Source organism: Bacillus rossius, chromosome 2 (assembly GCF_032445375.1).
Source record: "Bacillus rossius redtenbacheri isolate Brsri chromosome 2, Brsri_v3, whole genome shotgun sequence".
NCBI classification, from domain to species: Eukaryota; Metazoa; Arthropoda; class Insecta; order Phasmatodea; family Bacillidae; genus Bacillus; species Bacillus rossius.
In genome coordinates this window covers 68,581,842-68,653,930 of record NC_086331.1, presented here as the reverse complement: position 1 = coordinate 68,653,930, position 72,089 = coordinate 68,581,842, and the positions used below count along the sequence as shown (strand labels likewise).

Below are 72,089 nucleotides of genomic sequence, written 5' to 3'. Positions count from 1 at the left end.
AACACTCCAGCCATGGCCCTGGTAGTGCCACCACTCGTCACCAGATGGCAGTTGTAAATATAAAGAGACAATGTATTATAGTTATGTTATGTATGTTATTATTGTAAATATTTATGTAGATTATTAAGTGTATATTGTAAGTATGTTCTGTAGATGTGTAAATAATATTGTTAAATGCAAAAGATCAAAAGAGATAGAAATATGTAAAACTTTAACACAAATGATTGTAGACGAAACGTGTATAAATTGTGCGGGCTAACAAACCTAGACAGCTATCCTCTCCCAGCCAATCTGGGAGAAAACTACCATTGTAAGCTTTCCTCTCTCCCAGCCAATCTGGGAGAATAAATATTACCTCAGGCAAAAGTGGTATCATTGGCTTGAATTCCTCATCTTCCTTTCCTCAGCTAGCGACTCTTTGTGAGACCGCGGGCATTCCTTCTCTCTCATTCTCTCGCACCTATCCGCTAGCGACTCCTTGTGAGACCGCGGGCAATCCTCTGCTAGCGATTCTTCGTGAGACCGCGGGCTTCCTTCTCTCTCTCTCTCATTCTACCTCTCTCTGCCCACCCATCCGCTAGCGACTCTTCGTGAGACTGCGGGCAATCCTCTGCTAGCTACTCTTAGTGAGACCGCGGGCATCCCTCTCTCCAACTTCCATCCTTTCCGCTAGCGACTCTTCGTGAGACCGCGGGCATCCCTCTCTTCTACACCCAATCTTCCTGCTAGCTACTTCTTGTCAGCACGTCCTCGGTCAGCTGCACTGGGCCGAACGGTCCACTCCCGCCTCAGAGTGTGAGGCTGCTCTACCAAAGAGCTGGCGCCGGGCAAACAACACAACAACTGAACGACCGAGCGACGTCCACCCCGTCTCCACAGCTTCACCAGAGACGAGGCCGCGACACCTTTCATACGTCAGGTTACGCACTATCGCACATAAAAAATCCCTGTCGAGGGTTAACACTTGGGTTTGGATGCACAATAGGGATTTGCATAATTTTTTTTAGTTATTATTTATATTACATTGTATTAAAATATCACAATTATTCACATTATTATGTATGGAAAACCACATTATCACCAATGCAATTAAAGCACAACATGGCGACAGTTACTTCTTACATATGTCTTCTATTTTGACCTACAAACAGTAATTTTTCAGAAACCACTAGGAATTTATTATCACTGTTTTTACAGTAAATATAGAAACATCATTAGTGTTCGGAAAAGGTGTTTCTCGAAATTTAATATCTTATTTAAAGAAATGCCGCGATGCGAGAAAATTATCCAGTTACATAATGATTTTATTATTTACCAATAACTCAGAAGATCTATAAAAAAACCTAATATAGGTACAAGTTGTAAAGGCTGAACCAATTATTCTGGATATTATTCTAGAATAAGATGAATTGTAACTAAAATAAGTAATAATTGGTTGGAGCTACTACAATAAGAGTATGTAAATGTTTTGTCGAAGTGGTAATTTATGTACCTTTTTTTATAGTTAGAAAACTCCTTATTTCACAGAACTCGTTCATCAATCGTACCCTGTTGCTAGTGACTTATCAAAGCTCATGCTTCTAGAGAAATGCACAGTTTACCACTTCACCTTTCAGATATGTCTCAAGAGGTAGGTAGAATGCCTTTAAAATGGTGAATTTCCCCACTAGGCCTGTTATACCATTATTGTGTAGTTTTTAAATGTTGTTAACAACTTTGTCATGCCTACAAAAAACCAGTGCTTCATAGAAAATTTTATTACATTAAATTACCAACAAATATTCTTTCCATTCATCGATTCTGACTGGTGGTTAAGAGATGAGATAAAGATTGGTAAAGCAAGGCAAATAACCAAATTTGAAGGATTTCCAACAAATGTTATTGTGTGACAAGATGAATATTTTTGTTTGCAGTATTTATTGCCATCTTAAAATAACATCAGTAATTGTTATTTAAAATGTAATCATGCTTTAGTGTTTTAAAGAAATCAAAAATTATCCACTGTGCGATCAGGCCTAAAAACCCAGCCCGAATCATTCCCGCGCTCTGCGTGCTTTGCACGTAAATCATGGCCAGTGGCAGCGTGGAGCCGCCTGAGGTGCGCCAGTCGTCTGACCGGATCAGGAACTGGAGAGTGCGTGCACCATATGGTCCTCACTGCTTTGTTCATCTGTCTTAGTCGCAAAAGTGTAAGTACTTTCAAATCCTTATGCATCGGCCCCGGGGTCGGCCCCAAACACGGGTTAGTTCTGCCAAATTCACCACTTAGCTTAATTACATTACTAGCCAGTACACATTCATTATTTTTCACTTAATTCTATAGTAGTTGAAGGGCCATAAGTGTTGCACATCCTCGAGAGTAGGTCGCACTTGTAAACATTTTCCTCTGTTGCCCGCACTGGGCCATCTACGGACGATAAGTTCACATGCTTCATTGAACTTTTCTATGTAATCATTAATTCTCATGGGACTTTGCTGTAATCCTGTAGTAACTTTGGGATTATAATGTACAAACTACACACCAGTCTTTGTTTGGCCGTGTGTACAAGCCTTTATCCCGGAACTGTCTGTCCGGGCGTGCGTTGCCAACCTAGCAGCGCATAATATACCACACTCCTCTCCTACCCATAGTAGCGAACATACAAACAACAACAAGGACCCGCGGACAAAGAGTACTACTAAAAATGTATGTTCACACACATCACAGGTTCATCATTTTTTTGAGACCCTGTTCCTTTTGGGGTACCGTTGTTGACTACTGGCATCACCACTAACGAGTACACTCCCTTCCCCTTGCACAAATCCCTTAAATCCGTTTTCCGCATCACTACACCTACTCCTTTCTTCATCTTGGACACTGCCAGCTGCACTTTCCATCACGTTTTCCAGTGGCTCCTTTTCTGGCAGTGCTGCCCTGCTGCCTGTAGGCTCCAAAGTTGAGGACATTTGGTGGCAGGGTGGCAGCTGTACTTCTCTACCACTGACCTGCATGTTGTTGCTGTTGACTGTGTTTGCCTCCGTCTGCGACAATGGCGGAAGGGGGTGTAGCTGATCTAGGTGGCGGCGATGGGTGGCTCCGCTGGCCCCTTGCACACTGTATGTGAGTGGACCCAACTTGCCCACGACCACCCCCTTATCCCAACTCTGTTTCGCATGTACAAAAATGGTAAACCCAACACTGTCATTCACATCAAAAGCTCTGTTCCTGCACTGAATCCATTTGGCGAGTTGCAGCAGTGGTAGCTACAGACGGGGCTAGTATTGACAAACGATTACAAACAACCCTACCGAACATTAACTGCTAGGTGACTACCCCGTGACCGTATGGGGGGTTATTCTGTAGCTCAATAAGAAGCGGGGTAAGACTGTGTTGAGCGGAACATTAGAGTGAACCAATGACTTGAGTTTGTTTTTACAGGTTCTGACCATTTTTTCCACCAGACTGTTTGAGGAAGGGTGATATGGAGGTGAAAACATGTGCCTTATGGCATTGTGTTTACAAAAACGACTGAACTCTTCCGACGAGAACTGGACACCATTATCTGAAACTAGCTGTTCTGGCAACCCATATACAGCGAACCACCAACGCAACTGTGTTATGACTGCATCTGATGTAATACTGGGAAGCACACTGATTTCTGGCCATTTTGAATGGCTATCCACAAGGACTAGGAAATGCTTTCCCATGAATGGACCGGCGATATCCATATTAACTCTTTGCCAAAGTCGGTCGGGCCACACCCACGGCAGCAGGATCGACTTGTCTGGCAAAGACTTGTTCTGGAAGCATGGGGTACAAGAAGAAACTACACTCTCCAAATCATTGTCTATCCGATGCCACCATACATACGAACAAGCCAAGGCTTTCATTTTGCATATACCAAAGTGGCTGGTGTGCAACTCTTGCAACACTCGATCCTGCAAGACTTGAGAAATGACGACCCGGTGCCCCCACAAAACGCAGCCCCCTTCTAGTGCAAGTTCGTTTCTTTTGTCATAGAATAGTTTGAGCGTGTCGGACAGTTACATGGCCCAACCATCTCTAAAGCACCTAATGACTTTACCTAACACTCCATCCCTTTCAGATTCTCGCCTGATTTCCTGAGGCGTCACTGGCAAAAACTTTGACACTCCAATGTCCAAATATGAAAATTGGGTTGAAGAAGGCTCAACATTTGGAAGTGGCAACCTAGAGAAGCCATCAGCATTCGAATTGGTGTCACCTTTGGCATACTGAACTGTGTAGCCGAAACCCTGAAGAAGCACTACCCAATGCTGCAGCCTATTGGCAGCTGCGGAATACCACAATGGCTACCTAGAATGTGTGTTAATGGTTGATCAGTAATCAGGGTAAAGCTTCGGCCGAACAAGTACTGGAAGAACTTTTTAAGTCCAAATATAATTGCTAAGGCTTCTCTATCGAGCTGAGAATACCCTCTCTCTGCAGACGACAAGGTGTAAGAAGCAAATGCAACTGGCTTCTCTTCCCCGCTGGGTAGGATGTGGCTTAGGACTGCTCCCACACCATACGGGGATGCATCGCATGCCAAACGAACTGGAAAATCCGGGTTGTAGTGTATGACATGTGAGGAGACAATCAGCTGTTTTAACTCTTTGAAGGCAGAATCACAGCTTTGTGCCCAAACCCACTTGTGACCCTTTTTCAAAAGCTTATGTAAAGGTGCCAACACCGTGGCTTAGGTTAGGCAGAAAACGGGCATAATAATTAACCAGACCTAGCCACGCCCTCAACTGGCTGACACTACGAGGTGGCGGCGCATGTACTACCGCTTTGAGTTTTTCATCACTCATATGCAACCCCTCCTTATCTACTCTATGCCCCAGAAAAGAGACTGATGAACGAAAAAAAGCACATTTCGCTTTATTTGCCTTGAAACCAGAGTCCTGCAGACGTTGTAACAGTCCATGAAGATTTCGCCAGTGAATTTCCTTGGTAGCACCTGTTAACAAAATATCATCTTGAAAACACACAACTCATTAAATTGCACAATTTTGCATCTAAAATTCCATTTTTTTCCGGGGGCCCCCCCGTTCTAGGACTGAGGTAAGTGTGATACATCTTTTCGCCCCCCCACTCATGAAAACGTTCCGACGTCCCTGTCTGGAGGGGTGCCAAGCTAGCGGGCTGCTAGGCTGTTGATGTCGGATCGTGGGTACTCTGCCCCCGCGTGCCCCGCCAGGTACACGGCTTGAAAACTAACCTGAACGGTTTTCTCTTGGCTGTGAAGGCCGCTCGGCCGTGTGGAGGACGGAAAGACTACGGAAATGATATACAAGTTTGTGAGAATTATGTTTAATTTAAGAGCTTCACCGGGGGTCCACGGGGGTCCACGGTATGCTCTACACGTTCACTCCGCGGTTCAGTCCCGCTACAAAACTCCCACCAACACTTGGCAGCGTCTAGCGATTACACAATTACAGTCACAAAACAATAGAAAAAAAAACACAACACTACGCGACACTGAAATGGTTACCGCGGCAGTCTCGCGGGACGTGGGTCGATGCTCGCTGGAGACGGCCAGCGCCGAAAGTTAATGGATGCAGGGGGAGGGTGGGCTCGATAGCGGGCTCCTATGTTCGAAATAAACACTTACGTGAGTGCAGCCGGCAGGCATATGCATGGCGTCCTTAAATAAAAAGCTCTCGCTGTAGTCGGCCAGTACCGTAAGTTCCGTGATCCGATACGCAGCGCGGTATCACAATGAAGACGGTCGGGATAGGCCCGGTTCCGCACATTACGCGCCGAGTCGACGTGGGCAGCGGTGAATTAATAAAAGGATTTGTTAAGAAAATATAGTGCAGAATAAAAATGATCAATGAAACTAACTTAAATGCTGCCCACGGACACACGTCTGTTCCCGGCGCGGAGTGGTTGGAGACTGCCGAAAGATGGTCACTTCGCAAGGGAGGCAACTTTCACCTCCTTTGTGAGTCGGCGCCAAAAACTTATAATAACTTTATTTGTTCTATGATGAGTAAAAAGCATACTCCAGGTGCTTGATTAAAACTTTGCACCTGGTAAAAGTTGCCTAAGGCTTAACAGTTGTTTGAATTGATTTACTAATTTAAAAAGCAGCTCCAAGTTGGCGACTGTAAATTTAACTATAAATTGTCTCAACGTGCACTGTTTGGGTTTAAATTCCCTTAGTTTGGCTAGACCACTATCACAGGCCAATTAATCAAGGCCAGTAGCCGCTGTGGCTAGTAACAAGGTTTGCTTTCTGTTCCGTGCGTGCTGCGCATGCACGGAGCCTCTACGACGCACTTGTTCACTGCTTGTGATTAATTAACTTTGTCTTAGTGCCTCGTTTGGGAATTGTTTTCGGTAGTCGAGCCCCGGGGGTTTTGTGTCCTGATGTTCAATTCAGTTAATTGAGGTCACGCCCGGGGCGCTCGCTTGACTCAATCCGGCTGGGCAAGGGGTGCGCTCCAAAAACGGGATACGGTACTGGCGGTGCGGAGCACGGGCTTAACGACCATGGTCGGTACGACGTCAATATATGAAAATGAAATTTTTATTGTAATTTTTAATCAGCCACACGTCTCGGCGGAGCAGGCCGAGGGACCAGTAAATGTACATGTGGTCAAAAAACATTCGCGGGAAGATGGCGTCAAAAACCAGGGTGGGCACGGGTGTTTGTGCTGTGGAAATGTTAATTATGTGCGTGACTGCAAGTTCCGTAAGTACAAGTGTAATAATTGTTAACATTTAGGACATCTTAAACGAATGTGCCCGAACTTCATGTCGACTGATACGAAGGACCAGACCCGTCATAATTATGTTGTGCGTGAGGAACCTGATCGCCAAAGTGTACACACGTTAGACGAGGATTTTGCATCTGTGTTACAGTTGTGTGGGTTGGCAGCCAAGTCACGACCTTGGGTTATTGAGGTGTCGGTGGGGGACGTGGTGCTGGATATGGAAATCGACAGTGGCGGGTTTATATCTGCTATTTCAGAAAGGCTCTATAGGACACAGTTTTCAAAATACCCCTTGTCTCCGACACGGGTTAGTCTCAAGTCTTACACGAACGGTGTAATATACCCGTGCGAGACAATTACGGTACTGGTGCAAGCAAAGTCGAGCAAGCCCAAGTAGCTAGATTTGTTTGTAGTTCCTAATGGAGGCCCTCCACTTCTTGGCAAGGATTGGTACGATGCTTTAGAACTGCCAAAACCGAGTCTCAACCATATCAAGGCCACTTCAGATGAGGACAGGTCAGTGCTGAGTGTCATTACCAAACAGTACCCTACCTTGTTCGATGACAGTTTGGGTACGTTCATTGGAAGTAAGGTGTTATTGCATGTATGTGAAGGGACAGCACCAGTCTTTTTACCTGCTAGGCACCTGGCCTTTGCATTTAAGAGCAAGGTTGATAAAGAGCTAGACAGGCTTCTGGGGTTAGGTGTACTTCATCAGGTGTCATTTAGTGAGTGGGCCACCCCAATCGTTCCGGTTGCAAAACATGATGGTACAGTCCGTATTTGTGCTGATTTTAAGATCACAGTCAACCCTAACCTCATTGTGGAACATTGTCCTTTACCGCGAGTTGATGAGTTGTTTTCCAAGCTACAAGGGGGGGGGGGGTAGAGTTTTCTCAAATTGATCTTTCTCAGGCATTCCAGCAGTTGCAGGTCGATGAGAAGTCGCAGGAGCTGTGCACTATCAACACGCATAGGGGATTGTTTCGGTTTAGCAGACTCCCTTTTGGAATAGTGTCATGCCCTGCTACTTTTCAACGCACAATGGAGCAAGTAACTTTGGGGTCATTTTTAGGGTTGATTTTTCCATGTCGAGTATTCATCTTGTGTTAATGTGTACCACATACCGAACTCTTAAATGTTTCTGCATCAGTAAAAACAATTTTCCACCCGCTGACTTTCTTTCTGCTATAGAGTCAAAACCGCATTGAGTCCAAGGTTGTAACTAGGACTCTCTTGTTCAATTAGTGCACATGGCCATGCTCCGGCACCGCAACCTAATGGGCTGGTTGCTGTGGTAGCACCATATATGAGTGACTGTCCTGCAATAAATCCACACAATCTTGCAATCTAACCGATTTCATTTAATTGCTGTCCCAGCCACATGGCCAGGAAACCTTCCTGAGAACTCACTAGGCACAGTATTCACCTATCCTTATTTCGAAACAACCCAGATCTCGCCAGGTTATAAGTAGAAATAAAGAATTTCTTTATTGAGGTGTTCGAATCTTTATATCTTTATTGTTGTCAAGCACAAGAATAGTTAAACATTACAAAAGAAAATTAATTGAAAATCTGCTGTACACAATTTGTCTTCAACCAGGCTTTTTTTTTTGTGTTAAACACTTGCATGAGAAAACTTCGCGATTACCAAAGTACCAAATGTATTTTCAAGCACCATACTTGTCACAAGATTCGTAACAAATCCCTTAATTTCAGTCAAACAAATCAATATTTAAATAAAGCTAACCTACATATATGAAACTGAAATTTTTTGTAATTTGTAATCAGCCACATTTACAGCATTCAATTCTAACAAAAAAACAACAACAAATATCTGAAAAATAATATCACTGTAAAATATCAATTATTTATCTTCTGTGGAACATTTCTGTTAAAACAAATTTGGTACCACATAACCATCAAGAACCCCTAGCTGTAAATACACTTGAAAGCCACCATTTTTGCAGAAAAACTCCACTAGATTCTACCTAGTGTTGTCACTCTGTGACTAAATTCCTTCATTAGAAAATAAGTTCACAATACCACTACATGTGACTGAATATGTATATGAATTGTTAAGCCTAGAGGGAATTTCTCGTTGAATTTAGTGGTCGCAGCCACTAGATTATTCTGTGCACTTGGTCCTAAGTCCTCCAATGCTCAAGCATTTTTATTGAATATTTATACAAACTTATGACTGGACTTGTGGTTAGAATAACTTGCAGTGTTAAGTTTGAGATTTCTGTTGATATGATTAGAGCGTATAGTATTCGGCCTGAGATACACTTATTGTCTTTCCCTAACCCAAACCCCTCCCTAACACACTTAGTTTTAATTTAGGTTAGGAAAAAAAAATAAAATAAAAAAAATGTATCTTTTTTGTGAGAACCTACTTAATGCTCTCATTGTGTGCTTGTATGCAGTAGTATAAGTCAGTGTGACACTTAACCAGTGTCCTCGCATCATTATACTTCTGCATCAATCTGTCAGCAAATTTTTCCCAGGCCATGTGTGTTACTCTCAGATTATTCCACCATGCTCTCGCACTGACATGTAAACTCGAGCTCACACCATCCACCCACATGTACATCACCACACTGGGGACGCATTTTCCAATAACTTTTAATTAAGGACCAGAAAGCAAATAGATCAACACAACCCACTGAATGCATAAACCAGTACTCACAGTCATAAGCTAGTGACCATACCAACAGGGTGGCCACTCTATTATTAAAACCAAATTCCAGACTTTTTCCAGATTTTTCCAGGTTTTCTTAAGATTTTCCAGGTTTAAAAAAATTGACATATATGTGGCAAAAAAATATATTTTGAAATAGTTTTTCAATTGTTTTGATTAATGTTGTTTACCGACATCAAGGACACTATAACAATAATCACTTTAAGAATTTATTAAAACCAAGAATACTCACCAATCAGTGAACAAATTACAAAAACATTTTGAAGTATTTTGAAGTGTTCTTGATATAAAGTGTTATTTTATTTAAATAAAAATCGCTGATACAAAAATTCTCACTTTTCCACACACATGAACCATTTAAAGTTTTTTTATTTCTTCATCAATGAGGGCTGCCTCTTTTAAGGCATCATTCATTATTTTCGCCTTTTTTGCCTCCAGTTCCCTTAGATTTTTTTGAGCTTCTCTTTTCTTGTCCCTTTCACTTTTTTCAGCCTCTACCTTCTTTCTTTTACTCTCCAGATGCTCCTTATAACGCGCACAAGAATTCCTTGCATAGTGGATAAGCGATTTAGTAATTTGCACATGTTGCACACCCTTAGAATTCATGACAGCATCATACACAATTCTTTGTGCAATAAGACTATCCTCAGTTTGATTTTCAACCAGACAATCCGAATTTACGGAAAAACCACGTTCCAAAGCAGCATTTCCATGGGAAAGAATAAGCAAATGCTTGATAAATAGTAGTAAACTTGGAAATGATTTGCCAGATTCCACCATAACCTGCACGTAGAACAAATCTAGACGCTGATTCTGGCGATGATAAGACTTCATGGCTTCTCCCACGGAAGCTATCTGGATAAATTCTTGGTATTCTTGCAGAATCTTGTCAGCGGTGGACCCCGGGATCTGTTGCTTTTCAACTAGAAGTTCCAAGCATGCTTTAATTCTTTTCTCAGCAAGGTTTGGTTTACTACGTATCAACTCAGGGTTGATACAGGAGATTTGTCTAGTAAGACTATATGCAAGTGGAGAACGCTGCAGAACCTTTTGAAGGAAGCCAACATAAAATGATCTACAGTCATTTTTAAATTGTAGCACAACCTTCTCAGCAAGCTGACCTCGTACCTTCTTCAGAGCATCTGTAGCTGCAAAACCAATGTCCACCTGATTTGCCAGCAGAAGGTTTTCATTTTTCGACAAGTCAATGTTTGTAATTGATTGAGCACTTTCGATAACCTCTTTTCTAACAACTCTCTTAAGCACAGTGGTTGTGAGTGCCTGAAGTTCTTGATGCAAGAATGGTGCCATTGGGTCATCACTCTGAAATTCTCGTAGAAAGGGTTCTACAAGTGATGCTCCAGCAGTGAAAAAGGCCAGTTTGGCACCCATCATCTCATCCTTTACAGCACTACAAATAATCTTGAAATTTTGGGATTCTTTAAGAGCAGGAAAACTTCGTTTGAAGTGTGAATCTTTAGGTTTCACTTTGTCCTTTATTTGCTTTTCGATGGCTTCAACATAAGTCTTCATATGTGGCAGTAGTTCATAAGCTCTTTCAGCAACTTTCTTATTTTCCACCCATCTCACACAGCAAAATTTAAGGGGGAATACAGTGCAACCTGTGCAAGATGAGAAATCTGCTCTCCGCAGAGGAACATCCTTGAAGTGATAATAAAGCGCTCTTAAGAACCCGACTACACACCATCCTGTCACTTTTATTCCTTCTTTAAACCCACCATGTACAACATGAAGCCCACAGCTGCCAATGTTGATTAGGTCAAAACCTTCACGACCTATTTCTTCACGCAATTCAGTAACTAGATCCTTAGATAGCTTCCAGTTCACAGAGGGCCCATCCATGGACACTTGAATAATTTTTCTCAAATTTTCATGTCCTAAAACATTCTTGAGTCCCTTCAATAGATCTTGGGCTCGAGTAGAGCTTAGGAAAACTGACGTGAAATACCTAGACTGCACCATGTTGAGTTCTTCATCCCAGAAGCGGACATGTATATCCATTTGTTCACGCTGAACAACCTTGTTTAGGCTTTCATCAAAACCAATAACAATTTCAGATGATTTTTTTACCAGCTCCTTCAATTCTTTTTCAAAATATGGAGCTATGCCATGGTTAATTAGATAACCAATCTTCGAACGCTGCAACTCCATTTTTTGAGTGACCGCACAGTCAGGAAACATGAGTTTCATGACTGATACACTTTCAGCTGCTTTACGAAGTGATGTGTGACCAACAATAGTGTGAAGAGCCCACAAAATTTCCGCCCTCGTAATATGTTCCCCCAAAAGGAACCTTTGAAGAACATTTCGATTTGGAGTCTCGCTGGTATCGATAGTTGATACCAAGTTATCTACAGATGACTTCTGATCAGGATCGACATGATTCGCTTGTTCATGTCGTGCAGCAATACCTGAAACAATGGAACATGCACACTGTTGTCTGCTCCCTACCTTGGGGAAGGAATAAAATCAATAAATATGCAATAAATGTCTGCGCATAAACTTATTTTACAGTATCGCATACTAGAGTTTAATCCCACCTCGTCTACTCTATTTTGCGATACCAGTCTTCTATTTTGCTAATTATTCTCCTCTGTGTTACTTTTACGCAGTTTGTAGCTTTGTACAAACTGTTATATTTCACGATTCCAACAAGTTGCCACGTTCACAAAAATATTTTCCTTAAAAAAACTGTATCGGAAAATAGAGTATAACCCATCCGCTCAACTCTATTTTCTGATACAACTTTTTCTGTATCAAAGAAAATGTAGCAAAAGACGTGGTTTCGAGAAATATAACGTGCAAACTTAGTCTAAAAACATTCAAACTGCATATAAGACACACAGAGAACGAGAATAATTAGCAAACAAATACTGGTATAGCAGGTACTATCCGACACCGTTTTAATTTTTACGAGCAAAAATATACCTTCAATGTCCTTACACTAAAACATACGGCACTTACATGGCTGACCTAATCGCAAATGTTCTAGAACGCCACAGCATAACAATTATCTGATAATTATTTTTCATTTTATTTTTTATTGGTATTATGTATTATTTATAAGCATTATTTTTATGCAGCTGACTTAACCCAACCAACCTATCACTTTGTTTTCCATACCTTCTAGAACACGATACAAAATACTTTCGTATATTAAAATAACGTTTTTACATTTAGCTAATTTTTATGTAGCTGACCTAACCTAACCAACCTTTCACTTCTTTTTCAGTACCATTCAGAAAATGATACAAAATACTTTCGGGTAATCAAACAACTATTTTTTCCGTAGCAAATTTTTAATTTAATTTTTCTTTGTGTAGCTGACCTAATCTAACCAACCTTTCACTTTCTTTTCAACATCTGAAAAATGTCTTCGGGTGATGCATTTTACATTTAAATATATTTCCTACTTACCTAACCTTGCATAGTCATATTGTCTTTCCCTACAATGTGCCCCGGCTGTTATTCAGCTACCAAACATTTGCCGGCATTTCTATGTTACACTGTTGCCACACCTTTGCTTATTTTTTTTTTCAAAATCAATTATCGCATGTGGCTACCAACACTGCCGCATTTTTATTTACTTTCATACCTACCTTCATCGAATGTGTCATGATAGTTCCCCTACTTCCGGAATCGAATTTTAGAGTTGACCCTATTCTGCTCGCAACCATTTATTCATTATTAAATTGTTCATTTTTGATTGGGGGACATGATTTGACTCGCGATATACTCGATTCCGCGATCAATCGGGGCGCGATGTGCCGGGCGTTTACTGTACAACGTGAAACTATAGGCTGTATTGCAAATAAATTGTAAGCAAATGCACACACTCGGCACTCTCATTAAATCTATAGAGTTCAATAGACTCTTCAAGCATTTATTTAATACAAAACAAAAATATTAATAAAACACTAGTAACTGTAACTTACCTTTGCTGCAAGACGGAACAGCTTCATGGTGTTGACCAGGATGAGTGGAAAAAAATGCAGTAACGTACATATTTCTATCTTGGCATGACTTCGCATTTTGGTGAAATTTCGATTTGGCGTGGCTTAAAAAGGCACCTCTGCCCATAGTATCTAACTTAAAACTTTTCGCACAGATCTTGCACTTTGCGCTACCTTTGTCTTTAGGGTCCTCGGTGGCCCACGGAAACTCCACCTCATAGCGACAGGAATATCTCATTGACATGATCCTAACCTCCCTCCTGCATTCACTGCTACAAGATACTCATGCTTCCAAAAACTACAAACAAAAAATTATTCACGTTCGTGTTCCGCTAAACAATCGACGCACCATCGCCATCTTCTAAACCCTCCTCATACCTCACAAACGAAAAAACTGCGCAATACGCCAATAAGAATATAAGAACGCATATAATTTTGTCATTGGTTCCTACGACCGATCATTGCAACCAACTGCTGAATTCAAACTCATGTACTACCATTGTATTACCCACGCATTCGTGGAGCGTATTACTGTTAGAAACGATGTTTATGGTGGTAGACCTGGGTAAAGTTTTTTTTTTTTTTTTCGTTAGTCATTTAGAACAAGTACAGGTACGAAAACACGAACGTCTTCAAATACGTAAAATGAATGTTTTGACTTCCCGTTAAGTCGTAAAACACATAGATATAGTAAATAAACAGCTGAAAAATTAATTAAATTCGAAACTAAAGCCGACGCAGTTTCTTGCAAGTCAGACGCTGCGTGTAAAAGCGGGGCACACAAACGAACTTTTCCCTAATGACTAGTAAAATTCAAGATTATTTCCAGATTTTTCCCGGGTCCTTTCCAATTCCAGACTTTTTCCAGGTTTCCCGGTTTTTCCCGGGTCGGTGGCCACCCTGTACCAAGTGTGCCATGTCGAGATGAGGCACCAGCAGTAAACAGGTCATGTACCTATGTACTGAGAATACCGGGGGTATTTCTGTCGGGTAACACCTGCTGCATGCCGGTCACGTGGCGACGTCGCGCCCTGAATAAATGTTTATACTCTACATATGAATTAGCATTCAGGACTCACATAAATTGCTTTTTGGTGCTTACAGGAACATCCAAAACCATTACCAGCAGCAGAAGGCAGCAGGTTGAAATGGTCTTTAAACACTACTAAACTGACTACAGTAATAGATGTCTGATTGCAGTAGTTTTTCCGTCGGGCGCGATCCGTTAGAGTGGCATGCAGCAGAAAATACATACAGGGCTGGGACCCAGGCTTTAATTAAGGGCCTAGACGGCAAGGCATCAAAGTAGTGAATGCTATTTATCTCAATATTTTCTTCTGTAAAATACTTGTAATAGGAAAAAAAACTGTTGGTTTACTTTGTTAGGTATGACATGGAAAAATTGGAAGCATAAATATTATTTCAGTTTTTGCAAAAATATCTAAAAATTTTAATAAACCGTTTTATGGACTCCAAATTTAAAACTTAGTGCTGGAAAAAGATTTTTTAATATCCCATAATCGGTATATATTATTTATATGTTTATCAAATTATTTTGTGTTATAAAATTTTACTTTTAAAGTATAATGAGGCAGTTTTACTTTTACAAAGCATTCTTTATAGGTCTTATTCTCTCAGAATATATTACGTAATTTATACACAACTTTCAACCACGTGGAGCATGGAGGAATATGTTTTTGGAAGGAATCTGTGTAATGTCAACGTGGCTTTTTCTGATTGAGTGGTTTGAGTATTTCCGATTACAGGTTATTATAAGCAACGGCTACAGTAACTCTCTGTAAGTTTAGAAGAAAAAGTTGTGAAGTTAAGTACAATCATGTTCAGAACAGTTTTTGTTCTGATTCTCGCCAATATTGCTGTTTATTTTGGAGATGCGGTTACTTGCAAGGGATGTGTTTCATTAGATTCACACTCATTTGACAAGGTACTTAAGAATTTTATTTCAGATATAGAATTAACGAGATATATTTTAGTTGTTTGTAAATTAAAATTCAACATAAAATTGCCGGTTACGTAAATTAATTTTTTATTGCTATACAGTTTAAATTCATTATCTTAAGTTGAGGTGGGTTCTTGATTGAAGCTTAACCCTTTATAGGTTACTGGTATTTATATTTACCACCATCTCTACCGGCTAAACTGTTAGTGGTAGAATAATTTACCGGGCTCCTCCAAGTTCCTCTGGCAATAACAGATAGCATACAAAGCCACAGTAGCTTGGACGACTGTAGCGTCTGTCTGAGGATCTAGGAAACAATGGATGGTAAATTATCTTACCACTGCCCATTAGACGTCAGTACTTTTCATGTTTTGCGCGCATTGTGTTGAGTTGGTGTTTACAAATTCATAAATATTGAACAAACACATGTAAGAATGAAATGCTTATTTTTTCTGAGTTCAAGGGATACTGTAGTAGAAAAAAATTATGTGTTGCTGCCATAACTTAAAAATTATTTAGTTTTCTTTGTGATCTTGCCTAAAATTATGTGATGTACCAGCATTTTATGTGAATCGTAGATAGTAAAATAATTTTTTATGGCCCTTGTGAAACTTCTTATTTTTATTACAAAATATATCCAGAACATTGACAAATAGTTGCCATTATTTTTGTTCTTTCGGCAAAGATGTTATTCTATAAAACTTGTTGGTGCTATGCATTCGAGGCTGCACTTTGTATTCTTGGACAGTTATTGGTAGAATAATTTACCACCTCGAAAAAAAAAATTCAAATTTTAGTTTCTTTCACTTTCAAAAGAAAGTCATATTTATTCAGCCATTCCGGTTGTCACGGATGTTACATTAGTACTAATTTTAAATTCAATATGTTCAAAATAGAATTTATTTTGCATTATTTTATTACTGGACTCCATGAAAAATATCTTTATCTTCATACAGCAAAAATTTTGTTGACTATATTTTACAAATTTTGCAAAAAAATTAATAAAAGGCTGTGTCACGGATGTTACAAAATTTGTGAACTCACCTCGGGCATTGTCAAATGAAATCAAAAAACTCTGGTCTCTGCCTCACACAAGAATACTTTTTTATCCATAATGTTTGTCTGAAAGCTATGGTAGTTTCATAACTATCACGAACGCAAAGAAAACACATTCAGTAAATATTTTATAGCTCTTTTTTTCATGTCACGGATGTTACACACATTCTGTCACGGATGTTACAGCTGGTATTATTATCCTAAATTTTCCCAAATTTACAGGCCAATTTGAAAATTCTAAGTAAAAATACTGAATATAACTGTTATAAACATAAAGAGACTAAAATTACTAATTTAACCAACTAAAGAAAACACATTCCAAGTATGCATTTGAAGTGTACAGAAATTTAAAGACATAATATATTGAACTGTAAGAACGTCACATCACAAACAAACTTTGTCTTTGAATTTATACACCACTCTGCTTCCTATTTCCTTAATGTCTGGGATCGGAATAGTACATACCACCTGATTAACATGTACATCTCTCTCATCGTCTTCATCAGGAACAAATAGCTTTCCACTTTTACCATACTGTTTCAAGAAGAGCACACGTAGATCACCATTTACATTCAATGCACTTTGACATATCGCAAAATAATGATGGCTAGCTTTGGACTTTCCATGACCAGTAATGCATACTTTTACATACATACCAGCAGTAATATTTGCAATATTAATGGGTCGATGATTGTCATCTGTGTTTGAGGAATGAAAGAGTTCAGTAGTATTATCTTCACAAGATTGCTCAAAATCTTCAAACTTTGACTCTGCAACACTGTTGTCCGTATCAGAAGAATACACATCACTCCACCTACACTTCTGATTTGTCATCGCTGCTTTGCCTCTGAAAGCAACTTGAACTTTACTTTTGGCAGACGTTGAGGTAAACCCAGCAGCAACATGCAAGTCATCGATTTTCCTGAAGTAATGAATTTCTCTTATACCCGTCATACCTCTCACTTTCTCCCACCGATTGTTCAGAAACACTGAAGTCTCTTCTATTTCTTCTTTGCTTACGTAAAGTACCTCAGTGGACTTGCACTGAGCTTGAGCTACATTGAAGAATTCTCCAGCATTATTGACTGTAGTACGTCGAGCCTTGACAGTTGTCCAAACCATTCTTTTTACTTGGCCTCCGATGGCATCTACTGCACCCTTTCCGTGACCAGCAGCAAAGAAGTTCCACTCTACAGTCTTCACATTGAGATCGTCAGCCAAAAAGCACATGTTAAAAACTGTATACTTGCTCTTAAATTGGGAAGAACAGTTATCTGAAAATATTATAAGATTACACAAAGACACATTTGGGTTCTGCTGAAAGTGAGAAATTATTGTTTTTATGAAAGTCCAAGCTGACTGTTTGGAATGGCTCACATCGTCACTTACTACCACATATGAAAATGCCATGTCCTCAAACCACAAGCAACACGTAAAAATTGTCACTTGGGAGTGTTGCCAGTGGGCAGACTGCACTTCGTCTTGTGAAATGATGCTGTAGTTCTCAGCAAAGTCTACTTGCATCACAGCTTCTCCTTTCCTTAAGTTATTCTTTTTGTCCTCAAAGTATCTTGCTTGCTCACATTTTACAAACACATGCTTCTTGAAATTGGGGATATATGTATTTAGTTGTGTTACAAGGTTTTGTAGACTTGAAGATACCTTTTCAACTACCAACTGACCCTCTGTTTTTATCCATTTATTCCATTTCACCTCCCTTGAAAAGTCAGAATGTGGTTCCAGCAGACTTTTTACATCATAATGGCAAACAGGGCATTTATTAGTCATGCATCGTTCTTCATGTGTATTACAACACATTATTTGAATCAGCGATGTTGGTATTAAAGAATTTCCTTGATAACCAATACAAAAAGGAGAGATAGCCTCAGCTAAAAATCTGAAATTTGCATGTTTAATGCATACACAAACATTATGTGGAGTATCTTTAATGGGTTTTACATGTTTTGGGCGCATTTCAAAGAATTTAGAACGAGATATGTGTATTTCAGGGTAGAGTTCAGAAAACTTTTGGTGAGCTTCAACAACACTCATCGTAAGGAAACGTTTTTGCTTCTTTTCTTTCTTTCCTGTGACTTCATTTTTCACTGTTATGCAGTCTCTTTTCCCAGAAGTTTGCCAGCTAATGTCATCATTCTCAAAAAAATTTCTTGCAGTTTCCAAATCTTCTTTTCTGTACAATTTTCCCCTGGGTGCTAGAAATTTTTGTGCTTTAAAAAGCTCATCCTCTGGAGTTGAAAACTTTCTTTCATCAATTGCCTAACAACAGCTTGTTTCTTCGTAGGACTATTTGGCAAGTTCTTACGTGCCTTGTGGACAGCTTTACGAAGTGTGCTGGTAGAAGTGTAGGAACCCAGTGCTGAAAGGTTTGTAGGCTCCTTACAAATGTTGGTTACTAGTCTTTTCTTCTTCCTCCATTCCTGCACTCTAAGTCTTGTTTTTTCTCGTTTAGTGTTTAATAGCTTCTTATCATTAATGCACTTCTGTTTTTCTGCTTGCCTCTTCAACCAATTTCTTTCTCTGTCTTTTTTCAAATATTCAGCCCACCTCTCTGTATTTTCCGACTTCATTTCTGCTCTCATCTTCGCTGTTCTTGCAGCAGATGTGACAGGTGCCATTATCTGCAACAAAATGGGATAATGTAGGTTATTTACATCCATCACATACTGAAATATAGGTTATGTAGGTTATGATGATGTAGGCTAAAGCCCAGAGACATTCTGACATATAAATACTGGTGGTAAAAATGCTAACACCTTAAATGTGTAACATCCGTGACACTTATTTTTTAAATATTAAAAACTTGTATAGTGACTTAAAGATAGTAGGCAGTCAGCACCTGACCTAGATGCCAACATGGCCTAATTGTTACAGAGGAATGAAAGTCCATTACTGAATAGAAAAACTTTTTCAAGTTTTCTGTCACGGATGTTACATTACAAACATGTACTTACTGTTTAATACGTATATACATTTTGAATTTACTCACCTGTATCAATGAAATTTCCAGTGCACACACTTAAAACATCTCTTGAACCATAGCACCTTTCAAAACTTTGTTAAAAGCTTATCGTTTTATTCAGTAGGTACTACCAACGCTTAGAAAATAATGTAGTGCCTGTAAAAAGTCAACACCACTAGATTCAATGCTTGTAAGTCATGTTAAAATTTGTATATTTCTTAAATTAAACAGTGTTATCCTTAAATTTTAAGTATTATCTACATTAAAAAAATTTATACATATTTCTTGAAAAAATATTTTTTTTTAAAAGAATTCCCATTTTGGCCGGAATGGCTCTATTGCTAATTATTTATATTCCATTCCTAGTTTTTGCCCCTATTTTGTAAAATTACAATATTCAAGGAATGTGCAAAGAATGTACCTACAGGTATGTGGATTCAAACCAAAATAAAGCTGCCAGTTATTGTTTTACGTTTTTTTTTTTTTCATTTCTGTTTTGTTATAAGAACTTTTTTGTTGCATAAAGCATAATCCTTTTTCTTTACTATAAAAATGAATAAAAAAATAAAAACATGTATATCTTTCATAGGAAAAAATATGTCCCCTCGAAGAAGTCTCTGTACTGATGAAGCACTGCAATTATTTTTTTTTCCTTGATGAGTAGGCAATGCTATGCAGTGGGCTGGAAATCACGATGCTGGTGGCTACGTATATTTTATTATCTGATTGAGTGTGCCATTGTAAATTCCTACATTTTATATTGTGAAGAATTAAAAAAAAAATAATTGTAAACCAATGACACATTTGAGTTACCGCTCAATTCTGGCGAACCAGATGATTGGAACTTTTGTGAGTCACAAAAAAAAAACGGTATTAGCCCAGGTACATCGAAGGCAAGGAAACAAAACAGTTCTCATTCCTTTTCAAACACTGAAAACTATACACGACTAACTAACGTTGGTGACCATTTGCCCGTTATTGGGACATACAGAAGTTGCGCTCTCTGCAGCACTTCAAACAAACAAAAACGAAGTAACATAATTTGCAAACAGTGCAATATTGGCCTTTGCAAAGGCTGTTTTGCTACCTTTCATAAATCCGAGTGAGTGAAACACACGATAGCAGAGGTAATTTTTTTTTCAATGTGGAAAGAATTCTGCATATTTTGTGTTCTCTGTACTAATTTCTATTTAGGTCTATATAAAATGTTTGTCAACATTTTATAGATAAGTGTATAGAAACTATAAATCATATTCACCTTTTCTTTCACATTGAAGTATTAGAAACAAATTTCATTACATTGCACATTTTGTGTTCCATTCCATTACAATTCCCAAACAACTAACCTGTCTGTATATAAATAGTAATGTCAAGCATTTATTTTTGCACATTGTAAATATACAAATTAGGCTAACGAGTGAAAATGACTTTTGCGATTGTGATAAAAAAAATTTACCATATAATTCATTTTCAGGTATTTTATTTTGTCCTATTTTATAATAAAATTAGTATTTTGAAAATACATTGCTGCTTACGATTGTGTTCCATGATATTCTATCATATATATTTGTCAGTATATCATTCTATGTATATTTTTTTTATCAATCCTATATTTGTATATATTATAATCACCCCAAGTGAATTGAAGCATTTTGTTGTGTAGTGCTACATACACAGACGTATGCGCAAAGGAAAATGTTTTTAAAATTTCTATTTCTATTTTTTATATTTGTTTATCAATTCAGATTTTACTTTTTGTAAATATAAAAAATAATACCAACTATGCTGCCAATAATTCTTATGTTTATTTCATTAGCCTATATTGTCACTTGCAAGATACACTTATACATGTTAGATATCATTGCCAATGTGTTGTTTTTTTTGTCGGAATGTTTGTAGAATAAAAAAATGGAGTGTTTCAAAGGCGGTCGCTGACAATACAATAATTAATCATCACACAAATATAATAATAATACATAAATTGTTTCATTTTATATTTTCTTACTAATAAAAAAAGCTGTTGACTGATAATAAATGTTTTGTGTTTGTCACAAACCTTTATGAAGTACATATATCCCATGTGGTCACTGGTACAATAATTTACCACCCCAAAAGTATGATAAAAATATATAATTAAATAGAAAACATTATTTCCTATTGTTTTTATCAACCTAAATAAGCTGTTCCCTAAATATAAACATTAAATGTTTGTTGCCAACCGTTTGCCCTATAAAGGGTTAAATATTGACATTGGTAATAATAAAAAAAATAGCGGCTTCTAGGAAATACGAATGAATTGAATTTATGTGAAACGTTGGTTATCTTCAGATGCTGATGTTGGTCAGTATTACCACCATGGCATGAGCACTGAATTGGAACCCAAGTGATTAGTTGCTGACTACAGCTTCATCCGTATATTAGCCTAATTGATCCCTTAGCTCAGTGATCCACTAGAAGTGCATCTTAGTGGACGCTGCCATCTTTTCGTTGCTTCCGAATTCTCTCAAGGGATCCAATGGCATCCCTACATGTGTTCACTAAAATCAAGGTTTTTAGGGATGCATCACTCACATCCACTAATGTTCTTACATCCGTTAGCTTCGGAATTGTTTTTTATGTTGTTCGTATATAATAATACTTAAGATGATATAAGTCTAAGTTTTGAATGTTATAAGCCTAAGTGATAACTCAAATAGAGATAAAAACCTTAATAAAAATTTCATGGTCTTCATCACTCATCTCACACGTTTAAAGTGCCCAAACCACTCAAATACGTGTGTGCGGCTCATAGAATCATCCTTGAAAGCCTGTTGAAGCATTCTGTAAGCTTCCGTTGCTAATTTTTCAAGCAGGAAACAAAATTTCAAACACACACTCTGGTCTTTTAAATTTGCCATAACGACTTTGCAGGCGGAACATGAGAACAGCAAGAGAAAAACAATACTACGATCAAACGTTAACCTACAAACTGATGCCGTCTGGGTAGCTGTTTAGTGAAGGTATCTACTAACCCTTTCTAGCAGGAGAACTCTCTACTATGTCTACAAATGGCAGCATGCCGGTTTTTTTTGGGTTCCCCCTCGTACATGCTGCCATGCATCAGTTGTTTGGCCTGTACTGCACTAGTCTAACCTTGTGCCAACCTGGCAGCTTGTTAGCTAAGTTAGAAAAGTACCTAATAAAAAATTGTTGCTGCATTAGTTTTGCAAAGAATTTTTTTTCATGAAAGTATAGCAGGTTTGATTTTATATTTATTTGTTAGCAATAGTAAGTTTATTTAGGATTGCATAGCAAAAATTTTGTCGCAAATAATATTTTGGTGAAGGGCGGGGATCTAAAAATGTTTTGAAAGAATAAAGAAATGCCTATAACTGAAAAATGACATTGTTTGAGTTTTGGGTTTTTTGATTCAGAACCAGTATTTAATGGCTTATCAACTGTGCTCAGCTTAACAGTGAGTTATGGGATGACCTGTGCGTAGTTCAATGTTATGTGTGGTGAAAAGTCTTTGCATTTAGTGGCTTTGCACATTATGTAATCCTGCACCAATCGAGGTATGTGTTTTCTAGCTGGTTTTATTTTATATTTTCACTTTTTTGTTTCCTTATGTCCCCATATCTGGCATGGCTGTGTTCCCAAACATGCACGATTAAAGGCTTCTCATTGTACATTGGAGCATTACAAGAAGTAATTTCAAGGAAAAAAAATTTTTAAATAGTCTTACGGAAACATTTTTACTGAAAACACCTATAATATCTACTGAATCATTTACAGTTACTCAAGCTGACAGCATTGCACAAGATGACTCAACCATCATTAATGGCACTTTAGTAATGAATGTGTTCATTCATTCTCATAGTGTTTGTACATGGTTCAATTCCTACCTAGGTGGTCGTTACCAACGTGTCATTCTCAATACCGAAGTATCCACATGGCTCCCGATAGTAGCAGGTGTTCCTCAGGGTTCAATTCTTGGGCCACTTTTATTTACTATATTCATAAATGATCTACCTAAATGCCTAAAACATTGCCAATACCACATGTATGCAGATGATGTGCAAATATATATTCACGCAAAAGCAACCGATATCAATCAGTCAATTTGTTCTGTCAATGATGATCTCGATTCTGTTTCTAAGTGGGCAAAAGTTAATAAACTCAGGCTGTATGCAAATAAAACCCAAGCAATATTAATTGGTTCTCCTCATAAGCTATCTGAATTAATTCCTAACAAATGCTGTAACTTAACGCTCCAAGGAGTTGATATTCAGTTCTCTAACGTCGTAAGAAATCTGGGAGTCCTGATAAACACAACCTTAACCTGGAGGGAGCAGATAATGCAAATATGTAAGAAGGTACATTTTCCCCTTCATTGCTTACGACGGTTAAAAAATTTGCTTCCACTTAGTATTAAAACCATGCTTGTTCAAACATTAATTATGCCTCACTTTAATTACTGCGATGTCCTCTTTCCTGATCTAACTTATAAACTAGCTAAGCGACTACAGAAGCTCCAAAACTGCTGCGTAAGATACATTTTTAACCTTAAATTACGTGATCATCTAACCCAGTACTACAGGGTGGCCACTCACCGGGAAAACCGGGATTTATCAGGGAAATCACGTTGATCGGGAATTATCAGGGAAATGTCAGGGAATTTTTTTAATAACCGGGAATTTTTTGTGTCATGTATATTTCCCTGCCAACCATTACGGATTTTCCGTAATTATTACGGATTTAACACAATATTACGGAATTACGGAACATCGCTGGTTTATTACGGAAACGAGGCTTTGTGCTGCTGGGTAACGGAAAAAAAAATTCCGTTTCTGGTGTGCGTGTTTCGTGAACGCAGTTCGAATACATCACGTGGTTGCGCAGATAACGGAACTGATAAATGTGCGCATGTACTATCGAAATAAGTAGATTAATTGTTGTGTTTTGTAATAGAAATGGTACGGTATTACGTCCGTTGTACGATACAACTAGTACATATTCTCGGACTTTTCGTCTGTTAGCTACTTACATCACGATAATTTTTGTACGGTACTTTGGCTAACCTGTCTTGTGTTATTTACTTTGTTGAAAGCCATTTTTTTTACAAAGTGTTTTTATCGTGTGTGCAGACGTGAAACCTTTTTATGTCGTTCGATAGTGTTGTGTTCTTCAGTGCCGGTTGTAGAAATGAAGCGTGTGACAGAACAATGTGTATCTGAGTCAAAAAAAGAACGTTATTCTTCAGAACTTTCGACCAAACTATATAAAAGAATGGCCATGCTTGTCATCATAAATGTTGTGGAACGCCACGCTTTTTGTAATGTATGCACGTGTGCGTGTGACTTTTCGATTGCGCATGGTGGAAGGGATGACTGAGGACGGCATATTGAATCAAAGAAACATGCAGAACATTTTAAAGCCGTGACGAGCAATAAATCTATATCGTCTTTTTTCGCTACATCTGAAGAAACGAAAGTAACAAACGCAGAGTTATTGTTTACAAGTTTTTTGGTAGAACACAATTTACCGATAGCAGTAGCCAATCATTCGGGTAATTTGTATAGAGCTATGTTTCCGGACTCAAAAATTGCACAGAAATACAGCTGTGCGAGAGCAAAAACATCTGCCTTAGTGGAGTATATGGCTGGTGAAACTAAATTGAAACTGTTGAATCTTTAGTAAGTTGACCATTTGCTTTAGCTACAGATGGGAGTACTGATTGTAATGCAGTGAAGATTTATCCATTAGTTGTTTCACAACTAGAAATGTTACACTTAAAAAATGAATTAAAGAACAGTTATCAAAAGTTGTGTGAAAAAAATGTTTGAGCACTCGCCACTGAAATACCCCATTACATAAAACAAAACACAGACTGCATGTCATTGAACGCTATAATGTAAAGTGACATATTTAAAATGTATTTGTTATTTAACGAAATTCCGTATGTATATAATGAAGAAAATACAGCAGGGTGCTAAAATATGAGTAATCTCTTTCTATAATATATTTTTTCATCAAAAGTATGTTTTTTTTTGTAATTGTAAATATCAGGGAAATTTTGAATTTTTAATCAGGGAAATCAGGGAAAAATCAGGGAATATTTTTGGTGACTGTGAGTGGCCACCATGTACTATCAGCAGCTAAAATGGCTCACTATCGCACAAAGACGCAAAATGCACATACTTATCCTTGCTTATAAGGTGCTGCAGCAGGTATCACCTCATATGTCAGCCAGTATTAATTACCTACATAGTTACCATAGCCATGACACGCGATCCACACGCAACCCAATGCTATCTATCCCAGTGCACTCATCCAAATGTCTGTCGGGATCTTTTGCAACCGTGAGCAGCAGGCTCTGGAATAAATTAGACCAAGCGACAAGGCAAACAAAAAATCTAGCTTCCTTAAGTACAGGCTGAAAAAACATCTTTGTAACAACTGCTTACCATGACCACTTCGCCGCTACCCTACTGCTTGATTCTGTGTGTGAATGTGCGAGTGACTGATTTTAATGTAGTAGCACCTATTTTTTTTTCTTTCCGGTTTTGATACTATTTGCTGTATGTTTAATTGCTTTCCTTTTTATGTATGTCTATGCTTAGTTTTTAATTACTTAAAATTAGTTATGGTTGAATCTTTTGTAATAGTTAATATTTGAACATTAAGTTAAAATTTTAATTTGTTCTTTTAATATTTAGTCATCATCTGCTTATATCATGCTTAATTTTTAATATTCAACTCTTTGATGTAATTGCAGAAAAGTGGTTAAGTGTAACTTAATTTCGCCACCAATAAAGAAAATAAATAAATAAATAAATGAGGGTAATCAAAAGAAAATGATTGAAACATTTGCTTTGTTGTCTGTTTTTATCATGTAGGTCTATATATACATGCTTGCTGTGAACACACTGGTAGTACAGTAAGTCCTCTATTTACGTCGTACCGATTTACGTAGTTTCGGATTAACGTCGCTAATGTTTGAGTACTCATGTTTCAATTTAAGTTGTCGCCAATTCACAACAACGTCGTTTACAATGACCGTAAATCTTTATTTTAACCAAAACACTGTATATAATTCGTTTATAATTCTTTGTTTCCTTCGGTAGTTAATTTATGCTATGTAGCGTAAGCTACACGTTCACCGCCTTATCTTATCCTACATCATGAGGGACGCTTCCTGCTCTTACGTACAGTATGTACTATATATGTTTTTATATTTCAATCAATAAAGGTAATAAAGCAGCTGGTTAAATAACCATTCTATAAAGCTGAGAAGTACTAGTTGGACTTGTTTCCCACGCTGTCGGTTGTCATTTGCTAATAAAATTGCCCGTTGTCACGTCTGTATGCCAGCGCTTCCGGCCGACCTTGGGCCGTGGCCGGCCGGTGGCATGAAACATGGCTCATTTTGCGTCGTTTCTATTTACGTCGCGGTTTTCAGGAACGTAACCCCGACGTAAACCGAGGACTTACTGTATATTACACTTGCATTTATTTAGTGATAGTAAATTACATAGATAGTAGATTAGGTATATTTATTGTAGGCTTAACTTGTTATTACATTTTGTTACTGTTAGTTACTTCTGGCTACTTAATTAATCTGAGGATTAAAAAAAAATGTAATTATTTAGTTTGAAAGTAGAGCCGTGTAGTAATCATTTTTCAATGGTCACTGTACAACTGTAGAAATTCCAAGCTTGGGAAAGGGATAATTGATATTGATATGGTTTTCATTGCTATGCAGAGATGGGCTTAAGAAAATGGCCTGTCAAATTATTAAAATTAAATCTTCAACCACTTGGGTGCCGATTCGGTGGTCATAAATGGATTTTAAACAGCAATTGGCATTAAATCATTGACAATTGTCTCACAGATGGTAGGCCTCAAGTTTGTAGCTTAAAGATTATGCTGCATAAGTAGGTGTTGCCTAATTCAGTTTTCCTCAAACTTTTTCTCCAGGTGTGCTATTCTCTTGTTAGAACATTGTCACAGTGTAAAATTTTCTTTTGGATGGATATTAAGTATGTTTGCTATTTATAAACAGCAGAAATTACAGGTGTCTACTGGTAATGAAAGTTAGAAAATAATGTTCCTAAATAAATAGAAGTTGTGCTGGAATTTACAAAACTTTTATTTCCAGCAGTCCACTCAAATCACATGGAAATTATCTCTAGAAATGTTTTAGCTTGCCATCTTAAGAGGCCGTGTCACAAATTTGCGCTCCTATCTATATCAATGTTATTTTAAAAGGCAGTTTTTCTCAAAGTCTATAAGAGGTAGGGGCCGGAAATTTTGCCTACTGAAAGTATACAATACATTTAACATAACCGCTTTTTTCAAATTTATTTATCATATCATATATTATTTCTGTGATGAAAATAATATTATCAATATTTTGATTTGTCCAGATACATTGAAATTTTGCTTATATTTATAATTATTTAGCAAAAACTGAAAACGCCATTGAAATGTATTGCATATTACCTTCCGATCAGTGTCTTCATGATCATGATGGGTTTATAAACCTGGGTGTAATCAAGTCTTTAACTATTACATGACAACATTTATACTTAATAATTTGGAGATATGCCTTTTCTATCCTCAGCCCCTGAGCTTTTACTATCTGGTCTGGCGACCGACCTGACACTCTTCAACCACCCCAGGGGTCTCCGATTACACATCTTATCAAAAAAAAAAAGATGTTCGTTCATTTGTTTTTGTGTTCGAGCGAAGGTTTACTTCTCCATTAGTGCCACAGAATTCACACATTTATGCCAAGGGAATATTCCGCTGATGTGAGGCCATACGAATGTATTATTCGCGACCATACAACTTTTTTGTTTGTCATCGGGAAAATGATGCCGCAGTTTGATTTTTTGTGGTGATATAAAATAAATTTTCTTGGAATGTTCATTTTAAATTGAGCATTTTTAAATGTCAGCGTAGAATATGCTTATCTGCCCATTTTGTTTCTTTCCATAATAATGAGTAAAGTTAACAGTGTCATAGACATTTTATTATATTCGTTTGCCGTCCAAGTACAAATGTCACACTATATCGCACGTAATTATATTTTTTTACTAATTTGTTAGTTGTCATTTTATTTAAGTTATAAATAACATTAATAAAAATTATTACTTAATAGTCCAGAATAGAGATTGAGTTATTATTCATTTAATAGGGGTTTAAAATATGGTACTACATACATATTTATATTATCTTGTTGTCTTCTTTGTAACTTTACTGGAGGAATGGCATTTGGTATGTATGTTAACTCACAATGAAAATACTTCAGAAGTACTCAATTAACAGTGAACAACCTAGGGCCTATACTAATTTCATTATGTTCATGAAATATAATTGATATTACTAATAATGAACTGTATGTGTTTTGCGTAGAGATATCGTACGAACTGTATGTGGTACAGACCAACATTAGCCAAGACTCTGTAAATAAGTAATTTCAGTTAATGTGTAGAGAATATTAAAAGTTAGAAATAATGATATATATAAAACAATGCAGAGTTATCAGCATAAAAATATAAGTTGTTTTTACGTAGCGCCTACTGGAATGTATATTTTGTGTTGAATTATGTGGTATGATTAGTATTCTCTTATTGTAAGTGTGTTTTGTTAAAATCTTATAAAACATCACTTACTGTTGAAGGATTTTCATTTTTTTTGTGATGATCTTACTTAAACAAGTTTTAATTATATTACACATGTATATTTTAAAAGCATTTTAATGTATACTTATAGAATTGTAATAGGCTTTATACGGACTCTCACGATGCATGTGAGCATCTAAATTAATAGAGACCGGAAAAATTCGCGGATTCATTCGGCGATAGGCTAGAAGTCAAATACATATACCTTTTAGATGATTTTGCTATTGGCTTACTGTTCATCTGGACGAATCTCAACCAATTATAAAACACCAACCAAAGAAGGATCGAATCACAGACAAACAAGCTGAGACGACTAACAAGTCAGCAGCAAATGAACTGCCGTTATTTGCCCGAGTGTACAGGGGAATGTGCAGTCTATCCTGAAGGCCGTCGAAACCGCGAATTTTTCCGGTCCCTAATCTACATCAATATTATGGCCGTTTCACAAGATCAAATATTTATTGAATTCAATCTGTTGCATTCATTGTACATGATTTTCGATATGTACATTGAATTCAATACAAATTGAAGATGTTACTCAACTAAGCTTATTCTTATTAACTTATAAGTATTTTGTTTGTTCAGTACATAAAAGTAAAAGATTCGTTATTATTTAAATAATGAGCATCTTTAAGCAATAACGTTTTCAAAATATTTACATGAACATAATGGAATATATTTTTTAAATACTTTATATCTACGATCACATCAACGGCAGTATTATGTAATGAATGAGGTAATGAAATATCTTGAAAGGATATTTTCTTCTCTGTAAAGTAAATTTGTAATGCAGCCCTCTTAATGTTAGTCTTGTGAGTTATTTCGTCTTCTAATATGCTACAGCAATGTATAAAATTAAGTTTTGTTAGTGTTTTAGTCTTGTGTAATGTTAAAGTGTAATGTGATAAATTCAATAATTTTTTTGTAAGTTCGTATTCATAAAGGTAGGCTACATATCGTATTAAGATAAATAGTATAATATTTGTAAATTTAAATTCTTTGAAACAACGTCGATAAGAGGTTCACCTACCTCTGTTAAACTGTATGATGGTGCATTGTAAAAAATTAGGTAGTCTGACTTAAGTGAGATTGTATTTAGATTGTGTGTGATGCATATGCAATATCTAAGCATATGCATTTATGTTATTATCCTTTTAAAACGTTACATGATGAATTTCGTATACTTTTTAATGTCAACTAACATTATTTATCACGGACTATTACATCCAGATAAAGAATAATTACCACATGTTTGAAGATTAATTGTATTCCGATACGTTTAAAGTATTAAAATTTTTAGATTCGACTCATACCATAGTTGTATAAGTGAGGTTTCTTGATTCTGAATCCCTGCATCCGCAATTTCCTAGTGAGCCGCCGGTCAGATTGTCATCCTCTCAGATTGTCGAGGAACCAGATACATTTTTCGTCGAGTAAACTCGAGCTGTCAACCTTCCCACTAATCCTGTGATAAGGGTATAGTAGCTTTATCACGCGCTGCGGCTACAGTTCCTTCGGTTGAAAAAGCCACTAAATCTCACTGTTAAAAGAGAGAACTTCTAGAGCAGAATATTGGAAATAAACATTTACTGACACGGCCTCTTAAGAGGCCGTGTCACAAATTTGCGCTCCTATCTATATCAATGTTATTTTAAAAGGCAGTTTTTCTCAAAGTCTATAAGAGGTAGGGGCCGGAAATTTTGCCTACTGAAAGTATACAATACATTTAACATAACCGCTTTTTTCAAATTTAGTTATCATATCATATATTATTTCTGTGATGAAAATAATATTATCAATATTTTGATTTGTCCAGATACATTGAAATTTTGCTTATATTTATAATTATTTAGCAAAAACTGAAAACGCCATTGAAATGTATTGCACATTACCTTCCGATCAGTGTCTTCATGATCATGATGGGTTTATAAACCTGGGTGTAATCAAGTCTTTAACAATTACATGACAACATTTATACTTAATAATTTGGAGATATGCCTTTTCTATCCTCAGCCCCTGAGCTTTTACTATCTGGTCTGGCGACGGACCTGACACTCTTCAACCACCCCAGGGGTCTCCGATTGCACATCTTATCAAAAAAAAAAAAGCTGTTCGTTCATTTGTTTTTGTGTTCGAGCGAAGGTTTACTTCTCCATAAGTGCCACAGACTTCACACATTTATGCCAAGGGAATATTCCGCTGATGTGACGCTATACGAATGTATTATTCGCGACCATACAACTTTTTTGTTTGTCATCGGGAAAATGACGCCGCAGTTTGATTTTTTGTGGTGATATAAAATAAATTTTCTTGCTAGGGAATGTTCATTTTGAATTGAGCATTTTTAAATGTCAGCGTAGAATATGCTTATCTGCCCATTTTGTTTCTTTCCATAATAATGAGTAAAGTTAACATTGTCATAGACATTTTATTATATTCGTTTGCCGTCCAAGTACAAATGTCACACTATATCGCACGTAATTCTATTTTTTACTAATTTGTTAGTTGTCATTTTATTTAAGTTATAAATAACAGTAATAAAAATTATTACTTAATAGTCCAGAATAGAGATTGAGTTATTATTAATTTAATAGGAGTTTAAAATATGGTACTACATACATATTTATATTATCTTGTTGTCTTCTTTGTAACTTTACTGGAGGAATGGCATTTGGTATGTATGTTAACTCACAATGAAAATACTTCAGAAGTACTCAATTAACAGTGAACAACCTAGGGCCTATACTAATTTCATTATGTTCATGAAATATAATTGATATTATTAATAATGAACTGTATGTGTTTTGCGTAGAGATATCGTACGAACTGTATGTGGTACAGACCAACATTAGCTAAGACTCTGTAAATAAGTAATTTCAGTTAATGTGTAGAGAATATTAAAAGTTAGAAATAATGATATATATATAAAACAATGCAGAGTAATCAGCATAAAAATAGAAGTTGTTTTTACGTAGCGCCTACTGGAATGTATATTTTGTGTTGAATTATGTGGTATGATTAGTATTCTCTTATTGTAAGATGTGTTTTGTTAAAATCTTATAAAACATCACTTACTGTTGAAGGATTTTCATTTTTTTTGTGATGATCTTACTTAAACAAGTTTTAATTATATTACACATGTATATTTTAAAAGCATTTTAATGTATACTTATAGAATTGTAATAGGCTTTATACGGACTCTCACGATGCATGTGAGCATCTATAATTATTCTACATCAATATTATGGCCGTTTCACAAGATCAAATATTTATTGAATTCAATCTGTTGCATTCATTGTACATGATTTTCGATATGTACATTGAATTCAATACAAATTGAAGATGTTACTCAACTAAGCTTATTCTTATTAACTTATAAGTATTTTGTTTGTTCAGTACATAAAAGTAAAAGATTCGTTATTATTTAAATAATGAGCATCTTTAAGCAATAACGTTTTCAAAATATTTACATAAACATAATGGAATATATTTTTTAAATACTTTATATCTACGATCACATCAACGGCAGTATTATGTAATCAATGAGGTAATGAAATATCCTGAAAGGATATTTTCTTCTCTGTAAAGTAAATTTGTAATGCAGCCCTCTTAATGTTAGTCTTGTGAGTTATTTCGTCTTCTAATATGCTACAGCAATGTATAAAATTAAGTTTTGTTAGTGTTTTAGTCTTGTGTAATGTGATAAATTCAATATTTTTTTTGTATGTTCGTATTCATAAAGGTAGGCTACATATCGTATTAAGATAAATAGTAATATTTGTAAATTTAAATTCTTTGAAACAACGTCGATAAGAGGTTCACCTACCTCTGTTAAACTGTATGATGGTGCATTGTAAAAAATTAGGTAGTCTGACTTAAGTGAGATTGTATTTAGATTGTGTGTGATGCATATGCAATATCTAAGCATATGCATTTATGTTATTATCCTTTTAAAACGTTACATGATGAATTTCGTATACTTTTTAATGTCAACTAACATTATTTTTCACGGACTATTACATCCAGATAAAGAATAATTACCACATGTTTGAAGATTAATTGTATTCCGATACGTTTAAAGTATTAAAATTTTTAGTTTTAGTTTTAGATACGACTCATACTACATTTGTTAAAGTGAGGTTTCTTGATTCTGAATCCCTGCATCTGCAATTTCCTAGTGAGCCGCCGGTCAGATTGTCATCCTCTCAGATTGTCGAGGAACCAGATACATTTTTCGTCGAGTAAACTCGAGCTGTCAACCTTCCCACTAATCCTGTGATAAGGGTATAGTAGCTTTATCACGCGCTGCGGCTACAGTTCCTTCGGTTGAAAAAGCCACTAAATCTCACTGTTAAAAGAGAGAACTTCTAGAGCAGAATATTGGAAATAAACATTTACTGACACGGCCTCTTAAATCTCTTACTTTCCTGCAAAGTAATAAAATATTTAATATTAAATTTGCCCATGTTTAATTTTGGTTATATTTACATATTTATTTTAAAACACTTAGGTAAATAAAGCTTGTAGAAAATTTTTATTTAAATTCCAGAAAAATGTTATATTTGTAGATATCCTATACTTGAGCAAGAATTACCTATTTATTGTGTTGTTGAAAAATAAAAAAGATTAATTTTAACATAAATAATAGATTCTAGGGTCTGTTTCATAAACACTTAAAGTTAAAATTTCACAAGCTTACAAGTTAAAAGTGCATTAGAATGTTTTTCATAAAATTATTTTCACCATTGTAAAAGTTGCTACGTTTATAATTTCCATGAGTATGCAAGTGACAAAGAAGCTAAAAAGTGATGTGCTGCAAAAATAAAATATTGAAATTATTTGTGTAGATACTAAGAAAAAAATATGACAAGTGAAAAAATGTTATTTTATTAGTGCTAGGGTTAGGAATACAGGAGGAGATTTACTGTAGGAATACCTTTGTGTTGCCTACAGCATAGAGCTGCCCTCCTTTCCTAACCAATGAAGTGCACTACCAACTGCTGCTCTGGATGTAATGCCCTTTTTTTCTATTAGTTGGGTGCTGTAAAATGTAACAAATTTCTTTTTAAATTTTCTTCACTTAAAGTGATCTCATCCTGAAATATTCACAGAATCTATACTAATAATAAAACTGTTAGAGGCAAAAAGTCTGTACATTGGATGAAATTATAAAAAAAAACTATTGGAAATGGCTATTAAATGATCAAGAACTTAAAAATATAGTTTTATAAATTTACTTTGTGTGTGTGTGTGTGTGTTTGTTTGAGCATCACTCTAAAACTATGTGACAGATTTTGGTGAACTATTTTTATTATAAAGGTCTTTGGTCAACTTAAAAACTAGGCTCTCTATTATTTTAGAATTCCGTCTCTAAGTGGGTGAAAAAGAGGTAAATATGTTTTTAAGATAATTAATTATATCTCTGAAACTGATCAAGCTAAATATGAGATTTTCTGTACCAATAATTAACATACGAAAACATCCAACTAAAAATTATAAATTTTGCAAAAATCAACCTTATGGGGTGAAAAAGGAGTAAGTATGTTTTGAAGATGAATAATTATATCATCTAATTAAATTAAGTGTAATAAATTATATTGGGTACCAATAAAAAACATACAAATATGAAAAAATATATATATATTTTGCAGATTTTAACCTTTAAGGTGTGAAAAAAAGGGTTTATTTTTAAGATTAATAATTATATTTCAGAATTTAACTAAGAATGGTAAATGATATTGGGAACCAATAATACAAATACGAAGACAAACAGCCAAAAATTTTATATTTTGCCAAATTCAACTTTTAAGGGGGTGAAAAAGGGAAAAGGTGTGTTTTCAAGATTAATAACTATATCTCCAAATTTAACAAATTAGGTACCAATAAAGAACATAAGAAAACTCCCAGCCACAATTATTATATTTTGCTAAATTCTACCCTTAAATGGTGAAAAAATTGTAAATATGCTTTTAAGATTAATAATTAAATATCTTTGAATTAAATATTGGGTACCAACAATTAACATACAAAAAAAATACCAATAACTATTATTATTTTTCTGACTTTCTTACTCAAAGGGTAGGTATGTTTTTAAGATTACATAGTAATTACATCTCAGAATTAGTAAAGGTAGCAAAGTATATTGGGTACCAATAATAAACATACAAAAATTACCAACCACAATTTTTATATTTTGCGAAATGTAACTCCTAAGGGGTGAACAGGATGTATATTTTTAAAATTAATAATTATATATCCAAATTTAATAAATTGTATTAAATGGTATTGGGTTCTAATAATAAACATAGGAAACATAAAATAACAATTTTTATATCTTCCAAAATGCTAACCCTAAGAGGTGAAAAAGATAAATATGGTTTTAAGATTAATATTTATATCCCAAAATAAAATTATGCATTAAAGGTGTTTTTGGTATAAATAATAAATTTAAAAAAACTACTAACCACCAATTTTTCCATTTTGTGAAATTCAACCCCTAAGGTGTGAAAAAGATGTAAATATGGTTTAAAGATGATTAATTATTTCTCGTATGCTAACCAAGAGTAACAAAAGATACAAGGGACCAATAAAAAACACACAAAAACAAATTACAATTTTATCATTTTGTGAAATTCCAGCACTGAGAGGTGGGAAAAGTGGTGAATGTGGTTTTAAAAGAAAAAAATTTTAATTCCAATTTAATCAAGCATGATAAAAAATAATTGTACCAAAACTATTACATTTCTGAAATAAATTATGCATAATAAGTTATTTTGGTTAGGTACCAATAATAAACATACTAAAAGTACCGACAAGTTTACTAGTTTGAGAAATTAAAACCTTAGGGCTGGTAAAAGGTGTAGGTGTGTTTTCAAAACCAAGAATTACACTTCATATTCATTTAAAATAAGAAGTTGGCAGGAAAAAAAAAGTGTTATGTATTGCTTATTGTTTTTCTTTTATTTAAATACATCTTTTTATACGGCTGAAAATGGGGTAAGTCTTAATTTATGTAAAAAAAAAAATTTATCTCTGAAACTAATTAAGACAAATTAATAGTAAAAATAATAATCTATAAAATTATTATTTTGACTTATTTTCACAATTCCGCCACTAAGGGCGGTAAAAGATTAAGTTTGAGGTTAAAAGAAATTCAAATTTTGAAATCTACATACTAGCTCTCAAGGTTAGAAATTTAGAATGAACACTAAGCATAAAGAGAGAAAAATTCAATTTTTAAAATTTTTTCTTATTTCCTCTTTTAAGGTTGTGAAAAAAGTGTAATGTTTGGTTTATCATAAAAAATTATCATCTTCATAGCAAACAAAGCTGGATATAAGAATGTTAGCGTAAATAGTGTAAATAATTTGTTGACGTTGAATACTTTTACCATTTTTTGATATTCAATGCTGAAAGCAGTGAAACGGGGTTCGTTAGTTTTGTAGTAATAAATCATTTAGCCAAGCAAATTGAAATGAAGGTAAGAAACTGAGCAAATATAACTTGTAAATTTTTTTTTATTATAAAAGTCTTATCTCTGAACCTAATCTACCAGAATGCAAGTTATGTGGTATGATTTATAAACATGCAATATCTACCAACTCTTTTTACAATTTGCCGAAGTTATACCTTTTGAAGGTGAAATATTGCAAATATGGTTTTAAAATTAAAAAAAAAATCTTCTGACAAATCAAACATAATTTAAGAAATTGGAAATAACACCTATATGAAAATACTTTGAGCTAACTTCTCTTATTCGATGTTCTCCAAAATATCATCATTTAAGTTGTAATGGGGGTTAATATTATTTTTAAAAATTATGACTATTGTACTAAGCAAACTAAGACTCAACTAATACGTTGGATAATAAGTTTGATATCTATCTTTTTTATTTCAAATAAAGATGCAATTGTATCAAATAACTTTATGTAATGGGAGGTATTTGTAATAAAGTGAAATTATTCAATTATTCTAAGTGTAGCTTTAACCATAGTAAATTAAAGTCTTAGTGTAAATAATGGTGTAAACATAGTTAAAATGTGTGCTGTCTTGGGGCTCGAACTGGACCCCATGATACACGAATATATGTGTTGAAAAACAAATAACAAAGATCTGAGCTGGATCAGTGACACAGAGGATGGTGAGCTTAGATTTCCATTTCAATAATGACAAGGCAACAGAATTCATTATGGGTATATACTCTTATAGTTTATTCTTTTCAAATAATGCATATTTTGGAGTAATCCTCATTTGCTCAATCATAATAAACAAGAAATAGGAAACACATCTTTAACATGAATCATAACTAGACATATGGGTTATATTTATAGCAATGTTTTTGATGGAGTAAATAGCGTGTCATAAATGCATATAAAATATTATATAAAACATCAATAATGAAAGATGCATGCAAAGACCATCATGAAAAATATTATGTAAATTTCCATTAGAAAAGACAGTAATCATTTGCAGGTAGCACGTAGCAACACACAGTATCTTAAACAGGGATCAATTCGAACACAACTACTACTGAAATAGCACTTTAATTTATAGTTTACACAACTAGGTAAATGATCGTGCAAAAACAGCACAATAAGAGACAGTCATAAAAATTTAAATATAAAACTTATAAACATTACGAAGCGCACATATTTTAAGATTACATATTAAACATGAAATAATTAACATATATAGTACTCAAACCCTGAGTACAGAAGGCTGGAGTTTATGCGCGCGAAAATCAGTGGTTGCTCAATTTACAGTGGGCCAAGCACAAACGAATGCAAGTCAAAGTGGGTGGACAGTCAAAAGTTACCATCAAAATGCTCAAAAACATCCCTAATTACATGATGCTAAATCGTGAGCTGGAAAGCAAAGAAAGGCTAACATTTACTGAGTTTACAAAATGTATTATAAGTTGGGGGGTTACGAACTTCAATAGTAATAAAATTACACAATGCTGTAAGGCAGACCAATAGTAATAAAATTATACAATGCTGTAAGGCAGACCAAGAAAATGACAACTGCAGCGTTAAATAAGCCGAAATAAACCATAAGTTGCATTAAAAATTACAAAATAAGGAAATGTTTAACAGACCTGACCGACAAACGAGAGCAACACCTGAAATCATGGCAAAACAATAAGAGAATTTAAGTAAATTACGAACCATGCTGAATGTTGTTCTTGTCGCACAAATGGGAAAATTCAGCAGCTAAGTCTCAACTATCTCACTTGAGTAAGACGTGGATAAGCCTAACTGAAAATAAGTAAGTACTTGAACAGAACCCAGACGAATAAGAACAAGAAGACCAGTGACAGCCCTTATAATGCATAGAATGTCCCTAATGTGCATGACTAACCAGAGAGGAGAAGGGGAACTCACAAAATAATGGGGGTGGAAGGGGAATGAGGGTAAACAGCAGAGTGATGAATGAAGGCTTGCGTGCGGGCAGATGCAAAATTGAATTTGCGTGGCAAATAAAATAGGTGTGTCGCGCGTGTCTAACAATTTTTAAAATTGTCCATCTCATGAAATGAAAATGAGCTAAGTGTCATTTCATCAAGGTAAAATATATACTAGAATGCTAAAACTGAAGTTTTGAAATCAGATACTTTATCTATACTTAAAAAATTAAAAAGGCATACACATATCCACTTTAGAAAATAATAGCTGTAGTACCCGGCATTGCCCGGGCTGAACACAGGGTGAAGGGGACCTTTTTAGAAATCAGATGTAGTTAGTAAATTGTCTTCTTAATTTGAATGTCAAGTGTGCAAAATAATTTATATCACTTTCAAATTCCGACATGTTGTTCTGCCAGTGTATAATTATTTACATGTGTGTGTGTCTGCTAGTGTATAATTATTTACATATGTGTGTGTGTGTGTGTGTGTGTGTGTGTGTATATATATATATATATATATATAGATTGGTGGTCTGTATGTAATCTAGACTCTATAAAGCACTATAGAAAAAAGCTGAAAAATAAGAGATTACTAATATTGAAAAGATTCCATTATATAGCTAATGCTCGGCATGCATTGCAATGCCTCAAGCAGTTTTGTTTTGTAATATGTTTGAAGTAGTTACACATGTACAAATCATCTATCCATCTCTCTAAACATATATTTAAGGTAAATGTACCAGTAGTCGTCATGCTAAGAAGAGTTTTAGAAAAAAAAAATTGTGTACATAACCTCATAGGTATATTACTGCCCCTACATGTTTTTTTTTAACCTCAAACTTTATTCTACAATGCTATCCAACACTCTTCGATAAAAACAAATTATTTTTGTAGATTTATAATTTTGAAAAAAGTGTGATTTCGAGCCAGTAGTCATCATGCAAATTTTCATGTTTGCCAGTGTTCGTCACATGTTTGTGCCAGTAGTCTTCATGTGCGATTTCGGCTGCATTAGTTTTAATTCATGGATCCAGAATGATAGTATTGTACTATTTGGGCTTCAAATTTTATTTGGTACTATATTTTAAACATCAAAATGGCAATTCATAAAGATCGTTTAGTAATATAATGAATAATCCTCATTAAATTTTGAATTTACTTACAGCACTCACGGAACAGAGAGGGACAGCACAACTAACATGAAAATATTATAGAGCTGTAGCAAACCGTATGTATTCCGTACTGAGTAACGTGTGCGCCGTCTAGTAACGAGTAACGAAACTTTACACACGGCTGCATTTTGTTACTCGCATTTTTCGTATGTTTTACGCATGCGCGCATATTCGATGAATTTACGTTACAAAGAACAATGTTTGTTTATTAAGTAAAGTATAATTTGGAAATTCCTCGTCCAAGTTTTTTTACTGTTTATTAAAGGTATTATGTGTGTAGACAAAGTTTGAGATTGGAACAGAAACAACGTAACAAAGTATTTTTTCACAAATTAGAAATAAGGTAAATGTACCAGTAGTCGTCATGCTAAGAAGAGTTTTAGAAAAAAAAAATTGTGTACATAACCTCGTAGGTATATTACTGCCCCAACATGTTTGTTTTTAACCTCAAACTTTACTCTACAATGCTATCCAACACTCTTCGATAAAAACAAATTATTTTTGTAGATTTATAATTTTGAAAAAAGTGTGATTTCGAGCCAGTAGTCGTCATGCAAATTTTTGTGTTTGCCAGTGTTCGTCACATGTTTGTGCCAGTAGTCGTCATGTGCGATTTCTGCTTCATTAGTTTTAATTCATGGATCCAGAATGATAGTATTGTACTATTTGGGCTTCAAATTTTATTGGGTACTATATTTTAAACCTCAAAATGGCAATTCATAAAGATCGTTTAGTAATATAATGAATAATCCTCATTAAATTTTGAATTTACTTACAGCACTCACGGAACAAAGAGGGACAACACAACTAACATTAGAGCTGTAGCAAACCGTATGTATTCGTTACTGAGTAACGGGTGTGGCATCTAGTAACTAGTAACGAAACGTTACACACAAATGCATTTCGTTACTCGCATTTTATGTATGTTTTACGCATGTGCGCGCTTATTCGTTACAAAGAACGATGTTTGTTTATTAAGAAAAGTATAATTTGGAAATTCGTCGTCCAAGTTTTTTACTGTTTATTAAAGGTATTGTGTATGTAGACAAAGTTTGAGATTGGAACAGAAACAACGTAAGAAAGTATTTTTTACAAATTATAAATATGTATGTTTTTGTTTTTCATTATCGCGTATTTTCACGTTTTTTGTTCTTATCTCAAAAGAGATATTATAATAAAGCCGCTCTAATGAGATTTAATTGTTTCTTGGTTAACAAAAGCTGTTAATTATCAAATATTTTTAATTGTTTATATTCGATTTATTATTATTTACGCGACGTCATACTGTAAGCGTACGAAATACGACTCGATTCGTTGCTGTTACCTAACATAGCATGTTATGCAGTATCAGAAGTAACGAGTAACGATACGAAAGTAACGAGTACTAATTGTTATAGTAACGAATACATACGGGTACACTTTTTTTCGTTACTTTTACACCTCTAACTAACATGAAAATATATAGAGCTGTAGCAAACCGTATGTATTCGTTACTGAGTAACGGGTGCGCAGTCTAGTAACGAGTAACGAAACGTTACACACGGCTGCATTTTGTTACTCGCATTTCTCATATATTTTACGCATGCGCGCGCATATTCGATGAATTTACGTTACAAAGAACGATGTTTGTTTATTAAGTAAAGTATAATTTGGAAATTCCTTGTCTAAGTTTTTTTACTGTTTATTAAAGGTATTGTGTGTGTAGACAAAGTTTGAGATTGGAACAGAAACAACGTAACAAAGTATTTTTTTACAAATTAGAAATATGTTTGTTTTTGTTTTTCACTATCGCGTATTTTCACGTTTTTGTTGTTCTTATCTTAAAAGACATATAATAAAGCCGCTCTAATGAGATTTAATTGTTTCTTGGTTAACAAAAACTGTTTAATTATCAAATATTGTTTATTGTTTATATTCTATTTATTATTATTTACGCGACGTCATACTGTACGAGTACGCAATACGACTCGATTCGTTGCTGCAACATAACATAGCATGTTATGCGGTATCAGAAGTAAAATTTAAAAATGAATCATGGCCCATCTTCCTACCCAAATGCGATTTGCCTTTGTGTTTATCGGACAATGTGTTTCTTGGCACACTATTTTTTTCCGCTGCTCGTTTTATACTCATACCATTCGCTACATCTTTAAGAGCAGCTTCCATGGCTGACTCTTCATACAACAGTATTTTCCGTTTTGGCATTTTGCCCTGTAATTAAAGAACGAGACACATTACAATGTTTAATTTACTTATTAATGTCAAAATATATATCGAATGACCCCTAAATTAATGTAAACAACAATGCCTACACAATTTCTGCAATCAATAAAGTAAAGTAATTTCCGACCCAGAAGTCGTCATACACATGCATCGGAAGTCGTCATAGGTGACGACTACTGGATCTGATCATAATAATGTACTTTGTCTATCAACAACAAAGAACCAATATTATTTAAGAACTCTAGGGTGTAACTTAGCACAACTTTAAATAAAATATTAAATGTACCAGTGCTCGTCAGGTATGACGAACACTAGCAATACAAAGTTTTTATTGATCCAGTTTTCGTCACCCTAACTAAATCATACAAAGAAAACGATTTCTTTTAAATAAACACTTTCACCTCTTCAAGAACATTTAACTAACACATTCAGCACAAAACATTACGAATAAACATGAAAAATTACGGAATTAGAAGTAAAAATGTGCACTTACGTCCTTAGTGTTTTAGTGTAGGAATTCACCTATTTATCTTCACTGCTCTACGAACTTTTGATGCACGGACTTTTTTTGATTGAAAATAGTGTTTGTTCCGAAAACTATTGTGGTAATTTCAGCTAGAACGTCGACCAAATTTTTGTCAATATTTAAGTTGGCGATATATTGAGCTACTTCTCTATTATTTACATTTGAAGTTGCTAGTGACGACCATTGGAGCAGTGACGAGTACCGGTGCACTTACCTTATGTGTGTTTTTGTTTTTCACTATCGCGTATTTTCACGTTTTTTGTTCTTATCTTAAAAGAGATAATATAATAAAGCCGCTCTAATGAGATTTAATTGTTTCTTGGTTAACAAAAACTGTTTAATTATCAAATTTTGTTAATTGTTTATATTCTATTTATTATTATTTACGCGACGTCATACTGTACACGTACGCAATATGACTCGATTCGTTGCTGCAACATAACATAGCATGTTATACGGTATTAGAAGTAAAATTTAAAAATGAATCGGGGGGGCCCATCTTCCTACCCAAGGGCGATTTGCCTTTGTGTTTATCGGACAATGTGTTTCTTGGCACACTATTTTTTTCCGCTGCTCGTTTTATACTCATACCATTCGCTACATCTTTAAGAGCAGCTTCCATGGCTGACTCTTCATACAACAGTATTTTCCGTTTTGGCATTTTGCCCTGTAATTAAAGAACGAGACACATTATAATGTTTAATTTACTTATTAATGTTAAAATATATATCGAATGACCCCTAAATTAATGTTACAGACCTGCCAACTCTCACGATTTTGGTGTGAGGCTCACGATTTTAAGGTCCATCTCACGCCCTCACGCCAAAATAGTGTTTCCTCACGATTTTTCGGGGCCCCAAGATTTTGTTTGTAAAAGTTACAAAACAAGTTTTACGAAAGCTTACAGAAACGAGTTTCCATCAATACTCGAGTCACGTAAAGGAAGCAATTTTGCGTTTTGTAGCGTGTGCCGTGCTGATTTTTCTATCTCGCATAGTGGAAGAGGAGACATTGTGAAACATGTCGCAAAAAAAAAAACAACTAACACGTGAAGTGTATTGCTTCCAATAAAAAAATTAATTTTGCTGTGAACAGTGATAATAGTGTTACACGAGCAGAAACGTAATTTTACATCTTTTTTAGTTACGGCTCTGCATGATCACTACACGACAGCGCTAAATTATGTTCAACTAAATTAAATCTGCAACCTATAATTTGTTGAAATAAATTTTGAAGCAGAGACCATGTAACATATGTACAGGTATGTCACTTAAATTTAAAGATTCTCATTTGTTGTTTTTTATATCTAACCTGTATTTATGGGCCTGAAAATTTTTATCGAGGACCTCATGATTTTTTAAATTTGAATGTTGGCAGGTCTGATGTTAACAACAATGCCTACACAATTTCTGCAATCAATAAAGTAAAGTAATAGGTGACGACTACTGGATCTGATCATAATAATGTACTTTGCCTATCAACAACAAAGAACCAATATTATTTAAGAACTCTAGGGTGTAACTTAGCACAACTTTAAATAAAATTTTAAATGTACTAGTGTTCGTCACGTATGACGAACACTAGCAATACAAGGTTTTTATTGATCCAGTTTTCGTCACCCTTACTAAATCATACAAAGAAAACGAATTTTTTTAAATAAATACTTTCACCTCTTCAAGAAAATTTAACCAACACATTCAGCACAAAACATCACGAATAAACATGAAAAATTACAGAATTAGAAGTAAAAATGTGCACTTACCTCCTTAGTGTTTTAGTATAGGAATTCCCCTATTTATCTTCACTGCTCTACGAACTTTTGATGCACGGACTTTTTTTGATTGAAAATAGGGTTTGTTCAGAAAACTATTGTGGTAATTTCAGCTAGAAAGTCGACCAAATTTTTGTCAATATTTAAGTTGGCGATATATTGAGCTACTTCTCTATTATTTACATTTGAAGTTGCTAGTGACGACCATTGGAGCAGTGACGAGTACCGGTGCACTAACCTTATCTCTTTATATCTACATATATACCTCACACTATCTCTATCTCTTCTATATATAAATCTCTATATAACTCTATACATCTTATATCTCTTTATCTAACCCATTTCATTCTCTATACCTTGCTCTATCTAAACTTATCTGTCTCTCTCTATCTCACTCTATATATAATCACTCTATCTCTGTCTATCTTTTATATTTAAATAAATTGTGTCATGCGTGCGCACTTACACAACAAAAACAGACAAAGTGTTGAACAGGAATTAGCCTGTATATGAAGTGGTAATTGAAAAATTATAAAAAATTCAAAATATTTTCAAGGAAAAATATACGAAATCGCATACAACCGCTGCGTAGGGAGCCGACCGCGCGAGTGAGTCGCGCGGCACTTTATTTTGTGACATTGACTCCGCCCCGCAGTAATGCTCCCTAGCTAGCCGAGCGGGGTGTGGGCGGGGCGCGGGAGCAGAGGCAGGCGGTGGTGGGAACGCGAGCGTCATGAGAGACACGACGACGACGACGGACAGTTGCTAGTTACTGAATTACAAAGATAGATAAATTAAAATATGTTGCTTAAATAATGTGGTTAATAAATAACGCAGTAAAAAGTAGCGTATGTTGATCAGGGATAGAAAAAATAAAATATGTTGCTTAAATAATGTGGTTAATAAATAACGCGGTAAAAAGTAGCCTATGTTCATCAGGGATAATGTCGGCTTCTAATGGAAAAATAATTTTTCAAATCAGTCCAGTAGTTTCGGAGCCTATTCAATACATACAAACAAACAAATCTTTCCTCTTTATAATATTAGTATAGATCATTCTTAAAAGGTTTTGTTATGAAATAAATATTTTATGCACCTGATATATTTATTAATTATTTATTTAGTAAAAATGTTTAGAATTAATAACATGCTTTTCTTTCATAGTTAAGATTTTAGTAATACTCTGAAAGTGCACGAGCAAAGCCATAGGTTTTAATCTAGTTCATTATATATAACAAAGTTAATAGTTATTCTTCCCCTGAAATTCTTTTCCCTTCTTACCTTAGCATTTTTAAATTCTTCATCTGGTCGGTAAACACAGCATTCATAATTTATATTTACCAGAAATGTAATTACTGATCAGAATTAAAATACTGCAAAGTGTTCCCAACCTATCAACTTGTAATATGACATAACAAACTCTGAATGCTTATAGAAGATAAGTACTATTTACAGGTGTTTGCTTGTAAGCTACAGTTTTCTTTAATGAAATGCAACTGACGATTCACTTGTAACTTGAGAATTTGTTTTATGTATAGGGTTCTGGTAAGAATATTGGGATTGTTTTGTTTTGCATAGTCTGATGACAACCTGTTTTGTAATGAAGAGCTAGCTATATTTTAGATATATAATTCAGGTTAACACTTACGTTGTGAAAAATTGGAAAACAATTTTTAATCATTTTGCTATACCTATTAATAGTTAAATTTTTTTTTACTTAGCTAAAATACAGGACAGATTTTTTAAGAAAAACTAATGTTTGAGTGTTACATGTTTTTGAGAATTTAATATTTGTTATCTTGGTTACAATGTAGCAATAAATGGATGGACCTTGCTGTAATACATACTTTGTATGTTACTTTACACTTGGATAGGAAATATTACTCAGAGGGATAGTTTAAACATCATAGGTGTTTGTAAATATCATCCAACACAATTTCTGGTATCTTTGAGTAATATTCTTCTTGTGAATGCCAGGCTAAAATTTATTTAGCACTATAACTAGTAAATGCATTGAAAGTAGAGCACAAGTTGCTGTGGTTATTGCTACAGTGGAGCAAAGCAAATGCACACAGAAATAGAGCACAAAATTGATGGGTGTGCACAAAGTTAGGCAATATGCTATCATTCCAGTGCACTTTCACAGTTCACAATTGTTTGGACAATATTATGATAGAATGAAAATAATGGAAAGTGAAAAATAATTTGCTAAATGCTTTAAAAAAAAATGAAAACCTTATGTTGTTAGTATCAGTGGTTATTAAAATAATTAAGTGGTGCATATAATTTGAGGGTATTGGAGAAAATACCAATTCTGTAACAATTTTCCAAACTTGTCGCAAAAAACAAGTGTATGTATGCACTTAGGGGTGAGTCAAGAAATTTACACAATTTAAATTTTATTACTTCAAGTCTCATATATAGAACCATAATAACAAAGACAACACAAATATGTTAACAATTTTTTCAGTAGGTACTTGCAATGCCAACAGATGCATGAATACAGTGTTTCCTTGCATAATTGTTACACATTTTATACTAAAATAAAGTTAAAAAATTAGGGGTTAAATTTTTATGCAAAAAAAGCATTTTTTTGTTAGGTAAAGTTATTGATACAATGAAAACCTTTTCATGGAAAGTACGTTTATTTAAAAAGTAGAGTATACAAAAGTATGCAAACAATTTAAATTAGTAAGTCATGCAACAAAAACATTTTGTTGAACTTTAAATAGAAAAAATGAAAACCGTGACCCGAACATGAGCCGGAATTAACAAATAACTCTTATCATAGTACTCACCATGAAAGAGTGCGGGCTATCAAATGTAGTTAACTCTGCAATACACAGAGCGTGCGGTTTGCATGCAATCGGCGAGCTATCAATATCAATATTCGACAACGTGCACATCCTCTATACAGAAATTAACATTACCAAACATGAATGACATGGCTACAATTTTATACGCGGTACACAGTGGTGACGAAGATGAACAGATAAAGGTTAAAACATTTGAAAATGTCTTTAAAAGAAAATTTACACATCAGACACCTTTGTATTTCTGTTAACTAAATAAGTAAGCAGTAATATCCAAATGAATATTAGATTTAAAATTTAAAATAAATCTTTTATACTGTCAAAACATCATGTGACATTTATGCAAGATTTTTTTTTTATCCAAATTTTGAAGCCCTAAAATAACGGTGCGGCGATTATGCGATAAAACACAGTAATTTAACGATGCTGTTGTGTGTGTGTGTGTGTGCTGTAGATTTGTATGTTTTCTGTGTTGTGCACTTGCTGTGTGTTTGTTAAATCAATTTAAGTCTGGCCTTAACTCATTTATATGGGGGGAAAAAACTTGAAAAGTACTGAATTAGCCCACAACAATTTTTTAACTGAACACATTTATTTGTGAAAAATTTGTCAACTCTTTATTTTGCACTTGAATGTAGGTGAGCCATAAAATGATAGTATTTTATTTCATTATTTCTTCTGTGTGAAGCAAGTAAGCAAACATGCAATTGTGAAGATTCCCTAGGTATGTCTTCACACTAAATTTTGAACAGCCTTGTCTTAATAAGTCAAGACTTAGAGAAAGTAATAATTGTTATGGCTTCATTTAGTATGTTTTTAAAGAGCAGTAATGTCTCTATGTTTAGTAATTTTTAGCGGACATAACAGTGACTGTGGTTGTCTGCCAACTGCTCAGCTATCATTCCCATTACCAGAGTGTCTACAGGTCATGAAAGTAGCGAAAAAGTAACTTTACTGAAGGTCTGTTCATGAAAGTTTCCAAATAAACAGTAACTGTGTTGGAAGTCACAAAACTTTTATATTCCAGCAGCCTTTTTCCAGCTTTCATTTGGTTTTTTGATGCCTCAATCCAGTTAATATTACCACACAAAATATTATTAGTTTGAGACTGCCCACTTAAATAATGTTTGAATTACCTCTGAAAAGGTTTTAAATTTCATACATAAAAATCAGCATTTTGCAAATAATATATATGTATTATGTTGATTTTTTTATTATATATGAAAAATGACCATGTGATGAATGAAAGTTGTAAGAAAATTTTATTAAAAAAATCTGAAAAAGTCCTTACATTGGTTCACTAGGTATTTTTTTAGACATCCTGATTACTAATTCTTAATCTGTCCACTAGACTCTGCCAAATACCCAAAAATATTTTTACTATTGATAAAAAAAATTTAAAATTTAAAATTTTTGTCACTGTTAAAAAAATTAACAGTAACAGCTCTTGAAGCTCAGTGTACTCTTTTTCTGTGTCATTTAACTTATCTCAAATGCATTTAAATATCGCTTACTTGTCGAAAAAAAATTAACAGTAGAGCTCTGGAAGCTCAGTGTACTCTTTTACTGTGTCATTTAACTTATCTCAAATGCATTTAAATATCTTTTACTTGCTGAATGTTTTTTTTTTCTATGCTGCAATGTGTTTCTGTAGTTGAATTTGTTATTTTGGCACATTTGACCATGATATATCATTCACAGTAAGGTATGTACTGTAAAAATCCAAAAATGCTTTGAAGCTTTGAAATTTGTCAATAATACAAATATTGGTGAACATAATTTTTTAAAATTTTCTTACACTTTCTGGATAAGAATTTAATTTTCTTTTTCTACAACAAAATAGTTATAAAAACACTGCTCTAACAATGCTAACAATGATTTAATTACAGTTCTACTGCTTATAACAACTGAGTTTTCTATTTTTAATTAAAAGTGTAAAATTACCTATAACCTGCCGTAAAACAAAAACAGCCAAAAATTAATTTAATAGTGATTTTCTAGAATCATCACTTGCAAAGATAATTTTTTATTATGGGCGGCACAATTTTTTTTTGCATTAATGTGATATATATTGACCAGAATGCTTTGTTTCTTAATTTAGTTTTTTTTTCTTGAAGTGAAAGTTTTTAAATTATGGGTTATAGTGTATTTTACTGTATGAAGAAAAGTTTATTTATCTGTTTTTAGACAGATTTTGTAAGATTATCTATTGATAACATTACGTGAATTACTAACTAAATTGTGTATTGTTTCAGGTTGTACCAAAATTCAAGGCAGCTATTGTAAAATTTGATGTTGCATATCCTTATGGGGCTAAACATGACGAGTTTGCTAAAGTAGCTGAATCAGCAAGTACCATTTCAGATCTTCTGTTTGCCGAAGTTGGAGTGAAAGATTATGGCGAGAAGGAAAATACAGATCTTGCTACACGGTACAATGTGAAGAAGGATGATTTTCCTGTTGTTAAACTCTTCGTTGCTGGCAAAGATCCATACACTTTTACAGATTCAGATTTTACAGAGGATAATTTGAAGAAATTCATCCATTCTAAAAGTGGTATTCGCATAAGGCTCCCGGGGTGTCTTGATGAGTTTGATAACTTGGCTTTACAGTTCATGACAGCCAATGATGATCAAAGAAAATCTCTTTGGCAGAAAGGAGAAAAGTTAATGTCTAAAATTTCTAATGAAAGGGAGAAGAAGGCAGCAGAAATGTATGTAAAAACTATGCATCGAGTACTTGAGAAAGGTAATGATTTTGTAGGAAACGAATTAAAACGTCTTGAGAAACTGACAAAAAGTAAAATAAGTGAAGAGAAGAGGGAAGGAATGCAACAAAGGCTCAATATTTTACGGTCATTTGAGCATGAAGAATTGTAAATGTACACATAAAATTCAGTTTGAATCCATAATATTTATGGTGAAAGATTATCTACCTTCATGGGACATATGGTGGTCTTAAGGGGTTAGTTAAGGTTTTGTTAAGTTTGAAAGCCACTGAAAACTATTTAGTTAGCATTAAAAAGAAGTTCAAAATATTTCTAGTCTCAGTGGTTCTTGTCAGACTCTTATTTCAGTAATGAAAATGTGCTTTCATGTAAAGATAAAAAAGATTAGTAATTTAAAACTTTTTTTGTTTGTAATTTATATATTATTTCAATACTTTTTGCTGGACTATTTTTTTGGGAATTCACTTGGAAATAAAATTAGTTTTTGGTATTTTGGAAAATTTGTGTACTTAAATAAAATAAAAAAATATGGGAATAAATATTTGCAACAACCTTTTCATCCTTTATTTTCTTTAAAGAAGCTACTTTTTTCGTGTACAATTAAGTAATAGTTTTATGAACATTAAATAGTGAGTGACAATGAGTTGAAAATAAACTGTTTTCTACCTTAGATGATTCTGATCTACTGGCTATGTATTGAATTGAAACCAACTTAGAAACTGATCATCCTGATTTAGTTTAACTGGCATTTATTGTTGATTATCATTTATGGTCTTTATATTGCTGAATTAACATAGTTTTTCAGATGCCTGATATTTTCTTTTTGTCAATATTTAACTCGTGGAATGACAATTTATGAAGTTAGATAACCGTAGTAACTGCCAATATTTTGTGCTACAACATAGAAAACAAAGTGTTTTGCATTTGTCCAGAACATGTTGTGACCTCTGGTCAACAATATTAATTTCATATATACAACATTGTGATCCTCTGCTCCCGCTATCCCAGTTGACGTAGCGAAATCAGCAGTACAGAATGATGATGAATAATCAAGTTACTATGACAGTGAATTGCAGAGTCCGGAATGATATAGGCACCACAATCCTACATGAAGCTCAAAATTTAGTATTAAGTGGTCCACAATGTAATAGAATAATAATGTTTGGCAATCTTTAAGAAAACATGTCATACAAATTTAGTTCATTAGTGAATTTTTCACAGTTCCAAAATTATATGACTCTCTTAATAACTTGGTCGAGGAAAACATTAAAATCATTTGTGATTCATACATAAAACATGCTTGGTCATGTGTTGGCAAGAAGAAAAATGAGCTTCAGAACTCTTGCACTTGTTCTGAAGAACCATTTTGAATTTTTGAACTTAAAATGGACTTGTAAGAATCTATAGAAAAATAAAGATGACTTAATATGATTTTGTCATTTTTGCTGTGGTAGAATATAATTGCAAGCAACTGAGCATTTATTAAATAAAATTATTCTTATCTACAGAGATTAAAAAGTGTAATTTATAAATTGAAATTTTACAATGTATGAGATATAATTTGACATTAGTTTTTTGAGTAATGATTTTATATTAGTGTAGCAGGCAGCAGTGCCAAGCCTTATTGGGCTAATAATGGCTTGTGGGCCATGGTTTGGTAATCATTGGCATAAGCCATAAGCCAAGATTAATGCCACTGATGCGTGATATGTCTGTCCACTGCTAATGCTTAAGTAGGTACCGATAAAGACTGCAAGACTACTTTCATTCTCAGTTATGAAGCCAGCGGTTGGCCCCACCAACCAATGAGTGCAGCACTCCCTCAACATGCCATATATACATCAGTTACAGATCAGATTAGTTTATAAACAATACTGAACTAATACTTTTTATGAAATTAAAATTTATATTGCCCTTAATAACAAAATATACTTTGAAACATTATAAGAAACATTAGGTGTCTATCATTTTATTATTATTGGTTTTTGTTGTGTGTATATTCAATAATTTGGTAACATTATTTGCCTGAGAAAAACCATTATTTAAAAAAAAAGTGCATGTAGCTTAGTACAAATTATAGAAGTGAAATTTTTTTGACAATTCAAACTTAAACTTGTAAGTCTATCATAAGGGGCAAAAGGCAGAGAGAGAGAGAAAATTTAAAATAAACATGAATTAACAAAATTATACTCACTTCAAATTAATTGCTGAGAATATTTATAATTATAACTATTAATAAATCAATAATGATGAATTAATAAATATTACTCACTGTTGAAATACATCATAAAATGTTGTTTTAAGATTTTCAGGGCCCCTACTATAGCATGAAAACAATTCTAACTACCATTTATACATGTTCTAAAAAGTAAATCAACTTTGATAAATTTATTCTCAACAACATTTATAAAGCTGAGTATTACTCAGCAAAACCATTTATACAATTTAAGATAAAACAGCACAGGGTTTTTGGCTTTCATTTCTTTTTCAAGTACCTATTTAAGATTCCTAACTTTTTTTGTATTTATTAGAAATTTGATTAAAATAGAAATAATCAACATGAATTAGTCAAATTATTACTCCAAAATAACAGCTCAGCATATAAATAATTATTTATCAATCAGCATTGATTAATTAAAAATAAATATTACTCACTGTTGAAATACACCATAAAGAAAATTGGTTTAGTAAATATCAAAACTAGGATTGATTATAATAAACTAGTTTTTAATTTAATTGTATATTATGTATGGGTTAAATGTGATAAGAGTATTCTAATAGACTGATTTTGTAGTTCTGCAAATATTTTATATTGAGTTATAGGGCAACAGATTCTGCCACTAAGCTACATAGACACACTGCAATGCATTCGTAGGCATTGATAATGTTCTGCCGTCGAATGCTTGAATAATGGCAACGTGTCCACCGCTCAGTGACCAGAAAACTAAACGTCACGAACCTACTTTACATGTATTTCTTTACATTATAACCATATTGCCACAAAATGAAAAAACCAGTATTCCACTTTTTTACTATCACATTCTCAGTTTGACTTAATATTTACATGCTCGTGGGCTCATAATTATACTGTGATGTGTGATTTAGATAATCAAATAATTTGTGACATAAGTACCCTGTCAAACTAAAGCGTGAAATGTTTTATACCAGCAAAAAATATTTAGTTACATAGCTAAAACAATACTCATGTTTATCAATACTGATTTATGCAAATAATTAAAATAATACATACTTGAACATCATTTTCTTGCTAATATGGCCCGTGGCACGGTATACAACAATCTTAAACCCTGTTGTGTTTCCCTCTGCCCAAATACTCCTGACTAGATGCCAGCAAGTCGGGTGGCGTCAGGCACAGGCGGGTCTCTACTGCCGAAACCCACCTAACCCTGCAGCATGTCAGGGTTTAAACTGAGCCGCATTCCACCCTGTGGAGCTCGCTCAAGGTAACAAGTTTCCTGCACCATCCACAACCTTTTACTGTTGGAAATTGTTTCACAACGCTGTTTTTCACAAAAATGTTGCATTAAAATTCGGCCTTGGAATTTTACTCCCATCGTGCCCAAAGAATTTTCATTTAAAAAAAATACATCATGCACATTAAAATATTATTTTTCTGTATTTGTCTTCTGCTGGAAGTTTAAAATTTTCTACAGAAGCGAAACATACATAGACATACTCATTGCATTAGAAAATGTATGTTGTGGCATTGATGTGGAATAATTCCAAGGAATTTTAAGGTTATTATTTTTATAATTATTTGCAGACTGGCATTATTTTAATCTTATCACTGTCTTAGAATTAGATATAGGCAAAATGATAAACGGAAGTGTTTTGACTGATTTTAGATAATTTAGCTTGCTGTTTGTGAACAGTGTTTTACACAAAATATTGGTGATAATGTAACTAACTACTGAGTAATGATCTGCTCACTCTTAACTTATGCATAATGTGTATTGATAACTTAAGAAATATTTGACTGCCTTTTTTAATATTAACTTAGTAATTTACTTTTTTGTCATTCTAGTTGAATTAAACAAAAAAAAAAAAACTTTCAATGAAATGTAACTTATAAAAATAACATAGGTCTCATTTTTAAACAGTAACCTCCCTACTGAAATATATTAGCATGATTGTATACGAAAATACTATTACGGCACACAATTTTATAAAAATTTTGAGAGGTAACATTTCCATTCCTCAAACATTTAATAGATAGCTTCACTACAGGGACTTTACACCTCTTAGGCCAATTCTTTAAAAATATTAATATGTACACACAAGATACGAAAAAGGCCATATTCAACTTGCGGGGAATGACTACAATTGAAGAGTATAATTCCAAAACTCGCTAAGTCCATTTTCCTACTTTGTGGGAAAATTCACTTTTGTTGCTGTCCAACTATTTAACACATCGTGTGATATTACCAGGTGTAATCCTTCTTATATTTAGAAAATTTTTGTTAAGGTGCGTGTAAATCAGTACAGTTTTATCAATTGTATAAATAGCAAAATATAGGGGAGGGTGGGGAACAGTGAACCATTTTTTTTTGTTTTAATTTGGCAATTCGGCAAAAAATTATGTTACATTTGTATTTTTGACTAATTGGTTTTGACATATATTTAACCTTTATGTGCACTTGTAATATGGTTAAAATATATTTTTACTTTTACTTGAATTCCAACTTTTTTTAAAAGTGCACTGTGGTTCATTGTGCCCCAGTCATGGGGTAGAATGAACCACACACTGGGGAACTATGAACCATATTTTTAATATACATAAATGCATCATCATACACTACAAATACACAAGTACAGTAGAACCCCGATTATCCGCAACTCGATCATCCGATTCGCGGATTAACCGCAATTTATGTCCATCAAGTCCAATTTTTTAGTTACATATAACCAATGATTCAAAATGTATGTAAATGTTAAAATACTTTGCAAAATGTATGTTGGTCAAAGTACTTTGACTCAGTTATGTTTATATACACAAAAAGTAAAAAAAAAAATACTATTACATACATACGTATGTACATAATATTTTTGTGTTCCATGTTACGTGAATAGATTATACACTGGTGCACGATTCCACGTCCGCATGACCGGACTGTACACTCCCGCGCGCAGCACGGTGCCGTGCCACAGAGATTACCCGGCGCATGGAGACAGTCCATTGCATTAGTGTACGTTGTTGAAGCGTCAAGGTGGTGATAATTTTATGTATTGTAACAGTGATCTGCATTCCGACGGATTATACCGTTGTGTTGTGCGGAAGTGTTGAGCGCAACATTTCATCATGTCATCAAATGAACAGAAAAGAAAGCGAGTGGTACTGTCCATCGACAGCAAAACAAAAATTATAGAAAGATTTCAGAGTGGAGAAACGATTTCAAACTTGCGACTGAGTTTAATGTCGGTAACACAACAGTGCGCGACATCATAAAAAATCGCGAAAAAATCCTTCAGTTTGCTTCACAGGCTGACACTTCAAGTGGATTAAATAAACGCAAGACGATGAACGTATCCACATTTAGCAGCTTGGACACTTGTTTGTTTGAATGGTTTCAACAGAAAAGGTCGGAGGGTGTAGCATTAAGTGGCGTAATTTTATCACAGCAGACGTAATTTTTTTAAAAAAAACTAGGCTTGACAGAAGAACCATTTTCCTGTTATATTACTTCTCCGTTATTTTATGAGCACCGACTGTACGGAAGTGTGTGTGTTGCAACTAGTGCTTGGCACGCAAGATAAATTCAGCCTATCACTTGCTGACGCGGCACATTGATACGACGGTGTTTGTTCATTTCAAAACTCAGCTAAAAGTGAACGGAGAATAGATATAACGACCCCTCACGGTTCCCGAGATTAGGGTCGTTAAAGAGAGGTGGTCGTTATAAGATTTCCGACCCATCTGCAACACTAAGTCATAATAGGCCGTTTTTGCACTAATTCCACGTTCAGCAAACTAAAAATAAAAATCTAACATTTTAAATTCATATAAATAAAGAGGGATAAAAACACTGTGAATTATACGAGACAGAGACACCGTTTCAAAACCATCAAATCAAGTCTCAATGCACTGGTATGAAAAATCTTATCTCGAAAAGAATTTTGAAGGCAGTCGTTCTGTAAAACAATAACCAGCCCGATGGTGTTACTGACAACAGAGCAATGAGCGAAGTGTGGCAGCGTCGCTTACGGGCGATGAAAAGAATGCGTGACCTCGGCAGCTATCAGCTGTCTTGGGCCCTCGGACTGGCGGGCGGCTAGTCACACACCTCGGTGCAACAACGACTCGCGTGCCCACGTCTCCGCACACGAAAGACTTAAAAACCACTGCTGCCCAGCACTAAGCAGTCCGCTTCTATGTCAACAACGCACACGCACACAAAGCATGTATATATATGTAATCTCCGAATGTCCACAGATGGCTGTCTGTGGGCTAATGACCTTTGAGGCAAGCATGACTCGGTTAACCGCGATTTTCGATTATCCTACTCACTCGTCCCCTTCATTAACACGGATAATCGGGGTTCTACTGTATTTACAATCATTACCCCCAGGTATTTAACAAAACCATCACAAAAACTAACTGTCATGTTGAATTTCCTTCGATGAAAAATAGGTTTTAGCAAATATCCAAGTTATTAAAATGAATACCAAAACTAATGTATGAGTTCTGTCTTTTGGTGATGCCATATTGTTTAGGGTTTTGTAGAAGCATCTTTATACAATCATCAGGTAGTATATATATTTTGGTGTCTTCAGTAGATGGCAAATAAAAATGTCCTTCCACTTTTGTGCTTTTCTTTAAATATTTAACTTCGAAATCACCATTTTCGTCCTTGTCTTTGACTATTTGAGCCACATAAAGAACTTCTTTCTTAGGATGTTTCTCATCTTTCAGCCCAACAAGAACATAAGCATCTTTCTTTATGCATGTCAAATTTATGTCAGGAAATGCGCCTAATATTTCATCTTCACTACCATTAATACTAATGTCATCAGTTGATGACATTCCATCAAAAGATTTTATGGCTGTTCCATCTTCTGAGTCTGAATCAAACTTCATTTTTTTTTCTTGCTTTACTTGTGTCTTTGTTTGTTTTTCCCCCCTTCTGTTTAAATTTTTTCCTTTTTTAGATTTCATTGTTCACTGGTGTGTCTGTTGCTATAATACTCTTGCCTTGTTTCCTTCCCGTATTTTTTTCTGTTCTTCAGCATTAGGATATGGCCTTATATCAACTGGGGAGCACTTAGGAAACACAGATTTTTCTAATTCTATATTTGGTGTCTCCTGCAGAAATTTAACACTTCATTGGTTTACTGAAACAGGAATATTAAAATCTGTTCGTAATTTACTCGCGTTGCTTTCTATAGGTCTGTCATCTGGTGAAGACGTGAAGGAAGTAACTTTGTCAACATCACAAGCAGGTGCTTGGGATGTGATCTCACCTGATGGCAAATCTAGGTTAATGCCAGTATCAGAATCTTCGGGTGGAGGTCTGTCAGTAACCTGACTTGGTGAAAAGTCATCTTCTGTGAATATATGATGGTCAAAAGGAAAAATGCCAGTCTTCTTAAAGCCAGATTTTATGTTTGAGGGGTTGAGAGCTCTATCATGTGCAGTGCTTACGCATTCTGCAATATTGTAGATGGTAACAGGCAAAGCTTTCCTAAAAATAACAGACTGTAGTGCACCTGCATAATATGTCTTGAATAGCCCGTAGCAAGAAACATCCAGAGGTTGGAGCCTATGTAATGTATGAGGTGGTAGAGTGAGGATTGTCACTCCATTTGTTTTAACAGTGTCTAATGCCTTTGGATCCAAATGACTTTCATGGTTATCTAAGATTAACAATGATGGGTTGTCCTTGCTACTTGTTGAGTGCTTCACAAAATGTGTCATTACTTTTGCAAAGTTTTCTCCAGACATCCATCCACTTTTCTCACTTAATGCTAACGTGCCACATGGTGCTTTCTCAAACATGACATCTGTAACTTTCTTTCGAGGAAAAATCATTACTGGGGGTAACAAATTTCCAGCTGCATTTACTATACAACAAGTACTAACTAGAATCCCCTTCTCTCCACTTATGGCTTGGTTCACTTGCTTAATCCCTTTGCCCGCTAACACATTTTGCAATTTATCTGGTACAGTTTTGGTGCTGGTCTCATCCAAATTAAAGATTCTAGTACCATCACAAAACTTGGGTTCTCGCTGCAAGACCTCCTGGAGGTTATCATAAAACATGTTTACATTATGCCTGTTAAAAGATGTTGCATGTGATAATGAGCAACCTTCTAGTTTTATAATTGTCAAGATGGGATTCCTCTGTCTGAAACTATAGAACCAATCTATACCAGCTTCATTATTTCTTTCCCAGTTGTCTGGCACATCAATGTCATTACTCTTAGCCCAGTTATATGCTAGCTGACGACATTGTGTTGTAGTCAAGCCGTAGCACATATTTGCACACTTAACCGAATAATCTAATAACTCATTTTCTTGCTGGGTAGTAAAAATTTTTCTGTTGCAATAATTAGGCTCAAAGCTCATGGAAGCAGGATTATTCATATACTTTAAAACATACCAGCGAAATGTAGGATACGATATACCAAACTTCTCAGCAGATTTTCGTATTGAGTCTTTCCCATTTTAATGGTCCTTGAGAGCTCTTTTCATCAAATCTCTATCAGGTTGACGAGTTGTTTTCTTCTTTGGTTTTCGAGCCATTCTATATAATTAAAATGAATCTGAAACAGAGAAATTATTATTCAAATATGTTCAACTAATTCTGTATTATAAATTTGTTTAAAAATTTATATTAACACCATGTCAAAACCAACATTATTAAACATAAGTTGCATAAATATATCCTTAAGTAATTATCTAGAACAGTATATGTTGTTAAGTAACATTCATTAACAAACATTAACCAAAATTCATTATTTCAAAGGTGGAAAATAAATGTGGGGTACAGTGAACCACTGGTTCATAGTTCCCCAGTTAAAATGGTTCACTGTTCCCCATGATACCAAAATGAACAAATTTCTCATTTTTAGGTTATGTTAGGTAACCAGGAGGTTTAAAACATGCTGACGTCGTCCGGCCGGAGGCCGTCTTCAAGCCCGACTTGCGACCGCCCGTACTTAGTCCCGCTAACGAAGCGCGCCCCTAGCCACCCGGTCGGAGTTAAGTGAGCTTCCCGCCACCCCGTACCACAAAGGTAAATTGCGGTAATTACTGAGGGTTCGAGTGCCCCTCGCGTAAAGACGAGTAATTAAGGGAGTCCAGTAATTACCCTAATTTTTACAAACTCTTCACAAGAAAAGTGCGTCGTAGGAGTGTGCCACTTCCGTGGGGAACTTGAAATCACACGTAGCAAGTGCTCCCTTTGCGGCCTTCCGCCTAAACTAATTAAATGACTCTTCCATCATCATTTTCCCCCCCGTTCTAACTTGTCTGTAACTGCTGGAGTAGTTGGTTAACTAACAGTCTCCAACTTGACTCTCCTTCCTTTTAAGTACATTTAAATACAATAAATATAACTACGATTATTATAGGCCTTCCACCATTAGAATTAAGCCTTAGTAATTATTGTGTGAACATTTTAGTGGTTATGATCTCTTTAAGTTATCTTTAAATAAATATAACAGTAAACGGCGAACTTTGGCGTGCGGGATCAGCCTACCTCTCCCCCGCGCCAAGGCTACCACGCCAGTATCGAACTACTCGTGCACCGGGTCGGACGTCCTTAGTGCCACGGGAAGCCATCATCGCTTTGCAACCACCAAGTAACGCTGGTAAATAAAGTCACAAACCAAACCTTCCTTTTCAGCTTCCCGTGTGCGTCCGCGTTCATTTACGGTACGGGCCGACTCCCGCCCCTCATTTACTACAAGTAATAACATCGCGCACACATGTGCCGATGCTAATTTCAGGGGCATTCATAAGTAATTTAACACGGACCGCGGCTCACACAAGTGACCCGGCCGCTGCTAAGAACTAAGCTTACGGGATTGGCCGCCCCCAATCACCCCCCCCTTCCCCCCGTTGCTATGGGTGGAAATGGCGTAAGGGCGGAACTTTCAAGTGTATAATGTAAAGTATAGTGCATCTCCAATTGTGTGAACTGTAACGTGTAACTCAGTGCTCACAGCGCAAAAAGGGTCAGCCCCGAATAAAACCCAGTAACGTAATCAATTGTGTTCTTCCGTAGTGTTGTTCGCCCCCTCCAGCTAGGGATCAGTGTACTATATTGTGTAAGGAGAGTACTGGATAACTAGCTCTACGAAAACCCCCCTCTTAAATTCAATCACAGCCGAAGGCCTAGTGGTCCACGCCGGGGCAGAAAGTATCCACGCCCAAAACCATTGGTTAACGACTGTGTTAGCCTGGCGCCCACCGGAACATACCCACACACCATCACTTCCCACTAGGCCCCGCCCAGGTCTCGAAGCCAAGACCGCGGGTGACGGCAATGCATACACATAGGTAATAAAGATCTATGTAGTTGAAAAGAGTATTACATCCAATTTATTAATTAAAAAAATAAACATTATTAAGAATGTAGTTAAGTAAGACAAAATTTTGTTTCTTACCTTCAAATTTGAAAAAAAAATCCTGGGCACCGAAAACCAACTTCTCGACCTGCTATCGCGGGAACCCGACACGCACATCGAGATCACTGACAAAGACGACTGGGAGGGGATGCTACCCCCCGGGCCATACGGGAGACCGGCACACTCGGACTCGACATGCGCCTGCATCACCTCCGGCATCCTAGGGGATGAAGAACCACCCAACACCGTCGCCGACGTCCACCGCCGGGTGTGCCAAGAGCAAGGAACGTCGCATGACGCCGACCGACGTCGACGACAGGCCACCGCCGGGGAACACGAGGCGTGGTGCGTACAACATGGTGTGGTGATGACCCGGACACCCGGGGGAAACCGCGACTGGAAAACCTACGTCCCACCCGAGGCACGGGAGGCGACCTTGAGGTTTTTCCATGACCATGACCTCGCCGGGCACCCGGGAACAGACCAGACGCGATGGGCGATAGGCCAACACTACCACTGGCCTGCCATCACCCACGATGTGCGGGAGTACGTCCGGGAATGCGAAGTCTACCAAGTACGAAAAGCTAGGAGACGGGACGGAGAGGAGCAACAGCGGCCAAGGGACCCCACCACCGCCTTCCAGACCATAGCGCTGGACGTGATGGGCCCTTACCCCCGCACCCCGCGCGGAAAACGTTTCCTACTGGTAATAACGGACTTATTCACACGGTGGATAGAAGCATACCCTTGTGGTAACGTAAGGACCCCCACGATCACCAACATCCTACTAAGGGAGTTCCTCCCGCGCTGGGGCTACCCCCAGTCCATCCTGATGGATAACGGCAGTCAGTTCCTGGGCCGTCACTGGAAGACCTGGTGCACCGAGCACCAGATTGAACACCACACGACACCCGCCTACCACCCCAGGGCCAACCCGACAGAGCGTCGTAACCAGGAACTGAAGGCCCAACTGTGCATCCGACTGGGGGAGGACTACACTCAATGGGACCTGCATGTAGCCGACGCATTGTTCTGCGTCCAACGGCGCACCAACGCGGCAACTGGCCTCACGCCAGCGGAGATGATACAGGGGCACAACCTGCCCCTACTGGGCCAGTGGGCCACCCACGGTACCCCGCATCCGACAGAAGACACCGAGGAGCGTAACCAGCGCCGCGCAGCCGCGCAGGAGGAAGCACGACGCCGACAGAGGGCGTACGCCGATGGTATCACCCCCGTAACCAACCACCCACCACCCGTCGTGCGGGTGGGTGATCAAGTGTTCGCCCGGGTACACCCCCTCTCGGCGGCACCCCGCAATTACTGCGCTGGGCTGGCACCACGATGGGGAGGGCCCTACACCGTCCAGAAACGTCTAGGGAGGACCACCTACCTGGTACGTCTAGGCGGACGACGAGTAAAAAAGATACATCGGGATGACCTACGCCTCGCCAATCCACCTGGGGAAAGCCTTCCTGAGGAAGGCACCCCACCTAACCCCGCCAGAAAACCGACGCAGGAGGAGGCGGCGGACTCCGACCGGACTCCAGCACGACGCTGCCCCGAGCCGCCTCATGCCGGCACACTCGCCGACACAGCGCCGCCCATTGACTTGGAGTACGGGGATGAGCCGAGGATGCAATCTCACCGCCATCAACGACCACCGCGCCACCTAGAGGACTATGTTCCGGTCAACTCACAGCGGGAGACAGCCGGCACACCCACAGACGACCTCTCACGTGGCCTAAGGGCGGTCACGACACCAGATATCGACATCGCCAGGACGATAGCGGATATCGCAGAACACAACCAGACCCCGACACGGCACCACCTCGGACCGCCCCACTCGACCCCGTTCGCCGACTCAGCGTCGCCTGGACACCCGGAGTCGGAGGACGAGACAAGGACATGGCCACACCAACGGCGACACCCGCCGCGTTACCTGGAGTACTACTTGCTGAACACACCGCCAGGGGAGACGGCGGATACATCTGCGAGCTGCCTACCAAATGACCAGGGCACGGGACAGGACGAGCCACAGCCGACGGTGGAGTTGGTGAACGAGGACCCGAGTCCGGAAGATGCCCCACTCCGATGCCATCCATGCGGCGACGATCCAGGGACCATAACCATCACCGAGTTGCCCTAAGTCCTGGTGACCCCGAGATGGACAGCGACCCGGGAACGATCCCACTGGTAACGGAGCCAGAGGAGGAGGATGCGGAGAACCACGAGACGCCTCGCAACAGCCCACCCATCATCCCGGAATGAGAGAGGCAACCATACCATTTGGCAACCCAACCAATAGAAAAGAGGGAGACAGTCACACATGGAACCCATACCGTAAGTCACGACCCGGGTAACCCCGCCGGTGAGCGACCACGACGGACCCGCCGAGTCCCAGGGTACCTCGCGGCCTACGATCTGGGGGACGCCTAGAGTAAGTGGGTTGATAACCCTGTCCCCAAAAGGTCTGGGACACTTCACCATGCGCCGTGCCGCCGCCCCCGGCCCAGCTGCCTCCGCAGTCGACCGGGCGGGGTGTGCCGCGCCACCCTTCCATGCGCCGTGCCGCCGCCCCCGGCCCAGCTGCCTCCGCAGTCGACCGGGCGGCATGCGCCGCGCCACCTTTCCATGCACCGTGATGCCGCCCCCGGCCCAGCTGCCTCCGCAGTCGACCGGGCGGCGTGCGCCGCACGTTCCTTCCATGCGCCGTGCCGCCGCCCCCGGACCAGCTGCCTCCGCAGTCGACCGGGCGGCGTGCGCAGCGCCACCCCACCGCCGAGCGTCACGACGCCGCAGCTAGGGGAACAGAGCTGGCCCTACCAGCCGCAGTCGGGGCTAGGGGTGCCAACAAGTGGCGGGACCAATAGCGGTGCAAGGTCGGGCTTCTCCAAGGGGGGGCGTTTGACGTCATCCGGCCAGAGGCCGTCTTCAAGCCGGACTTGCGACCGCCCGTACTTAGTCCCGCTAACGAAGCGCGCCCCTAGCCACCCGGTCGGAGTCAAGTGAGCTTCCCGCCACCCCGTACCACAAAGGTAAATTGCGGTAATTACTGAGGGCTCGAGTGCCCCTCGCGTAAAGACGAGTAATTAAGGTAGTCCAGTAATTACCCTAATTTTTACAAACTCTTCACAAGAAAAGTGCGTCGTAGGAGTGTGCCACTTCCGTGGGGAACTTGAAATCACACGTAGCAAGTGCTCCCTTTGCGGCCTTCCGCCTAAACTAATTAAATGACTCTTCCATCATCATTTTCCCCCCTGTTCTAACTTGTCTGTAACTGCTGGAGTAGTTGGTTAACTAACAAACAGTCTCCAACTTGACTCTCCTTCCTTTTAAGTACACTTAAATACAATTAATGTAACTACGATTATTATAGGCCTTCCGCCATTAGAATTAAGCCTTAGTAATTATTGTGTGAACATTGTAGTGGTTATGATCTCTTTAAGTTATCTTTAAATAAATATAACAGTAAACGGCGAACTTTGGCGCGCGGGATCAGCCTACCTCTCCCCCGCGCCAAGGCTACCACGCCAGTATCGAACTACTCGTGCACCGGGTCGGACGTCCTTACTGCCACGGGAAGCCATCATCGCTTTGCAACCACCAAGTAACGCTGGTAAATAAAGTCACAAACCAAACCTTCCTTTTCAGCTTCCCGTGTGCGTCCGCGTTCATTTACGGTACGGGCCGACTCCCGCCCCTCATTTACTACAAGTAATAACATCGCGCACACATGTGCCGATGCTAATTTCAGGGGCATTCATAAGTAATTTAACACGGACCGCGGCTCACACAAGTGACCCGGCCGCTGCTAAGAACTAAGCTTACGGGATTGGCCGCCCCCAATCACCCCCCCTTCCCCCCGTTGCTATGGGTGGAAATGGCGTAAGGGCGGAACTTTCAAGTGTATAATGTAAAGTATAGTGCATCTCCAATTGTGTGAACTGTAACGTGTAACTCAGTGCTCACAGCGCAAAAGGGGTCAGCCCCAAATAAAACCCAGTAACGTAATTAATTGTGTTCTTCCGTAGTGTTGTTCGCCCCCTCCAGCTAGGGATCAGTGTACTATATTGTGTAAGGAGAGTACTGGATAACTAGCTCTACGAAAACCCCCCTCTTAAATTCAATCACAGCCGAAGGCCTAGTGGTCCACGCCGGGGCAGAAAGTATCCACGCCCAAAACCATTGGTTAACGACTGTGTTAGCCTGGCGCCCACCGGAACATACCCACACACCATCACTTCCCACTAGGCCCCGCCCAGGTCTCGAAGCCAAGACCGCGGGTGACGGCAATGCATACACATAGGTAATAAAGATCTATGTAGTTGAAAAGAGTATTACATCCAATTTATTAATTAAAAAATAAACATTATTAAGAATGTAGTTAAGTAAGACAAAATTTTGTTTCTTACCTTCAAATTTGAAAAAAAAAATCCACACACCAAAAAGCAGCATGGAGCTTCACACATTCTTAAACAAATAAGGGAACTTTTACTGCCAACTGCTCTCTTGCATTAATGTCAAAATTCCCTTAATAGCAAAAAATATTTTTTCATTGGTTCACACTACCCCATGATTCACAGTTCCCGCCCCTCCCCTATCACAAAAACCAGCTCAGTCCTAGGACTGAGCGAGTTTTGAGTGTTTTTTATTAGTGTTTAAAATATTATTCACATTATAAAATGTTCATTGATAAATTAATTCCAACAAATATTGTTACTATGCCTTTGGATTTTAATTATACTATGAGTTAATATAAGCCGTGTTTGGTTATAATTGACAAAAGTATATTTTTGATATTTTAAAGGACAAATAAACATCATATCCCAAGCACACAAACTAATTTCCATTCTCTGACATGTACATTAGCAGTCAGTTACATAAAAAAATAATGTGTGTGAAAATTACACTGGATTACATACTCAAATAAGTTCATATGTATTGTTGTGGTTCATTTTTATAGAATTCAACATTATCATTGTCTTTTTTGCTGTTGGTCATACTTACTGCCTTCTTTTATAGCCGATAACACGGTGTTGTAAAAATCTTGGGCATCTTCTGGAACCGTAAAAAATTTAAGTAGTTTTTCAACATACTTTGCCTTCTCTGAGGAAACTTGATTTGCAGGAGCAATGATCTCAGCACTCTGAAGAAAATCGGAAAAATTTTGTCCTTTTTTGAAAACTGTGCACAAAGTCTTCCCCCATTCATATAAAGCCTGCACAGTTACCTTCACACCAGATGTATGTTTAGTATATGTGAAGACCTTCTGTTGGGATATTTTGAATGGTAGAACAGCTTTCAAGCGACTTGTTTCCACTGATTTATAGTCTTTCACTTGCCAATCAACTTCACACTTGAGCAACCATTTCATGCTGTGACAAAATCTCATTATACTCCTGAGGACTAGTGATTGATTCTTTTCTTCTTAGTATCTTTTCAACTCGTCCGAAAACTCGGTCATGCGGCATAAAACTGTGCCCACGAACTGAGAAAATATGTTAACTTTTTTCCCACCTTGACGTTGCATGCATGTAACCACAAATAGCGCCTAAAACTATACTGTTTTTGTTTTGTGAAGCAGCACTTTCACTGAATAAGCGAACCTTTTTCACGTCTGAAGGTGTCTTGTCTTCCAAATGATGTAGATAATGTACAAGTGCAGATGCGACTTCATTTGATCCTCTGCCATGCTGTGTTTCCAACCATGTATAGAACATTATGTGATCTTCTTTCTTCAGGTGCCCATGGTACACCATCATTGTTAGATTATAAAACCACACTTGTCTGCTGTAAAATGTGTCTGAAACAGAAAGTTTTGGCAGTGGTTGATTTTGTTGACAGTCAAAAGCTACAGTGACTGTACTAGGCTGATCATGCTTCAACATTTGGTAAAACCTCTTTGCTCTCTGTTTGTGGATCCTTTTGTCCAGAATAATGTTTTTTTTTTATCATCTTCAGTTTTTGCCAAAGAGAGTTTCTTTGTTTGTTCCTCACAGTAAGAACAGATGTCAGTTCGTGGGTTACCGAAACCAAGATTGAACCGTGTGTGAAATACTCTCAAAAATTTATTATAGGAGCACAAGTCAGATGTATTTTTTTGGTCCACTTTCCACTGGCGCCACATCTTTTTCACACTGAGCTCGGGTGGCAGGTAGCGTCTGACTGACTTTGTTCGACCATAATGACTCTCACTGTATTTATACAGCTTAATGTGATTTATAATACTCTCTGTTATTCGCAGGTGTTTTTCTCTTCTTTTCTTGTCCATTCCTCTACATTCGTTCGGCACAACACCGCATGTCTTGTACGCTCTTGCAAGTCTGGCTAGTCTGTCCCTGGATGTACATGTTATTGATTGAAAACTCTTAGCACAAACTTTAACTTGTGTACCACTTTATTTAGAGCAAAATAGTCCACTTGAATAGGCTTGCACCTCACAGAATCCTCTTTTCTTTTACGGCTTTGATTAGCATCACTAACACACATGAATGTTATTAAAAACCTGTCTTGCAATGTTTTTGATCCATGTTGATAAATCTTCTTACAGAAATAATGTGTATCTTCCTCCAATAAACTTCCAGCATAGCAACCATGTTTGCCATTAGCATGATTACAGCCAACACTTGGATGTTTCCCTTCGTATGTGTATATTGTAGATTTCAATTTACTGGGTGGTTTGTCCAAGCACGTCCTTTTCCTCCCTCTGTCACTAATCTCTACTGGAACACTGTACACTTCATCCATTGTTATCTGGAAGCATAAAAAAAGTATGTTTCTTTTTATAGCTGTATTTTAACCCTGGAGTGGGCGCGTGGTTGACAGGTGTCACCCAGCCACTTTGCTGGCATGCACTTCCTGTTATTTTTTTTTCTGGACCTTCCCATTCCCAGTACCTTCCTAGAAGTGTGTGTTCTAGAGGTTGCTTGGCAGTTGGGCTTATAATCATGTGCAGACAAGACGTGAATGTGTGCTGGTTGACACCTGTCCCCCACGCGCCTATGCATGAAACAGTGGATTTGGTAAGTGAATTTTTTTATTGTATTGTTTTTCTTTCTTTTCATTTAGAAGTAGTGTTTAACTTCAATATAAATGTGTACCATAATAACCATCTATTTATCTGAAAACCTGCTGGCAGATAAGGGTCTTACCCATGTGGGTACACTTAGAAAGATCAAGAAAGAAATTCCCCGAGAATTTTAGCTAACAAGGAACGTAAACAACACTCTTCCCTATTTGGTTTCCAACATGACTGCACCTTAGTCTCGTACTGCCCTAAAGTAAACAAAGCTGTTCTCTTGATATCCACATTACATCACTTCGATTCAATTGATGAGGAAACAGGAACATCTATGAAACCACAGTTAGTAATATTTTACAACATGACAAAGGTTGGTGTAGATCTCCTTGACCAGCTCATTCAAAAATATGATGTTTCTAGGAACACTCGCAGGTGGCCCATGGTAATTTTCTACAATTTACTGAATATATCTGCCATCAATGCATTGTATATATAGGCCTATCGAGCAAACAGAAAGGAATGCAAATAATTGAGAAGAACAGAGTTTCTGCAGAGGTTGTCATGGGAAATGATCAAACCTCAAATACAGTACAGATCAGCATTGCCACAAGTGCCTATTGAATTGAGGCAACGTGCATGTGTTCTACTGGGTGTGACTTCAACAAGAAAGCCTTCCGAAAATCTGAAACAGGGTTCCAGAGGACAATGTCGTGAATGTGGACGAAAAAAATACCGCACAACAAGAAGATGGTGCCAAAAATGCAAGGAATGGATGTGTGGTAATCATTTGCACGATGTATGTTTCAATTGTTTGTAAGTAAGTGTATTTTAACCAGGAACTCTAATAAATGGTTATTTTAGGGTACATGCATCATAATATACAGCAAAGGGACCACATAAGTAGTTTTGTGTCGACAGTTATGTATAAGTACAATATATTCTGCTTTTGGTTTTATTGTTGTGTTAGTTTATTGTTTTATTGCTTTATATTTTTTACTTTCACCAGAAATTAGTATTATTTTGTGATTTAGCATACCTATAAAATATTGTACTTATGAAACATGCTTACTTAATATAATATGACGCCATGAAACATAAATAAAATAAATATAGGTGACATAAAACAAGATGGTGCCAAAAAATGAAAGGATGTGTTGTGAACATAGAGGTATAATAGGTAGAGGGAGTGTTGGCTATACCATGACATGTATAACTGTGTGGTCAACACCTATCACGTGACTTAAGGATAATTTGAGCGGGAATTCAAAGTTTGTTTCAGATTCGTAATTACAAAAGCATGAACGTAACGATTCTGTAGGCGTTCGCTGATCATCAAATGAGAGTAGTTATACCTTTAGGAGTGTAAGATGTGCTATTCAGAGAAAATATTTTACCAAACATGGCGTTTATCTAAATAAGGCTGGAAAAGACTTGAGTGAAAAATTCAGCAAAGTTGTTAAACAGTTACTTAAGAAGGAAGATGATGTTCCTCTTTATTTTAATGATAATTTAATTATTGTTCCAAAAAACTTGTAAACATACATGTGTTCTTTATTTTTAAATTGTAATACATACTATACAAAAAATACTATAACTTTTAAATAGGTTAGTGAGTAACTGGGTTGATTCTACAAAAAAAATTCAAATAGAAACCACTTTTGATTATAATTTTGAAATTATGAGTAAAATAAATAGTTCCTAAGATAAGTTTAATAATATTACTCTTAATTTAATTAATCAAAATGTTAGTGGTGCTGTCACCCACCTATCTGTGAGGGATAGCAGGGAGCACCTAGCAGGGTTACTGGCAAATATGTATGTAATAATTTTTTTCTTTTCAGTTAACTTTGATTTTATTTTGTGAGGTGATTTAATGTGAATTATATGGTGGAAAGTACTCACAAAAAATTGCTAAATTTTCTTTTCTTAAGGTACAGTATGATAAATGTGGTAGATTTTCCAAATAGAATAACATTATCAACAGCAACAGCTATTGGTAATATATTTAAGAATAACTAAAAATTATCATTCATTTAGTACAGGAGCTATTTTAAATGGTCAGTCTGAACATAATCCACAGGTTTTGAGCATAAATTATAATTTAAGTAATGTAAATAAGTCTATAACAAAAGTTAGATATAAACAAATATATGACAGCTCTCTTAAACTACTATAATTTTCTTTAGTCAAAATATTGGGAGCCTTTAATGTTTGAATCTGATTCTTACACACTTTATAACAATTTTCAAAAGATTGTATTATTTCATTTCAATGCTTGTTGCCCCATAAAATACTGTAGTACTCCCAAAAAATCTATACATATATCAAAATGCATGGCAGGGCCGTAGCCAGGATTATGAGATGGGAAGGGGGGGGGGGGGAGGGTCCAGTTTTGTGAAATGGTAAGGGGGGTCCAGTTTTTCATGAAAAGGGGCTTGGGTGGGTTAAGTTTTGTTTACATATTTTTCATTGAGTTAAATAAAACTCTGTCACACTAACATCTTAGGAAACAATTTACTTATAGAAATCCATTACTTACACATATAAATTAAAGTAATGATTTTGCTAGAGAAAAGACAGCTAAACATTTTATATTTTGGATTTGTTTGTGAAGAGGGGAGAGGGATGCATTGTTGTAGGCCACAATGAGGATTACAATAATACTTTCAAATTAATCCCTGTGTAACCTTATGTATTGCTTATAATTTTCTTATGATTTCACTGGTTCTTACTGTTTTAAAACCCTGAAGGGTAAAAGGGGGGGGGGGTGTTTGTCCGTAACACCCCCCCCCTCCCTTGCTGCATCACTGTCCATGGTTAACAAAGGGTATAGCTAAATCTTGTCAAGTTAAAAGAGACATATCTAAAATCTAGAAATACGGGTCTCCTTGAATATAAAATTTATTATAAAAAATATAGTAAAAATTAAAATAAATAAATATATAAATTAAAATGAAAAAGTAAAAACATTTACAACTCTTCAAATAAAATCAAGACTTTGTGGAATATAGTAAGATCTTAAAAATCTACTTTTCATATACAAATGAAACTCTGCCTTACCTGATGTGTTGTGTGTATATATATATAAATAATTGTTAATTAATTTATTTATTTTCGTCCATCTGAACATACAGACATTTGCACAAATGGTATAGGACACGTCAAGAAATATATTTTAACATACAAACAGTAAAAGTTAAATATACCAAAAATCCAGACATGGGAAAAAAATAATAAAACTGGTGTTACAGGTACATATACAGCCTCTAAAGATAAAATTTTAAATTTGACAGTTAACACAAGTTTAACACAAAATGGTCGCAGAAACATTAATACTAGTAGAAGTATAGGCTTGATACAATAATACAATTGTATACACTTAGGCCCTACAATTTAAACAGTAGTAGTACAGTTACAATTATATATTTTACAATACAATTAAAACATATCTTAACATAACTACATGCATAAAGTTAAAGTAGTAATACAGTAGAGACAAATATTGTACAAGATATGAATTACGAATTACAGTTAACTCCCTATTATACGCGCATGCTACGAAACAAATACAGTACTTATGTAAATCTGTATTTTATTACAAGTGAGCAAATTTGAACTCTACTGACGAGTGTATTGTGTGCAGTATACAGTAAAACACCACAGGCGAGCCTAGTGCGAAGGCGCAGATGACTCACGAAGCGGCTTTGCAACACATCGTCTGACTGCTTCACTATTTAGAGGAACAAGACGACGATGTGCAGTTGGCTGAAAAACTTATGTTGCGGAAATTCAATCAAGAATTAAGAAAAGATGTTTCCAAAGTAAGAAACAAAAGCAAGTGACTGATTTTTTTTCAAAAAGTTGTTACACACATGTTTTAATTGTTACGAAGTAAGTACCGAGCACTTTTATGTTTATATCAGTGAAATGTATTGTATGTTAATTATTCAGTAAAATACTACAATTTTTAGCATTATTTAATAATTTTTTTTCTGTAAATAAATTTTTATAATATTAAGTTGAAATTAATATTTCCTTTTTTGTTTCCCTTTTTCGGCTCTTTTGCGGATTATCCGCGATTTTCACTATCCGCGGTGGCCCTGCCACTTAATTTTGCGGATAATCGGGAGTGTACTGTATATCGTAAACATTGAAATTGTATTTATAAATAATCAAAAATAAAAGTAGGTATAAAGTGGAAGTTAAGGTTGTTCTATTTAGATAGTCTGCTGTGGAGTAGTAGCATTCTTGAAGTAGCAAGTTAAAAACAATTTTTATTAAATTGTTGAAAAATTTTTATTTCCTTAATGTTCTGTGGTAGATTATTGAATAATTTTGCTCCTTTAAAATGCACTGTAATAAATACAAGGGCGCCCATACCCATGGTCAGGGGTGGGCAAGGCCCTAGCTTTCAGGAAAAGAAAAATTTTTAGGTGTTTTTGAGGATTTTTGGCAAATTTGAGTAATTTTTGGCACTTTTTGAAAGTCTGCCCCCCCCCCCCCCTTCCCCTTCACTCTATCCTATGGGCGCCCTTGAATAGATGTGATGTCGCAGTTCACCATTTCCACGTGTACGTTTTGTTTATGCCTTGTATTGTGTGTGTGAATCTGTGAATTAGTTTTGTATGAATTGTGCATATTTTTATAATTGATTTATTCTACATCCAGTGAGACTTGTACTACAAATAGATTTATGGAAAGTAATACAAATAAATAAAATAATAGGCCTATTGCTTTGTGTAACTGTTGCATTACTGTGATGCAAAAGTTATATA

The 72,089-nt window shown here is 36.4% G+C and overlaps 1 protein-coding gene across 1 annotated transcript; it reads left to right on the top strand.

The window, feature by feature from the left end:
- Window positions 1-15,073: 15,073 nt before the first annotated feature.
- On the top strand, window positions 15,074-50,251 carry LOC134529348 (endoplasmic reticulum resident protein 29). The gene is made up of 2 exons (XM_063363312.1): window positions 15,074-15,343; window positions 49,228-50,251. Exons 1-2 carry the CDS (start codon window positions 15,236-15,238, stop codon window positions 49,849-49,851), a joined length of 732 nt encoding a protein of 243 aa, XP_063219382.1. The 5' UTR covers window positions 15,074-15,235; the 3' UTR covers window positions 49,852-50,251.
- Window positions 50,252-72,089: the final 21,838 nt, after the last annotated feature.

Bases quoted from the DNA above. Each gene is read 5' to 3' on its own strand.
- LOC134529348 (XM_063363312.1), top strand. From the start codon at position 15,236: ATGTTCAGAACAGTTTTTGTTCTGATTCTCGCCAATATTGCTGTTTAT. The intron at 15,344-49,227 runs GTACTTAAGAAT...GTATTGTTTCAG, and splicing joins ATTCACACTCATTTGACAAG to GTTGTACCAAAATTCAAGGC.